This window comes from Saccopteryx leptura, chromosome 3, assembly GCF_036850995.1.
Source record: "Saccopteryx leptura isolate mSacLep1 chromosome 3, mSacLep1_pri_phased_curated, whole genome shotgun sequence".
Classification (NCBI taxonomy): domain Eukaryota; kingdom Metazoa; phylum Chordata; class Mammalia; order Chiroptera; family Emballonuridae; genus Saccopteryx; species Saccopteryx leptura.
This window is the reverse complement of record NC_089505.1, coordinates 240676477-240737424: the sequence shown is the minus strand read 5'-3', so window position 1 is coordinate 240737424 and position 60948 is coordinate 240676477. Positions and strand designations below refer to the sequence as shown.

The window sequence follows — 60948 nt, the reverse complement described above, 5'->3', positions numbered from 1 at the left end:
TTGTTTAGAATGGCTGTTACCAACAAGATAAGAAATAACAAGTGTTGAAGAGAATATAAAGAAAAATGTATGGACTTTCCTCCAAAAATATGTGGAATAGGAAACAGAAAACAAGAAACAAACAAAACAAACACATAGTCACAGACAACAGTAGGCTGGTTATCTGAGGGGAAGGGGAATAAGAGGAGGTTGAAGAGGGTAAAGGGAGTCAAATACATGGTGATGGAAAGAGACTAGACTTCAGGTCATGGGCACACAAAGCTAATATACAAATGATTTATATAGAATTGTACACTTGAAACTGATATAATATAATTAACCATTGTCACCTCAATAAATGTAATTTTTAAAATTTATTTAAAATATCTATAATTAACCCTAAATAATTGTTTAAATAAACATGTAAAATTTAATACATTTGATTAATATTATAAGAGGAAGTTAATAATCAAAGAATTGAATTTCATATTACCTAATTCCCTGGGGATTCAGAAAAAAAGGAAGATAAATAATGTTTACATGAAATCATAGCTTATTGACCATATGAAAATAATATAAAATAGTTTTCATCAGAATTTCATAAAATTATGATTTTTATAGCAGACTTGATTTTGTCACAATGGAAGAGCACATAAGAGCCTTTTCTTTATCTCAAAAACACTGAAAATGTTTTAAAAATATTTATTTTAAAAGATGAATGCTTTTGTTACATTCTAGAAAACAATAAAATGATTCAACTGTGAAGAGAATCCTTAAAGAAGTCCTTCATAAAAACAACAGATCCTGGTGGTAGAGTGGATAGTGTTTCAAACTGGGATGCAGAGGATCCAGGTTCAAAACCCTGAGGTCCACTGGCTTAAGTGCAGGTTTACCAGCTTGAGCACAGGTTTCCTGGTTTGAGCATAGGATCATAGACATGACACCATGGTAGTTGGCTTGAGCCCAAACATTGCTGACTTGAAGCCCAAGGTCGCTGGCTTGAGGCTAAGGTCGCTGGTTTGTGCAAGGGATTACTTTCTCTGCTGTAGCCCCAGGGTCAGAGCACGTATGACAAGCAATAATGAACAACTAAGGTGCACAATGAAGAGTTGATGTTTCTCGTCTCTCTCCCTTCCTGTCTGTTCCTATCTGTCCTTCTTTTTGTCTCTCTCTTTCTGTCCCTGTTACAAAATAAATAAATAAATAAATAAAAGCAGATAAAATGCCAGAACATACATAACCTGAAATTCACATGAAAGAAATATAATAGAAGTATAAGATGTTTGCAAATACCAGAAATGTAAAGGAAAATATAAAGGTATGATAACTAAATAATTGTTTATTTTTAATTTTTAAAATTATATTTTATTTATTGGGATAACATTGGTTAATAAAGTTATATAGGTTTCACATGTACAATTCTATAATATGTTCTCTCTATTTTGCAATGTGTGCTCACCATGCCAAATTAAGTCTCATAAATCAGCATGTATGGGAAATATCACATTCAGGCAGAACCAGCTATATAAGTTGTGGGATCAGTACAAAATGAAAACGCAATATCCCTTGCTTGAAGATTATTAAAAACTTAAAGATGGCAACAATCGCACAAGTCACTTGCTCATCAAACAGGCCCTGAATTCAGGTTAGGCTTTTGGTCATGGATACAAATACAATATCTAAATTCTGCTTTCAAAAAATGGAGACAAAAAAATAGAGTAAGTACTTAAATAACGATTGTTCAGAGTATGAAAATATTAATGCACTTAGGAAGATCGTTCAAATTTTGGAAGTACAAAAAAGATTTCATTTTTTCCCTACAGAATTTTTTAAAATTAAATTTATTGGAGTGACATTGGTTAAAAATTATATAGGTTTCAAGTGTACAATTCAATAATACACATCTGTATATTTTATTGTGTGTCAGATCTCTTTTCATCACATTTATTCCCCCCTGACCCCTTTACTGCCTCCACCACCCTCCTTTCCATCTATTCTGGTAATCACCTTAATGTTTTCTGTGTCTGTGTGCATTTTTCTCTGCTTAATCCCTTCATCATTTTACCAGCCCCCCAAACTTCTCCCCTCTGACAGCTATTACTCTGTTCTTTGTATCTATGAGTTACTTCTATTTTCTTCATTGGTTTACTTTGTTCATTAGAATCCACATAAGAGTGAGATCATATAGTATTTATTTTGTGATTTCAATTGAGTCATTTAGGGAAATTTCCAGGGAAGATTCAGAAATAGGAATGTGAAATAGAGTTTGAAGCATCAACAAACAGGTGCCCTCAGAAAAGAGATGTCAAAGATCGGGGGTGGGGGGTAAGTGGTTTCCAAATAAGTCAGAATCTCGGTCAGAAAACTATTTTAACAAAATCATGCTTTGTTTATTGGTATGAACCATGTTCAAGAAAAAGCAGCCCATATTTTTATGGATAAGGTTAAACATGTATCAGCAGAGTTGGATCAGGCTCATTTACGATTTCTTCAACAATTTGTTTTTGACCCATGATTTCTGTGCAAAGCACAGGTGGTTTCCTGATCTCCTGCGTTCCTGGGTGTTCCTTCAACAGGAGAGGCAGGGTTTGGGGAAAGGGGAGAGCAGATATTCTGATTTGAACTGAGGGAGAAGAAGAGGATTTTGATCTCAAGGACAGGAAATCAGAGAGAAAAAGAACAATAGAGGAGAAAAAAATAAGTGGATAAAAGGTTGAAGAGCCCTGGCCGGTTGGCTCAGCGGTAGAGCGTCGGCCTAGCGTGCGGAGGACCCGGGTTCGATTCCCGGCCAGGGCACATAGGAGAAGCGCCCATTTGCTTCTCCACCCCTCCGCCGCGCTTTCTTCTCTGTCTCTCTCTTTCCCTCCTGCAGCCAAGGCTCCATTGGAGCAAAGATGGCACGGGCGCTGGGCATGGCTCTGTGGCCTCTGCCTCAGGCGCTAGAGTGGCTCTGGTCGCAATATGGCGACGCCCAGGATGGGCAGAGCATCGCCCCCTGGGGGGCAGAGCACCGCCCCTGGTGGGCGTGCCGGGTGGATCCCGGTCGGGCGCATGCGGGAGTCTGTCTGACTGTCTCTCCCTGTTTCCAGCTTCAGAAAAATGGGAAAAAAAAAAAAAAAAAAAAAAGGTTGAAGAAACAAAACAAGAAAAGTTTCACCTGTGCTGTTTAAACCATAAGTCCACAAAACCCAGAATAACCAGGGTAAATGTTACAGCCAAACAGATCAGTATCAAAGGGATAGAATGTCCTTCTGATTGGGGACTAAATAATGTCAATCTATGAAATACACTTTATCTTACCTCAGTTAATGCCTCTCATTTCACAGAGTTGGGACCTTACAGGAGTTTTTTTCTGCATTTTCTAGAGCCCTCATTTTAATTCTTTCTACACATTGTGTCTCCTTTTATTTTTCTTTATTACCTCTAATCCTCTTTCTCTATTTTCTTGAAATATAACTGCTTTGAATCTTTACACTTCCTTATGATTTGTATTCTCCCACTTTTATCCTCCTGTGCATAGCAGTCCTATCCATTCTCCAGCTGCTCATTCATTAGCCCTGGAATTATGGGAAGATTATCATTTCCTAAGGGGGCCCTCATTCTTTCTTACCCCAGTGGATAATTATATCATGGCTTCCCAGGCTGCTGTGTTTCATTCGGCAAGTCAGACCAGCTGCCTCTACAGTTGCCACATTCTGGGTTACTTGAAGATTCCACATCCCTTCAGCATTTGGCAGGACTTAACCTTGTCAAGTGCTCCACTGCTCCTGTTGACCCAGCATCCACATCACCCACATAGGTTTCAGATGAAAGCCAGAGACCACAACAGCAGCAGACGGCCAGGACCAGGACTGGAGCCTTTGGTCACCCAAGCCTGTGGCTTCACTGGAAAGAGATGAGAAGAAGTGGAGTTTAGGTATCTCAAGCCAGAGCTTGTGATTCAGGTACCTTAGAACACCTGAACCCACACTCACCTTCAACCCTCTTATTCTGTGTCTCAAAGGGATGATAAAGAGAAAAAACTCAAATACAAGAGTGAAGCACTGAGGCTGTGAGGGGAGAGGAGGTTGGGTTCACCTTTTTGTTCCAGGTCTGACTTCCCTCCTTGCAGGAGGACAGACGAGAATTGAGGGCCTGAGAATGTCACTGAAAAGGCCAATCAGAACTTTAACAATGCTGTATCAGTTAAGCACATTACAGACATTCTGATCTTGACTACCAGCTCCTGGAGACGGCTTCCAGGAATTTCCTTGGAAACTCAAGAAATCTGATCTTTGATATGCCGCATTTAAAAAACTCTCTGGGGCCTTCCTGGGAATGCACTCTAAAGCTGCCTAATACCTGGATATCAAAGGGATCGGGGGTTGGTCAAGGAAGAGAGAGTCAATATGGAAAAAATAGTAGGGAGGAAACATCAACAATAGAAAGTAGAGGAATTCAAGGAAAGAAACATATTCTTTGAACGACATTGAAGACTAGATTTTGGAAGAAAAAGCAAGAAGAAATCTGTGGGATGAGTATGTGAAAATAATAAAGGATTATTGAAATAATTAATTTGAAAAAGCTAGATGGGAATACTCTTAGAAAGGCAGCAGCTGGTCAAGAAGAGCTCCCTCGAGACTGATTGGGTATTGCCTAGGTCAGGTGAACAGTTAGATCAGGGAGAAAGGAGGGCATGTCTCGGTTGGGAAAGGCTGAGTCTGAGATCAAGAATGGGAGAGAGAACATAAGGAAACACTATAACAAGGAGCCAGAATACAAGGATATAATCAGGAGTGTGAAGATATATACATATAAATCGTTCTTTGTATGTGGTGGGGAAGGGGTAGAGTGGGAATAGTAGTAAGAGGTGAAGCAAAGAAGAAAGAGTTTAGCCAAGGTAAGCAGAAGATTGAATAATGGTCACAGTCCATACATCATTTTCCCTGGTCAGAGCTTTCAGGTAAATATCAACCTTGAAAAGCAAACTCACATCCAAACTGAAACTGATTGGAAAATGCCTGCACTTTCTAAGGGAAACTATGCATATACAACAGCAGTAACACTGGAAAGTTCTTCAATTCTTCCTTGCTAAAATTACCCTGGGACTAGGGCTACAGAAGGCAGATAGTGCTTGAAACACTGTCCCAGGAATGAGTCTGCAGCTCACCCAGCCACCCTCAGCCCTCTGTGTGCTGATACTTGAGTAGCTGAAAGACAGAGAAGTGACAATGGAGAGAAGATGAGGGGCCCATGTAGGAAAAGAGTAATGGTAATACTTACAAATTTCCATACACATGTATTCCCATATCATCTACCCCAAATATAGCTTCTTTTCCCCAAAATAAGAAAGAGAAACAGACTGGCGTCAAAGATGGTGCTTGGAGCCCTGGCCGGTTGGCTCAGTGGTAGAGCATTGTCATGGCATGCAGGAGTCCGGGGTTTGATTCCCGGCCACAGGAGAAGTGCCCATCTGCTTCTCCACCCCTCCCACTCTCCTTCCTCTCTGTCTCTCTCTTCCCCTCCCGCAGCCAAGGCTCCATTGGAGCAGGGTTGGCCCGGGCACTGAGGATGGCTCTATGGCCTCTGCCTCAGGCGCTAGAATGGCTCTGGTTGCAGCAGAGCGACGCTTCAGATGGGCAGAGCATCTCCCCCTGGTGGGCGTGCCGGGTGGATCCTGGTCAGGAGCATGCGGGAGTCTGTCTGACTGCCTCCCCGTTTCCAACTTCAGAAAAATACAAAAAAAAAAACAGAAAAAAAAAGATGGTGTTTCGCATTCGCTTGCCATGCAGATTCTAAATGTGCCCAGTAGGAGCATTACTCTCTGCCTAGAGATAGTCTCTACAACATTTTTATGCTCTGCTTTGCCCAACCACAAGTATGTTTCCACCTGGGTTCTTCTCATCAACTGTGCTAGGTTCATGTCAGAGAATTCCTTGGAAGAGCAGGGTCAGAAGCAGGAGCATTAAAGCTCTGCTTGATAAAGACTGCCTCAGCAGAACAAGTTGTCCTCAGAACTCAGAAAACATCTTCCCCTCAAAACCCTTTTAAACTTTTCCGTAACATCCCTTTCCACAAACACAAACAAACTCTCCCTCTGCTCACTTCTGTGTGGGAAGAACCTGACTGCCTCCCTCAGCCATGAGCCTCCCACAGGGTCTCTCATTTTCCCTCCATCTCTTCCCTGTCTGGCTTCCAGAATTTCTTTTTACTTTTGTCTGCCTCCTAACTGCCCCATTGCACCAACATGTATAAAAGAAGTTGTGGCTTGATAACCATGTCTGCAGTCTGTGGTCTGCCTGGGAAATGTAGTACCTCTTGGCCTTGGAAAACTCAAGCCCACACTTGGATTCTCAATGTCCATTTCTATAAAAAGAAGTAACCGAAGGTCCTCAGTAGTGCCCTGTGGCCTTTTCAGTAGTGTCCTCACTCCGGATCCCTCTGTGGTTTTCACCTCCTATGATGTGCTTCCTGGCCTTCCTTTTTCCCTTTTCTTGATCTTCTCTGTATTTTTCTACTTACCCATTATTTCTCTGGAGTCTACTGCCACTCTTCTCATTGCCTTGCCTGTTCCTCCTGTCCCCTCAGACTCTTCTCATTGCCTTGCCTGTTCCTCCTGTCCCCTCAGACTATTCTCTGTCTTCATATCCTGCTCTTCCTAAAATCATTGTCAGAAGAAAATAGTCACTTTGAATGTAGCTATATAATTCACAGGCAAATCTCCATAACCCACAGTGAAGAAGCAGCAGCAGTGGCAATACTGATTATCAGGTAATCTCAGAAAAATACCCTTTTGCTCATTTTCTCTAGTCAGACCTACTCTTGCTGTTAAGGATCCAAAAGAATTCTTAACCCAGAAGTGATGAGTTGGTAAGTAGACAGATTTTCATTAATGTTGTATGAGTGGGTCTCTAGGGGATGCACTGGGCCTTGGGCTCCCACTCTACCCTAAATGAGTTGAGTGTGTCTCCAGGTCCCTGGGTATGAGGAGCAGTCATGCAGCTTTCCCTTCACAGTCCATGTACTGGGAGCACTGGTGTCTCCTTGATGTGTTTAAGTAGAGAAGTATTTTATAGGAGGCACTCCTGGGACTGGGGTGTTCATGGGAGAAATAATAACTATGTTGAGTCTTTACAACTGTGTTATTCTTTACATTGATATTTACTGTAGCAGCCTGCAGGCAGTTTAAATACTACACTTGGTTTTCATGAACACATTCAACTAACATTTAATCAGAGCCCACCTGGTTGCAAAATTTATGTCAGACATTAAGATTTCAGAGAGAATTTCTTTTTTTGGGTGTTTGTGACAGACTGATAGGGACAGACAGACAGGAAGGGAAAAAATTCAGAAACATCAATTCTTCATTGCTGCACCTTAGTTGTTCATTAATTATTTCTCATATGTGCTTGTCTGAGGGGCTAGAGCAGACCAAGAGTCTCCTTGCTCAATCCTTAGGCTCAAGCTGGTGAGTGTTGCTCAAACCAGTTGACTCTGCACTCCAGCTGGCGGACTCGGGGTTTTGAACCTGGGTCCGCTATATCCCACTCTGATGCTCTATCCACTGCTCCACTGCCTGGTTGAGCTCAGAAACAATTTCTTAAGAAAAAAACAAAACAAAACAAAAAATATCAACCCACAACCTCTACTTTTATAATATAAAGTACTCACAGAATCATGCTTCAAGTTATTTTAAAAAGTTTAGACTCAATGTCATTCATTGTTTCTGACTCTAAGATGCTGGTTTTATACACCCATGTTCAATGCTGCGGGAAAAAATGTCAGAATCTAAGGTAATGAAATAATGTTAATATTTTTAGTTCAGTGAAATTATCATCCTCTTGTGAGGACCAAATAACTCTATTTGGAATACTCAAAAAATCAAAGAATATGCCATATAACTAACTCCATTATGAAACTAATAATCTAAGTAAAACCAAACATTAACTTGAAAAATGCAGTAAGTACTAATATAAATTTATATTTATAAATGAATGGAGTGCACAAAACTTAAACGTTTCTGCACAACATAAAGAACCATAAACATGACAAAAGGTAACCAAAAAAACTTAGAAGATATGTGCAAACAAAATGTCTGATTAAGGGCTAATATCTAAATATACATTGAACTCTTACAACTCAACAACACAACAGAAAACAAAAAGTCTAATTTTAAAAATGGGCAGAAGACTTTAAAAGACACTTTTCTCAAGAAGACTTAAATGGCCAGCAGATACATAAAAAGATGCTCAATTTCACTAGCTACAGGAGAAATGCAAATCAAACCACAGAGCTACCACCTCACACCTGTTAGAATGGCTGTTAAAAAAACAGATAAAAAATAACAAGTGTTGGAGAGGCTGTAAAGAAAAAAGGTTCATCTACTGCTCATAAAAATGTAAATTGGTACAGTCACTATGGAAACAGTATGGAGTTTCCCCCCAAAATAATAAGTGGGATAGAAAACAAAAAGCAACAAGCAAACAAAGAAAACAAACAGTCACAGACAACAGCATAGCGGTTATCATAGGGAAAGGGGAATAAAGGGAGGTTGAAGAAGGTAAAGGGGGTCAAATATATGGAGACTGAAAGAGACCAGACTTTAGGTCATGAAACATAATGGAATGCACCGAAGATTTATTATAGAATTGTATACTTGAAATAAATATAACTTTATTGACCAATGTCCTCGCCATGAATGAAAGTTTAAAAATTTATCTAAAAAATATATAGTTATCCCTAAATAATAGTTTTAATGCACTAGGAAATTTAGTGCATTTGATTAATATTTCAGAAAGAAGTTAATAGTCAAAGAATTTTATTCCATATTATTTAATTCCCTGGGAAACAGGAAAATAAAGGAAGATAAATAAGTTTTATATCGAATCATATATTATTGACCACAAGAGAACAATATAAAGTAAAGATTTTCAGAGAAATGTTAAATTATGACTTTTATAGGAGACTTAATTTAGTCATGGTGGTGGAGAGCACTGGCCTTTTCTTTATCTCGAAAATGTGCAATATTTTAAATATGTATTTTTAAATGATGAATACATTCATCTTCATTCTAGAAAAACAATGAAGGGATTCTATTTTGAAGAGGAACCTTAAAGAAGTCCTTTGAAAAGACAACAGAAAAATTCCTCAAAATCCACAGCCCTAATATCATGCAAAAAAAAAATATTGCAAAGCCCTGGTCAGATAGCTCTGTTGGTTAGTTTTGTAGCAAAATGCAGAGGTTGCCATTTTGATCTCTGGTCAGGGCACATACAGGAACAGATTAATATTTCTGTCTTTGTCTTGCTCTTTCCCTTCTCTTTCTTAAATCAATAAAATATATTTTTTAAAATGTAAAATAATACAATAAAAAGTGATGTTTATAAATATTATAAATAAAAATGAAACATACAAAGTATGATAATTAAATAATTATTTATTTTCAAAATTATATTAAACTTATGGGGATAAAATGGTTTAGTAAAATTATATAGTTTTCATGTGTACAGTTCTATAATACTTTCTCTGTGTTTTGCAATGTATGTAGCCATATCTTCTTATGTTACATCAGCATGTATTTGACATTCTTTACCCATTTTTACTTCACCTTGCCCTTTTTTCCCTCTGGGAACCACCATGCTGTTTGCTGTATATTTTTCTTTGTTCATTTGCTACTTTCATATTTATATTACACATATGCATGAAATCTTATGCTTTTGACTTTTTCCATCTGACTTCTTTCACTTAGCATACTATTCTCAAGATCCATCTGTGTTATTGCAAATAAAAGTATTTTATTTATTTTTCTCATGAGTGTGTAGTATTTCATTGTATTTATGTACCACATCATCTTTATCCAATCATACATCAAGCAACACTTCTGTTGTTTTCATGTCTTGGCACTGTGAATAAGTCTACAATGATCACAGGAGTACATATGTCTTTAGAAATAAATGCTATCAACATCATCAGGTATATATCAACTGACAAATTACTGGGTCATATGGTCTCTTTATTTATAATTTTTTGAGGAGCCTCCATATTGTTTTTTTATAGTAGTTATAACAATTTACATTTCTATCAGCAGTGTATGATGATTCTTCTTCTACATCACCTCTTCAACACTTATTATTACTTCTTTTACCTATAATAGCTAAGGAATTATTTATTAACACTGTTTTCATTGAATTTCAAGGTTTATGAGCAGTCAGTCATATAACAGTAATCCAGAAATTTCTCTCATAGCAGAGGGATATGTTTGCCTGGGAAGATACTTCATCTTGAAAACAGGCACAGTACTTGAAAAAAAGGAGATCATGGAAAAAGTAACTAGAAACCCAATGGTACTTTGTTGTTCTTGCTAGAAACTAAAAAGATCAATTGTCTCATGGACACAGAAAGGTAAAGGGCACAAGGGTATATTCTGAGTAGCAGCCCTCTAGTTCCACAGAAAGTTCTAATACATATGACATGTTTTTAAAATTTTATCTGAAAAAAAATAAAAGCATAGATCATACATATTTTTGTTATAAAGTAATCAAGGATCTACTTGCCTTACACATAACAAACCAGACAGTGATGAAAGCTACAAAGCAGATGACTTTAGTGACCTGAACAAAGGCAGTAGCAGTGAGACTGCAGAGTAGAAAGAACAAAGCATGGTGGTAAGCAGAATGAGTCAAACAAAATGTGATCAGGAAGGAGGTCATAAAATGGTGTCATTTATGAAGCTAGACAACAGTTTGGCAATGTTGGGCAAACAATTTATAGTAAGTGTTTTTTACGTTTGCTCACTTGTACTGGGGAAGCACCATGTGTGTATAGTCTATGGAAGCCTGCAGATGCTTTCGCTTAGGGCAGCAGATTGCAAATTGCAGTTTGCAGATTGCCTGCCTCCATGGAGAAGGGGGATTGTTTGCTGGAGAAGGTTTTTTTCCCCTAGTCTGTTTTGGCTAGTACATTCAAAAAGGGAGAGAAGGAGTGGTGAGGGGAATGGGAGCGCTGAGATGCATGTTTGGTTGAGGACAGCTGAGACTGATGGGGTCCTTAGATGGGAGAAAGGGAAGTGATCTTCCCTCCCTGTATGCTCATCCACCATTTCAAGACTCTAATAAATGAAATGACTGACCATTTTCTGGCTCCACAGTTCTTTTACTGTAGTGTGAACCTGCATGGCCATAGTGACAGCCACTGGCCTTATAGGGAAGGAAGGGGATATTGAGATACACACTCCATTTGGGTTATGTTGAAATTGAGGCTCCTAGAGGTATTTTGGTGATTCACAGCATATAGATCAGGGGTCCCCAAACTACGGCCCACGGGCCACATGCGGCCCCCTGAAGCCATTTATCTGCCCCCCGCCACACTTCTGGAAGGGGCACCTCTTTCATTGGTGGTCAGTGAGAGGAGCACAGGATCCTGGAGTACTGTTTGTGGCGGTACCACAAAGCACGGCGTCACTCACGTACAGTACTACTTCCGGTGACGCAGGACGCACGCCTCACGGCTCTGGAAGCTCATCATATCACTTGATATGGCTAGCAGTGACAAATATGGAACCAGACATTGACCATTTCATTAGCCAAAAGCAGGCCCATAGTTCCCAATGAAATACTTATCAGTTTGTTGATTTAAATTTACTTGTTCTTTATTTTAAATACTGTATTTGTTCCCGTTTTGTTTTTTTTACTTTAAAATAAGATATGTGCAGTGTGTATAGGGATTTGTTCATAGATTTTTATAGTCCAGCCCTCCAACGGTCTGAGGGACAGTGAACTGGCCCCCTCTGTAAAAAGTTTGGGGACCCCTGATATAGATTGTTACAAGAAGGTGCTATGGGCTACACAGTATCTGCTGAGCACATGGCCATAGAAAGCAGTATAGACTTTTGTAAATCTGTCTGTCATTTTCAAATAAAATTTGAATTTAATTTTAATCAATATTATTATTTGTGTTTTATAAAATGTTCAAGTCTCTTGAATGAATTCACAGGCTGTCCTTAGGTTACAACAATCTCAGCATTCGATGTTTCAAGTTTATGATGCTCACTCCCATAAAAACTTTAAAAAAACAACATGTGAGTGTTTCTGCTTACACCATTAGTGTCATACTTACAGACTATGTGATCAAAATAGTTTGGTTGTGCTGTGGAAGAATATGCAGTATTGGGACAGATAAGTGAAGAAGTTGGTGTCCCTGGTATTCTTACCTTTGCTATTTTGGACTGTGAAAAGCACAAATGTTTCATTTGTGTTAGGCTAGAGTGTGTTTCGACTTACAACATGATTTGGCTCACGTCACTGTCAGAGGAACAGAACGGTGCCAATACCGAAGGATCCCCTGTATTTATATTTTCTTTATTTATTAAATACTGAGCACTTACTGTGTGCTAGACATTTTTTAAGCATACAGTGACATAATAACAATGGATAGGAAGGATGGACCAAGTCAAGGATATCAAAGAGGATTCCCATAAAATGATGACACTTATGCATTCTGAAAGATTAGGAGTTAACCTGAAAAAAAGAACACAGTGTATACTAAGACCCAGTAAACATAGGTACTGGCCGGTTGGCTCAGTGGTAGAGCATCGGCCTGGCATGCAGGAGTCCTGGGTTCGATTCCCAGCCAGGGCACACAGGAGAAGTGCCCATCTGCTTCTCCACCCCTCCCCCTCTCCTTCCTTTCTGTCTCTCTCTTTCCCTCCCGCAGCCAAGGCTCCATTGGAGCAAAGTTGGCCCGGGCGCTGAGGATGGCTCTATGGACTCTGCCTCAGGTGCTAGAATGGCTCTGGTTGCAACAGAGCAATGCCCCAGATGGGCAGAGCATTGCCCCCTGGTGGGCATGCCAGGTGGATCCCGGTTGGGCACATCGGGAGTCTGTGTGACTGCCTCCCTGTTTCCAACCTCAGAAAAATACAAAAAAAAAAAAGACCCAGTAAACACAGGGAGTATATACCATTTGAAGAACCAAAAAAAAAAAATACAGTTAATTGACTTATATTTCATGTCACAAAATTTCTCAAATATCATTAAAATCTGTTGCTCTGTTTTAAGTATATTTTCTTTTGAAAAAATGGGAAAAATATATTTTAGGATATAATTATGCATTATGGTAAATAAATCAAGAGAAGGTTGAGCAATGAAAGGGAAACTATAGAACAAATGAGAACAAAAACCATATGATCTATCAAAAATGCAAAAAGGCATTTGATAAAATATATAATTTTGTCTTTAAAACACTCAACAAAATGGAAATAGAAGGAAAATATCTCAGTATAATAAAAGCCATTTACGACAAACCATCAGCTAGCATCATATTAAATGGCAAGAAACTGAGGACTTTTTCTCTAAGATCAGGAACAAGACAAGGCTGTCCACTCTCTCCACACTCATTCAACATAATGCTGAGGTTCTAGCCAGAGCAATCAGACAAGAGAAAGAAATAAAAGGCATTCATATTGCAAAAGAAGAAGTAAAGGTTTCACTTTTTGCAGGTGATATGATCCAGTGTATAGAAAACCCCAAAGACTCCACAAAGACTATTAGAAACAATAAACCAATACAGTAAGGTTGTAGGATACAAAATTAATATACAGAAGTCGATTGCCTTCCTATATGTCAATAATGAAACATTAGAAAAGAAACTAAAAAGAAAAATCTGTTTTACAATTGCAACAAAAGAAATAATATACCTAGGAATAAATATAACAAAGAATGTAAAGAACTTATATAATGAAAACTACAAAACATTTTTTAGGGAAATTGAAAAAGATACAAAAAAATGGAAAAATATTTCTTGTTCTTGGATAGGAAGAATAAATACAGTTAAAATGACCATATTACCCAAAGCGATATACAAAATTAATGCAATTCCCATCAAAATTTCATGTCATTTTTTAAAGAAATGGAACAAAAAACCATGAGGTTTATATGGAACTATAAAAAGCCCCAAATAGCCAAAGTAATCCAAAGAAAATAGAACAAAACTGGGTCATTACAATACCTGACTTCAAATTATATTATAGGGCCACAATAATCAAAACAGTATGGTATTGGAAGAAAAATAGACACTCAGACGAATGGAACAGAATAGAGAGCCCAGAAATAAAACCACATATATATGGTCAAATAATCTTTGATAAAGGGGCCAACAACACAAAACAAAAATAAAAAAGCCTCTTCAATAAATGGTGCTGGGAAAACTGAAGAGCCATGTTCAAAAGAATGAAACTTGACTACAGTTTGTCTCCTTGTACTAAAATTAATTCAAAGTGGATCAAAGACCTAAATATAAGACCTGAAACAATGAATTACATAGAAGAAAACATAGGTACTAAACTCATGGACCTTGGCCATAAAGAGCATTTTATGAATTTGACTCCAAAGGCCAGGGAAGTGAAGGCAAAGATAAATGAATGGGACTACATCAGACTAAGAAGCTTTTGCACAGAAAGAGAAACTGACAACAAAACAAACAGCCAACTAAATGGGAGATGATATTTTCAAACAACAGCACAGATAAGGGCCTAATATCCAAAATATACAAAGAACTCACAAAACTCAACAACAAAGAGCAAACAATCCAATAAAAAAATGGGAAGAGGACATGAACAGACACTTCTCCCAGGAAGAAATACAAATGGCCAACAGATATATGAAAAGATGCTCATCTTCATTAGCTATTAGAGAAATGCAAATCAAAACTATTCAATACAATGAGATACCACTCACACCTACTAGATTAGCTATTATCGGAGTGACGTCACAGAAATGGCACCGTGAGCAGCGCGTCCGACATCTCCCCAAAATCACAACAAATTTATCAACTAGAAACAGAAAAATTTATCCTCAGAGCATTCCAGAGTTCCACACAAACTGAAAGCGAAAGGACTGTTATCACTTGAATCTGAGAAAGGAGGGTGTAGAGAAAGCTACCGCAGGGACGTTCATTCAAGCCGTGGAGGGAGTGCGCCTGTGGTGAGTCAGCCCACACTCGGGAGCGGCGAGCAGCCGCTGGCGCGTGCCCGGTCCGGTTGCAGAGCGAGTACCGCCCACACTCAGGAGCTGTGGTGGGAGTGCGCCTGTGGTGAGTCGGCCCACACTCGGGAGCAACGAGCAGCCGCCGGCGCGCGCCCGGTCCGGTTGCAGAGCGAGCACCGCCCACACTCGGGAGCGGCGAGCAGCCGCCAGCGCGCGCCGGGTCTGGTTGCAGAGCGAGCACCGCCCACACTCGGGAGCGGCGAGCAGCCGCCAGCGCGCGCCGGGTCCGGTTGCAGAGCGAGCACCGCCCACACTCGGGAGCGGCGAGCAGCCTCCGGTGTGCGCCCTGTCCGGTTGCAGAGCGAGTACCGCCCACACTTGGGAGCGGCGAGCAGCCGCCGGCGCGCGCCTGGTCCGGTTGCAGAGCAAGCACCGCTAACGTTCCCAGCGGCCCGAGCACTGCGAGTGAGAGACCCCAGCCACTGGTGCCCGGAGCACCCCATTCGCGTGCGTGCCCTGGGCAATCCACGCTCCCAGAGCGCCCTACTGGCCCGCACACCCAGGGTGCCCCATTATCCTGCGCCCAGTGCACCCCAGCCGCCAGCAGCGGGGCGAGCGGGAGAGGCGCCAAGGTGGTCTCCCCTACTTGGGAGATTCTCTCTGTGGGTGGGGCACCTCACCCAGCCATTCAAGCTAACAATCAAGCGTTGGGGGAGGGGTGCTCAGGCAGCCTGAAATACCTTTGGGAGCACAGCTGCGGACCCAATCACTGAAATTAGCTTAACCCATGAAATCTGCGCACCCACAGGTTCTAATTGATAAGATCTCTCTCAGTTCAGCGATCCAAGACAAGAGGCGTGATATTTTTTAGTGCCTCTCGCTAAAGGGGCGGGGGCAACTTCTGATTGATAGAGCCTCCATAGTCAGGGATAAACGCTAACAAGAGGGACTTGGCAGATAATAAGATCTATACTACACTAGTCGCAAGCAGAGACTAGTGCCTCTTCTTCCCAGCCAAAACAGGCTACAAAGTGTGGAAAGCCTGGGTTGAGTGGTCCAACTGAATGCTAGGTGCTAAACAGTCACCTTGACAACAATTGACTCCCACTCCTGCCTGCCTGATTACACTGGAGGCTCTGACTGCCAGAGCCTTTCCCAAAGCCTTGCACTGAGTGGGGATAGAGTGGGGATTCCCCAGCTGTTTGAGCCTCTTACTCCCCAGGAAGAAGCAGTTGCAGCCTTATAGCTGGATCACCAGGCTGCTAATTCAGGAAGGGGGGACTAGGAGAGAGACTCCAGGAAAGCAAACTCTCTCATCATTGGACCCTGCAAACGCCAACAAGCCTTGACTACCAGCAAGACTAAAGCCAATTATATGACATTGCCATAGAATCCCATCAACTGCAAATCCCTACTTAAGTGTGACACAGGGGCAGAGCCTGGGGTACAGAGTTGCCGACCAGGAAAAGGGAGAGAAAAGAAAAAGGAAGAAGTTAACCTCTCAAAATCAAGAAAAATCCACAGACTTTACAACTTGTTCCACTAATTTTTTTTTTGTTGTTGTTTGTTTCTTCTATCTTATTGCCTTTATTATTATTATTTCTATTTCCTCCACCTCGGTCCTTCTATTCTCTGCCCATCTTATGCTTCCCTTTTCTTGAACTACACTACCCATGAGTGTTACATTTTATTTCTCTTCTTCATCCTCACCTTCCTTTAAGGTTATACTCCAAAACACTTAACTCTCACTCTCTCCTCTTTTGTTTTTTTTTTTTGTTTTGCTTTATTTTGTTTTTTTCTCTTCCTTTTTTTTTCTTCCTTCATTTTTCTCTTTTTCTTGTTTTTTCCTTTCTATTCGTTTTTTCTTTTCTCGTTTTACTTTCCTCCCATTTAATCCTCAATCACGAACAAATTAGTTAATTTGGGACTCAAGGGGTTTTTTTGGCTTTATTTTTCTTTTTTGCTTTTGTTTTTGTTTTTTTCTTGTTTTTTGTTTATTTTTGTGGCATTTTGGGTACTTTTTACATTGCTTTTTAACTCACTAGCATTCCTCCCAACCCAAGGTCTCCATTGTATTTAGTCTTCGCTCCACTTAATACAACAGATTTTTACTTATTATTTTTATTTTTTTCTTCTTTATTATTCCTTTTTTTCCCTCCTTTTTTCTGGTTCCCTCTTATCCCTCTCATTATATCTCTTAGTCGACCATCACTTACAAGCAAATCATCTTATGCTTGTCTAAGATTTTCTTCCTTTTTTAATTTTTTTATTTTTTTTTGCATTTAGTAGGTCCCTACTCCCTTTTTTTGCCCCTTGAACTCTTCACCCCAAATCAGGCCCTCCATTATAGGCAGTTTTTGTTCCATTTAGCATAATATAATTCACAAGTTATCACGATATTTCCCTGAGGAGGGGAGAGGAGGGAAAGAGAAGAAAGAAAAAAGGGGGAAATAAATTATTACTGTTTTGTTTTTTTGTGATGTGTTTTACATTTTTTTTTTTACTCTTTATTAATTCTAATTAGTGCTATCAACAAGACCACCCTCAGATGCCAATAAGAAAGAGGAAATCGAATATTATGGATACAAAAGAAAGAGAGGTAACACAAATAGATGTGGAAAAATCTATGGAGAAAAGACTTAACATATTGGAAGCCTTGGAGATAAATGACAGAGAATTTAAAATAGAAATCTTAAAAATACTCAGAGATATACAAGAAAACACAGAAAGGCAATTTAGGGAGATCAGAAAACAACTCAATGAACACAAAGAATATATTACCAAGGAAATTGAAACTATAAAAACAAATCAAACAGAAATGAAAAACTCAATTCACGAGCTGAAAAACGAGGTAACAAGCTTAGCTAGCAGAACAGCCCAGATTTAAGATAGGATTAGTGAAATAGAAGACAAACAACTTGAGGCACAACAGAGAGAAGAAGAAAGAGACTTAAAAATAATAAAAAATGAGAAAGCCCTACAGGAATTGTCTGACTCCATCAGAAAGAATAACATAAGAATAATAGGTATATCAGAGGGAGAAGAGAAAGAAAATGGAATGGAGAATATACTCAAACAAATAATAGATGAGAACTTCCCAAGCCTGTGGAAAGAACTAAAGCCTCAAATTCAAGAAGCAAACAGAACACCGAGTTCTCTTAACCCCAACAAACCCACTCCAAGGCACATCATAATAAAGATGTCACAAACCAATGACAAAGAAAAAATTCTCAAGGCAGCCAGGAAAAAGAAGAGTACAACATATAAAGGAAGGCCTATTAGATTATCATCAGATTTCTCAGCAGAAACTCTACAAGCTAGAAGAGAGTGGACCCCAATATTTAAAGCCCTGAAAGAGAGGAACTTTCAGCCAAGAATACTATACCCATCAAAGCTATCCTTCAAGTATGAAGGAGATATAAAAACATTCACAAATACAGAAAAGATGAGAGAATTTATCACGAGAAAGCCCCCACTCCAGGAAATACTAAAGGGGGTTTTCCAACCAGATTCAAAGAACAAAAGAAAACAACACCACAAGTAACAGCTCCACCAAGAACACAATAAAACCAAACTTAAACTGTGACAACAAAGGAAAAAAGGGGGGGAAAGGATGGAGATTAACAGTAGCAAAGGACGATGAAGTGCAGAAATACTCATAAGATAGGGTACTACAATGAATATGGTAGGTACCCTTTTCATTACTTAATGGTAACCACCCTTGAAAAAACCACCACAAAAACACTTGACTTAAAAAAGGTAGCAACAGAGGAAAGAAGTATGGAACACAAACAAACAAAAACAAATGATAGAAAAACAAAAGAGAAGAATCAAACAAGATACAAAACTAACAGAAAGCAATTTATAAAATGGCAGTAGGGAACCCACAAGTGTCAATAACTACACTAAATGTAAATGGATTAAACTTACCAATAAAAAGACACAGAGTAGCAGAATGGATTAAAAAAGAAAATCCAACTATATGCTGCCTACAAGAAACACATCTAAGCAACAAGGATAAAAACAAATTCAAAGTGAAAGGCTGGAAAACAATACTCCAAGCAAACAACACCCCAAAAAAAGCAGGTGTAGCAATACTCATATCTAATAATGCTGACTACAAGACAGAAAAAGTACTCAGAGACAAAAATGGTCATTTCATAATGATTAAGGGGAAGTTGAATCAAGAAGACATAACAATCCTTAATATATATGCACCAAACGAAGGAGCACCAAAATATATAAGACAGCTACTTATTGACCTTAAAACAAAAACTGACAAAAATACAATCATACTTGGAGACCTCAATACTCCGCTGACGGCTCTAGATCGGTCATCCAAACAGAGAATCAATAAAGATATAGTGGCCTTAAACGAAATACTAGAACACCTGGATATGATAGACATCTACAGGACACTTCATCCCAAGGCGACAGAGTATACATTTTTCTCTAGTGTACATGGAACATTCTCAAGAATTGACCATATGTTGGGCCACAAAGACAATATCAGCAAATTTAGAAAAATTGAAATTGTACCAAGCATATTCTCTGATCATAAAGCCTTGAAACTAGAATTCAACTGCAAAAAAGAGGGGGAAAAACCCACAAAAATGTGGAAACTAAACAACATACTTCTAAAAAATGAATGGGTCAAAGAAGAAATAAGCGCAGAGATCAAAAGATATATACAGACAAATGAAAATGAAAATACGACATATCAGAATCTCTGGGATGCAGCAAAAGCAGTAATAAGAGGAAAGTTCATATCACTTCAGGCCTATATGAACAAACAAGAGAGAGCCGAAGTAAACCACTTAACTTCACACCTTAAGGAACTAGAAAAAGAAGAACAAAGACAACCCAAAACCAGACGAAGAAAGGAGATAATAAAAATCAGATCAGAAATAAATGAAATAGAGAACAGAAAAACTATAGAAAAAATCAATAAAACAAGGAGCTGGTTCTTTGAAAAGATCAACAAAATTGACAAACCCTTGGCAAGACTCATCAAGGAAAAAAGGCACAGGACTCAAATAAATAAAATCCAAAATGAAAGAGGAGAGATCACCACAGACATCATTGATATACAAAGAATTATTGTAGAATACTATGAAAAATTATATGCCACCAAATACAACAATCTAGAAGAAATGGATAAATTCCTAGAACAATACAACCTTCCTAGACTGAGTCATGAAGAAGCAGAAAGCCTAAACAGACCAATCAGCAGGGAGGAAATAGAAAAAACTATTAAAAACCTCCCCAAAAATAAAAGTCCAGGCCCAGACGGTTATACTAGTGAATTCTATCAAACATTCAAAGAAGACTTGGTTCCTATTCTACTCAAAGTCTTCCAAAAAATTGAAGAAGAAGCAATACTTCCAAACACATTTTATGAGGCCAACATAACCCTCATACCAAAACCTGGCAAGGATGGCACAAAGAAAGAAAACTACAGACCAATATCTCTAATGAATACAGATGCTAAAATACTAAACAAAATACTGGCAAACCGAATACAACAACATATTAAAAAAATAATACATCATGATCAAGTGGGATTCATCCCAGAATCTCAAGGATGGTTCAACATACGCAAAACAGTTAACGTAATACACCACATCAACAAAACAAAGAACAAAAACCACATGATCTTATCAATAGATGCAGAAAAGGCTTTTGATAAAATACAACACAATTTTATGTTTAAGACTCTCAACAAAATGGGTATAGAAGGAAAATATCTCAACATGATAAAGGCCATATATGATAAACCATCAGCCAACATCATATTAAACGGCATAAAACTGAGGACTTTCTACCTTAAATCAGGAACAAGACAGGGTTGTCCACTCTCTCCACTCTTATTTAACGTGGTGCTAGAAGTTCTGGCCAGAGCAATCAGACAAGACAAAGAAATAAAAGGCATCCATATCGGAAAAGAAGAAGTAAAGGTATCACTTTTTGCTGATGATATGATCCTATACATCGAAAACCCGAAGGACTCCACAAAAAGATTATTAGAAACAATAAACCAATACAGTAAGGTCGCAGGATACAAAATTAACATACAAAAGTCCATAGCCTTTCTATATGCCAACAATGAAATATTAGAAAACGAACTCAAAAAAATAATCCCCTTCACGATTGCAACAAAAAAAATAAAATACCTAGGAATAAACATAACAAAGAATGTAAAGGACCTTTATAATGAAAATTACAAAGCATTGTTAAGGGAAATCGAAAAAGATACAATGAGATGGAAAAATATTCCTTGTTTTTGGATAGGAAGAATAAATATAATCAAAATGGCCATATTACCCAAAGCAATATACAAATTTAATGCAATTCCCATCAAAATTCCTATGAGATTTTTTAAAGAAATGGAACAAAAAATCATCAGATTTATATGGAACTATAAAAAACCCAGAATAGGCAAAACAATCCTAAGGAAAAAGAATGAAGCTGGGGGCATTACAATACCTGACTTTAAACTATAGGGCCACGATAATCAAAACAGCATGGTATTGGCAGAAAAATAGACACTCAGACCAATGGAACAGAATAGAAAGCCCAGAAATAAAACCACATATATATGGTCAAATAATCTTTGATAAAGGGGCTAACAACACACAATGGAGAAAAGAAAGCCTCTTCAACAAATGGTGTTGGGAAAACTGGAAAGCCACATGCAAAAGAATGAAACTCGACTACAGCCTGTCCCCGTGTACTAAAATTAATTCAAAATGGATCAAAGACCTAAATATAAGACCTGAAACAATAAAGTACATAGAAGAAGACATAGGTACTAAACTCATGGACCTGGGTTTTAAAGATTATTTTATGAACTTGACTCCAATGGCAAGAGAAGTGAAGGCAAAGATAAATGAATGGGACTACATCAGAATAAAAAGTTTTTGCTCAGCAAGAGAAACTGATATCAAAATAAACAGACAGCCAACTAAATGGGAAATGATATTTTCAAACAACAGCTCAGATAAGGGCCTAATATCCAAAATTTACAAAGAACTCATAAAACTCAACAACAAACAAACAAACAATCCAATAAAAAAATGGGAAGAGGACATGAACAGACACTTCTCCCAGGAAGAGATACAAATGGCCAACAGATATATGAAAAGATGCTCAGATTCATTAGTTATTAGAGAAATGCAAATCAAAACTACAATGAGATACCACCTCACCCCTGTTAGATTAGCTATTATCAACAAGACGGGTAATAGCAAATGTTGGAGAGGCTGTGGAGAAAAAGGAACCCTCATTCACTGTTGGTGGGACTGTAAAGTAGTACAACCATTATGGAGGAAAGTATGGTGGTTCCTCAAAAAACTGCAAATAGAACTACCTTATGACCCAGCAATTCCTCTACTGGATATGTACCCCAAAACCTCAGAAACATTGATACGTGAAGACACATGTAGCCCCATGTTCATTGCAGCATTGTTCACAGTGGCCAAGACATGGAAACAACCAAAAAGCCTTTCAATAGAAGACTGGATAAAGAAGATGTGGCACATATACACTATGGAATACTACTCAGCCATAAGAAATGATGACATCAGATCATTTACAGCAAAATGGTGGGAACTTGATAACATTATATGGAGTGAAATAAGTAAATCAGAAAAAAACAAGAACTATATGATTCCATACATTGGTGGAACATAAAAACGAGACGAAGAGACATGGACAAGAGTGTGGTGGTTACCAGGGGTGGGGGGAGGGAGGACATGGGAGGGAGGGAGGGAGAGAGTTAGGGGGAGGGGGAGGGGCACAGAGAACTAGATAGAGGGTGGTGGAGGACAATCTGACTTTGGGTGAGGGGTATGCAACATAATTTAATGACAAAATAACCTAGACATGTTTTCTTTGAATATATGTACCCTGATTTATTAATGTCATCTCATTACCATTAATAAAAATTTATTTAAAAAAAAATAGATTAGCTATTATCAACAAGACAGTAATATCAAGTGTTGGAGAGGCTGTGGAGAAAAAGGAACACTCATACACTGTTAGTGAGAAATTAAAGTAGTACAACCACTACGGAGGACAGTGTGGTGGTTCCTCAAAAAATTAAGAATAGAACTACTATATGACTCAGCAATCCCTCTACTGGGTATATACCCCCAAACCCAAAAACACTGGTACATAAAGACACATGCAACCCCATGTTCATTGCAGCATTGTTCACAGTGGCCAAGACATGGAAACAACCAAAAAGCTCTTCAATAGATGATTGGATAAAGAAGATGTGGTACATACATATTATAGAATACTACTCAGCCATAAAAAATGATGACATAGTACCATTTAGGACAACATAGATGGATCTTGATAACATTACACTGAGTGAAATAAATAAATCAGAAAAAACTAAGAACTGTATGATTCCATACATAGGTGGGACACAAAATTGAGACTCATGGACATAAAAAAAAAGTATGGTGGTTACCAGGGGGAGGGGAAGAGAAGAGAAGTAGGGAGGTGGGGGAGGGGAGAGGCATAAAGAAAACCAAATAGAAGGTGATGGAAGACAGTTTGACTTTGGGTGATGGGTATACAACATAATCAAATGTCAAAATGATCTGGAAATGTTTTCTCTAAATCTATGTACTCTAATTGATCAATGTCACATGGTTAAAATTAATTGTCTAAATAAAATTTAAAAAAAAAAGAAAAAATGAGAATGATATGCCATTAGATATTACCATCTTATTCCTGATTATTATGTATACAGATGCAAAAGTTGGGTAATGAAGAAGGTTGATAGGAAATAAAATGACACATTTGAACATGGTGTTGGAGGAGAGCTCTAAGAATATCCTGCACTATCAGAAGGACAAACAACTGGGTTCTAGAACAAATTAAGTCTGAAACATTGCTGGAGGCAAAAATGACAAAACTGAAGCTTTTCTACTTGGGGCACATCATGAGAAAGAAGGTAGGTTTTTTAGAAAAGACAATAGTGCTTAGAAAACTAAAATACTGTAGGAAAAGAGGAAGACCTACTGTGAGATGAAGTAACTTCATAAAAGAAGCCATAGGCATGAGTGCACGGGAGCTGAGCAGGACTGTTGAGGACAAAAAATTGTGGACAGAACTCATTCATAGGAGCTCTGGGAGTCAGAGCCAACTCAACAGCACATAACACACACTGAAATGACAATTTAATTTTTAATTATAATCTTTATTTTTATTTACTCACCAGTCTAGAAAGTACCACTTTAGTACCACTTTGATTAGCATAATGGTAATTGCACACACCCTTGTCCTATTCCTAATTTTAATGTTAAACCTTCTAAATTTTTATTATCAAGTCTATGTCTTTTACCTTGATTATAGTTAAACTGAACTATATTAAGGAAGTTCTCTTTATTGCAAAATTGATGTTTTCTTCATCAATGTATATTTAATTTTATTAAGGTTTTTGTCAGACATACAAGGAAATGATTATATTGTTTATTTTTCCCTTTAATTTGTTAACTTAGACAACTAAATTAATTAATTTTCTAGTATTTAATTATTCTTACACTGCTAGTAAAATCTTTTCATATACATGAAAATTTAATATTTTCAATGAGTAAAATTTGTTAACAGAACTTTGATGTTTGGTTTATTTGTTTGCTTAGTTTTTATTAATTTACAAATATTTTGTTTCAAGTTTTTGTCAGGTTGTGGTATTTTTTAGTTTCGATATCCTAGTCTCATAAATGGAATTCAATATTTTCTGTCTTATTTATATCCTGAAATTTACCATGAAATAAGAATTTAGGATTTTTCAGGTTAGTTATGTCCTTGCTATTAGGTTTAGTTTTTATGGTTACTGGCATACTTAGTGTTTTTTCTTCTTTTGAGTGTTTTTTAATCATTTATAATTTTCAATAAAACTTTCCATTTCATTTGGATGTCAGACCAGTTGAAATATCCACTTGTTCTATCAACTAACACTCACTTTACAATGTTATCCATTCGTACATTATCTTTTTCATCTATTCTACTAGAATTTACTTTTATATATTATTAATAATATTTCCAGAAAAAGAGTTTATCTGTAATTTGATAATTACTAGTTTATTGTTTGTCTTAATCTGTATTTTACATAAACAGACTTTATATTGATTTTCTTTCTGCTACAATTCTGGATTTATTTTATGTTTTTTTTAACTTGTTTCCAGAATGAAACTAGATTACTTATTTTTAACATTTATTCTTCTGTCCAAATACATTAAAACTATAAATGGTTCTGTTAGGTTACGTTGGTTTTATAATTCCATTATGGACTATAGGCAAAGAAACATATTGAAAAGATTCTATACCAACCTAAAAAATAATAAATAGTCCAAAATTCGAATTGACATATGCCAGTCATAAATGTTATATGTAATTCTACTAATTTGACAAAGTTTCATATCACTTACAAAATAAAATAAAGAAAAAATTCCATAATAAAATAATTTATTTTCCCTCAGGAAAAAGTGCTGTTATATGGGTAAAAATAGCCACATAGCAGTATTCAGTTTTGAGGTGACCAAATTTACAAAGCACAACAAAGAACTGGGAAATGCAGAAATAAATTTCTGATAACAGTCCAACAATTAATAAAATCATTAGTAAAATTATTTTCTAAATTAAAATCGTTCAAAGAACAATTTTCAAAGAAAAATATATGTAACATTAATTTTAATTCTGGGTATAAAGTATCATATATTTTTTCTCCTATCTTGACAGAATTTCATTAGCTCCTTACTACCATTTAAAAAATTATTGAGTTTATTGGGGTGACATTGGTTAATAAAATTGTACAAGTTTCAGATATACAGCTCTATGCTATATCACCTGTACATTGCATTGTGTGTTCACCACCTCGTCACATCTTTCTTTATCACCGTCTATTCCCCTTTTCCATCTCCTGCCACCCTTTTTTCTCCTGTAATCACTACACTGCTATGTCTATAAGTTTTTTTTATTAATTAAATCTTTTTTTGACTAAAAATATTTACTCTTTGTGGTCAGTGTTTATTTAAGAAGAAATTTCCTGCCCTGGCCGGTTTGCTCAGTGGTAAAGCGTCGGCCTGGTGTGCAGAACTCTCGGGTTCGATTCCCGGCCAGGGCACACAGGAGAAGTGCCCATCTGCTTCTCCATCCCTCCCCCTCTCCTTCCTCTCTGTCTCTCTCTTCCCCTCCCGCAGTCGAGGCTCCATTGGAGCAAAGATGGCCTGGGCGCTGGGGATGGCTCCTTGGCCTCTGCCCCAGGCGCTAGGGTGGCTACGCCCCGGAGGGGCAGAGCATGGCCCCCTGGTGGGCAAAGCATCTCCCCCTGGTGGGCGTGCCGGGTGGATCCCTGTCGGGTGCATGCGGGAGTCTGTCTGTCTCTCCCCGTTTCCAGCTTCAGAAAAACACAAAAAGAAAAAAAAAAAAAAAAGAAGAAATTTCCTCCCTATGCTTTTCCCTGAGGGTGTCCCATAGTCACACTCACAGATCCTCTTTCATTAACCTTCCTGCCAAAAGAGAAATATTCACTGGAAACACATTAATAGACATGCTTTAAATGAATTGAATTTCCTGATTAAGAAAATGATGAATAAGAGAAACTGCCTAGAATTGATCTAAAATCATATTTTTAATAAATGTATGTAAATGTAAGAAAATATTTTATCTGCTATTGTTGAAAATATCAATCCTTTGTAATCACCAAAAAAAAAGACCTGTTTTTTCTTCAAAGAATTCTGATTTATACTTTAACAATATGGGAATAAAAATTTTATAGAAAAGTTAACAAAGTCATTAAATAACATCAACAATTATATCTGTAAACAATAGACAGCTAAAGTTTTGTAGAATAATAATTTTACCTTTAATTTGAACACGTTGCTCTTTCATCATAGGTCTAGAAGAGGGTGAGTGCCCAGACTGTCCTATATAGTCACACAATGGGGCCTTTTCTAAGTCCATTCATCTACTCAGCAATTATTCAATTTTCCAACTCTGCCCACACAGCCAGCCGACTCCTTCTTATGGTTAATTTTTAGGTTATATATTCTAGCTTTTTTCCCCTTCCATACAATTTGCAAAGAAAGTAATATTTTTTTCTCTGAGGGCTCATCTTTTTTCAAAGTGTTTTCCTTTAGATAAAGCCTTTATTCATGTGAATGTCTGAAGTCAATACTGTCCCAAATAAACACAGTAAAGGATACAAAATAGATCTCTTTAGTAGTATCAATCCACATTTCTTTAATTATCACTGTTCCTACATCTTAATTGCACTATTTGCAGATTCCTCAAAACCTTCAATTATTCTGATTCTTTCATAAAATCACCAATGATGCATTTAGCGCCCACCTTGAAAACCTGTGTGAGTCCCTAGCCCTGTCTCCCATGGCCTCAGTCACCACCTGTCATGTATCATTACAGTCATGGCTATTGACATAAACTGGGTCCACTTGCTAAAATTATTACATAAGCTCTGAGGTCCTCAAAGTGCTAACTTCAAATGGAAATTTTACCTTTCTCCTCACTTTTAGCTACGTTTTTGCTATATAGCTAAAGGAGCTTTAAATTATGCTACACACAACTTAGAGTTGTGCTGTCCAATGAAACTACTGTGGAAATGTTTTATTCTGTGCTGCCCAGTACATTATTATATTGAACTAAATTAGTTTAAACTTGGAAAGAGTTTTCATGTTTAAACTGAAAGTTATTATTTCTAGTTTTTATCCAAATCTTTATGGCTTTCAGTGATACAAATACTCAATTCACCAATCAGGATGACCTACCCAGCATATATAAATTCCGGAGACAGACACTGTCCATCCCCAGGGGGACTCCTGACACACTTGCATGGTAACTGCAGGGCTTTCTTTAAAAATGTCTGGAGAATTTATGTTCTGGCTGGATAGCTCAGTTGGTTAGAGCATCTTCCCAAGCATAAAGGTTGCCAATTTAATTCCATTCGGGGAACATACAAAAACGGCTTCAATGATTTTCTTTCCCTTGTCTCTAAGAAAAAAAATGTCTGAAGAATTGATCACACAGAATTCTATACTTCTTCATTCAACTACCCTGTCTATAATATCTTACATTCTATTGTTAAAGATTACTATTTCTTTATTTTTTACATTATTAATGAAGTATAATAGACAATGGAGTGGCCATTTCATAAATCTTTAAAAAATATTTTTTTAAATTTTAATTTATTCATGTGTTAACAAGAATTCAAGTGTCGTACTCAATATAACTACCTCCTCTATAATACCCTATTGTCCCCCCTCCCCCCTTCCTTTTGAGATTTGCTGTCCTGTTTTCTGTATCAATATGTTATGTATATATAATTTTACTAATCCCTTCATCTTCACTGATCCCATCCCTTCTATCCTCATCCCTCTTACAGCTGTTTCTCTGCTCCTTGTGACCCCACCTCTACCTCTATTATGTTATTCAGTTCACTTGGTTCATTAGATTCCACATATGAGATCATTTAATATTTATCTTTTTATTCTTGGCTTGTTTCACTTAGTATAATAATCTCCAAGTCCATTCATGCCATGCAAAAGGTGATTTCCTTCTTTTTCATGGCTGTGTAGTATTCCATTTTGTATATGCATGACAGGGTTTGTTTGTTTGTTTTTTGTTTTTTGTATTTCTCTGAAGTGAGAAGTAGGAGGGGGGGAGGCAGACAGACAGATTCCCACATGTGCCCAACTGAGATCCATCTGGCATGCCCACAAGGGAACAATGCTTGTCCCTCTGGGTGGTTGCTCCGCTGCAATCAGGCCACTTCAGTGCCTCAGGTGAAGGCCATGGAGCCAACTTCAGCACCCATAAGAACTTTGCTCTAATGGAATCTTGGCTGCAAGAGGGGAAGTGGGAGAAAGGAGAGGGGGAAGGGTGGAGAAGAAGATGGTGCTTTTCCTCTGCGCCCTGAACGGGAATCAAACCTGGGACTTCAACACAACAGGCTGACACTCTACCACTGAACCAACCGACCAGGGCTGCACCACAGCTTTTTAATCTACTTGTCCACTGATGGACATTTGGGCTGTTTCCTGATCTTGGCTATTGTAAACAATGCTGCAATAAACATGGGAATGCATATATTCTTTTGAATCAGTGATTTGGTATTCTTATGACATACTCATAAAAGTGGGATAGCTGGGTCAAAAGGCAGTTTCATTTTTAATTTTTTTAGGAAACTCCATACTGTTCTCTAAAGTAGCATCCTAGGTCTGCATTCACAGCTGCAGTGCAGGAGGGTTCCCTTTTCTTCACAACCTTGCCAGCACTTATTGTGTGTTGATTTGTTAGTGAGCGCCATTCTGACAAGGTGTGAGGTGTATCTCATTGCGGTTTTAATTTGCTTTTCTCTGATATTGAAAAATTTTCATATGCCTATTGGCCATCTGTATGTCCTCTTTGAAGAAGTGTCTATTCAGTTCTTTTGCCCATTTTTAAAATTGGGTTGTTTACCTTCCTGGTGTTGAGTTTTAGAAGTTCTTTATAAATTTTGTTATTAACCACTTATCAGATGTATGGAGAATATCTTCTCCTATTGTGTAGTTTGTCTTTTTATTTTGTTCATGGTGTCTTTTCTGTGCAAAAGCATTTGAGTTTGATATAACCCCACTGTTTGTTTTGTCCTTTATTTCACTTGCTCGTGGAGATAAATCAGCAAATATAATGCTATGAGAGATAACGAAGAGTTTACTGCATTTGTTTTCTTCCAAGATGTTTATGGTTTTGCGACTTACATTTAAGACCTTTACCCATTTTACATTTACTTTTGTGAATGATTTAAATTGGTGGTCTAGTTTCATTTCTTTGCATGTACCTGTTTAATTTTCCCAGCACCATTTATTAAAGAGACTGTCTGTACTCCACTCTATGCTATTATCTCCTTTGTCAAATATCAATTGATCATAAAGGCATGGGTTTATTTCTGGGTTCTATGTTTTATTCCATTGATCTATATGCCTGTTCTAATGCCAGTACCAACCTGTTTCAATTACAGTGGCTTTGTAGTATAGCTTGATATCAGGAAGTGTGATACCTCCCACTTTATTCTTTATTTTCAAAATGGCTGAGTCTATTCATGTTCTTTTTTGGTTCCATATAAATTTTTGAAATATTTGTTCTATATCTTTGAAAGATGCCATTAGTATTTTAATAGGAATTGCATTGAGTTTATAGATTGCTTTGGGTAATGTAGACATTTTAATGATATTTATTCTTCCTATCCATAAACACGGTATATGCTTCCAATTCTTTGTATCTTCTTTGATTTTTTTTCAATGTCTTATAATTTTCCAAGAACAAGTTTTTTACCTACTTGGTTAAATTTATTCCTAGATACTTTATTTTTTTTTTTGCAATAGTGAAGGGGATTGTTTCCTTAATTTCTCATTCAGACAGTTTATTGTTGGTGTATGAAAATGCCATTGAGTTATGAATATTAATTTTATATCAGGCCACCTTCCCCAGTTCATTTATGAAGTCTAGTAATTTTTTGACTTAGACATTTGTGTTTTCTAAGTATAGCATCATGTCAGCAAATAATGATAGTTTTACTTCTTTTTTATTTTGGATGCCTTATATCTTCTTGTTTGATTGTTGTGGCTAGAACTTCCAGAACTATGTTGAATAAGACTGGTGAAAGGGGGCACCCCTGACTTGTTCCTGATCTTAAGGGGATTTCTTTTAACTTTTGCCCATTGAGTATGATGTTAGTGGTCAGTTTTTCAAAGATGGCCTTTATTATGTTGAGGTATGTTCCCTGCATTCCCACTTTGCTAGAGTTTTTGTCACAAATGGGTGTTGGATTTTATCAAATGCTTTTTCTGCATCTATTGATATAATTATGTGATTTTTATCCTTCCTTCTATTGATGTGATGAATCACATTGATTGATTTGCAAATATTGTACCAGCCTTGTTTCCCCGGATTAAATCCCACTTGATCATCATGCATGGCTTTTTTAATGTATTCCTGGATCCAGTCTGCTAATATTTTGTTGAGAATTTTAGCATCTATGTTCATCAGGCATATTGTTCTATAGTTTTTTTCTTTGTAGTGTCTTTATTTGGTTTTGGAATGAGGATCATTCCTCATAAAAGGAGCTTGGAGGTCCTCTCTCCTCTTGAATTTTTTGAAATAGATTGAGAAGGGTATGTGTTATTTCTTCTTGGAATATTTGGTAAAATTTGACTGTGAAGCCACCGAGTCCAAGACTTATGTTTGTTGGGAGTTTTGTGATAACTGTTTCAATTTCATTTGTTGATTTTGTCTGTTTAGGTTTTCTGATTCGTCTAGATTAAATTTTGAAAGATTGGATGTTTCTAGGAATTTATCCATTTCATCTAGGTTGTCCAATTTTTTTGGCATATAAATCTTGATAGTATTTTCTTATAATCCTTTGTATTTCTGCAATGTTAGTTGTTACTTCTCCATTTTCATTTCTAATTTTATTGAGTCCTCTCTTTTTTTTTCTTGAGGAGTCTCATTAAAGGTTTGTCAATCTTCTTTACCTTTTCAACGAACCATGTCTTGGTTTCATTGATCTTTTATATTGTTTATTTAGCCTCTATGTCATTTATTTCTGTTCTGATCTTTACTATTTTGTTCCTTCAGGATTTAATTTTTATTCTCTTTTTAGTTCTTTTAGATGTAGGGTTAAGTTGTTTATTTGAGCTTTTTCTTGTTTTGTAAGGTATGCCTTTATTCTCAGGAATGCTCTTGCTGTTTCCCATAAAGTCTGAGTTGTTTTATACTCATTTTTACCTGTTTTAAGGATCTATCCATAGATGTTAGTGGGGTATTGAAATCCCCTACTATTATAGTGTTGCCATTCGTCTCACTCTTTATGTTAATCAAAATCTGCTTTATATATTTATGTGCTCCTATATTAGGCACATAAATATATCTACAATGGTTATATCCTCCTGTTTGATTCTCCCTGTATCATTATGTATTGACCTTCTTTATTCTTTACTATAGCCCTTGTTTTAAAGGCTATTTTGTCAGATATAACTATTGCTACACAGCTTTTTTTTCATTACCGTTTGCATGAAATACTTTTTTTCATCCTTTCACTGTAAGCCTATGTGTATTTTTTTGTTCTGAGGTGAATATCTTGTGGAGAGCATATGTACAGGTTCTTTTTTCTTATCCAGGCAGCTACCCTGTGTCTTTTGATTGGAACATTTAATCCATTTGCATTTAAGATTATTATTAATATGTACTTATTTGTTGTCATTTATTCTTTAAATCTACAATCCTCTTTTTGCAGATTTCTACTTTTCCTTTGCTCTTTTTATAGCAGGCTCCTTAACATTTTATGCAGTGCTGGTTTGGTTGTAATGAATTTCTTGAGGTTTTTTTTGTTTTATGTGGGAAGCTTTTTATTTCTACTTCAATTTTAAATGATAGCTTTGTTTGATGAAGAAGTTTTGGTTGTAGGTTCTTGTTTTGCATCACTTTGAATATTTCTTATTTCTTGGCAATCCCTTCTGTCCTCAAGTGTTTCTGTTGAGAAGTCAGATGTCATCTTTATGATGGCTCCTCTGTAATTAACTGCTTTTCTCTTGAAGCTTTTAGTGTTCTTTTTTTGTCTCTTAACTTTGGCATTTTAATCATGATGTGTCTTGGTGTAGGTTTGCTTGAGTTCCTCTTTAATGGGACTCTCTGTGCTTCTTGAAAATGTGTGATATTTTTTCTTCAACAATTTAGGAAAATTTTCAGTTATAATTTCTTCAAACAGGTTCTCTATCCCTTGTTCATGCTCTTCTCTTTCAGGAACCCCTATGATGCAGATGTTGTTTCTCTTCATGTTGTCACAGAGGTCTCAGAATTTTCTCAGTCTTTTGAGCCTCTTTTTTTTTTTTTTAACACTCTGTTGTTCTACTTCATTTTATCTTATCCTCTAAATCACTGATTTGATCGTCCACTTCATCCGGACTGCTGTTAATACCTTCTAGTGCAGTCTTTATATCAGATAGTGTATTTGCCATTTCTGACTGGATCCTTTTTATAATTTTAATGTCCTTTATAATGATTACTACCTCTTTAAGTTCTCATTGTGATCATCCATTCTAACATTAAATCCCTGAGCATCCTAATAACCATTATTTTAAACTCTGTGTCTGGTAGTTTCTTTACTTCCATTTCATTTAGATTGTTTTCTGGGGAATTCTCTTTAATTTATTTGGGTCATATTTCATTGTCTGCCTATTTTGTCTGTGTAGTAGGTAGTGCTGTTTGACTTTCAGATTTGTTGTGGTGTCTTTATGAGGAAGATGGGCTCTGTGGTACTGACCTCCAGGCTGCCTGAGTTACTTAAGTGCTCTAGCAATGGTTCTTGACAGTTATATTTATCTTCCTGTTGTATGTGAGTCTTGAATGCCATTGGTCCTTTCATGTGTAGGGTTATCCCTTCAGGTTGGCTGGTTCTAAGGGTCAACCTTGATCACATGTTTTAGATGTTATGCAGTGTCTACCTTGTTGTGTATATTTATTTGTTGCTCTGTCTTATGCCTTCTGGACTCCTCCATTGAGTGTGCTGCTTCTGTAGGTAGCTGAGTCTAGCATTTGTGTGGTTGGCTACCCATCATTGTTTGTGTTGGTTCTGGTCTCACTCCAGTGGATGATTATATCATGGCCTGTCAGGCTTCTGTGTTTCACTCAGCAGGTCAGGCCTTAAGCCTGTCCAGCTGCCACATTCAGGGTTACTCAAAGATACCACGTCCCATAAGCATTGGGCAGGACTTCACCTCGTTGAGTGCCCTGCTGCTCCTGTTGACTCCGCATCCACATCACCCACACAGGTTTCAGATGAAAGCCAGAGACGTGGCACACCAGCAGCAGACGGCCAGGACCAGGACTGGAGCCTTTGGTCACCCAAGCCTGTGGCTTCACTGGAAAGAGATGAGAAGAAATGGAGTTTAGAAGGGCATCCCAGTTTCAGTTTCATGGCTCGGGAATGTTAGCTGTTTGAGTAATCACTCTTTCTCTTGTTGTGGAAACAATTCAGAATTCACACTCAACTTCAAGCTTCTTATTCTATGCTTCAAAGGGATGACAAAGAGTAATACACTGAAATACAAGGGTTAAGCACTGAACCTATGAGGCGACAGGAGATTGGACTCACCCTGTCTTTCCAGGTCTGACTTATCTCCTTCCAAAAGGCCCGACAGAAACCGAGGGCAGTTGTCACTGAGAAGGCCCTGCACAACTTCTTTAGTAACATGGTAGTGATTAAGCATCTTACAGACATTCTGAGCCTGACTCCCTGCTCCTGGAGATGGCTTCCAGGAATTTCCTTGGAAACTCAGGAAATCTGATCCTTGATATACTGCATTTGAAAAACTCTCTGGGCTTTTTCAGAATGCATTCCACAGCCACCAAATACCTGGATTTTAAAGGAATCTGAGGGTGGACAAGAGAGATAATTAATATGAATCATATTGTAGGGATTAAAAGTCAACTATTTAGAAAATAAAAAAATTCAAGGGAAGAAACATTTTCTGTTGTAAGACATGGAAAACTAAAGTTTGGTGGAAAAGGTGAAGAAAATCTGTGGGAAGAATATATTAAAATAAAAAAGGAATGTTAAAATAATTAATCTGAAGAGGCCTGATGGAAAACTGTTAGAAAGATAGCAGAGCGTCAGGAAGACCTTACTCGGGAGTTGTTAGGTCCTGGTTAGGTCATGTGAACACTCAGGAGAGGGAAAAGGAAAGGGCAGATCTTGGTTGTGAAAGGCTGAGCCTCAGGCCAAGGATGAGGGGAAAAATCAAAAAGCAACAAATATTACAAGAAGCCAGAACATGAGGGTATATTCCAGAGTGTGCAGGGATATGTACATGTAGGTCCTTCTTTGTATTTTGGGTGAGGGTATATTGCGAATAGTGGTAAAAGATGAAGCTAAATAAACAAATAAATAAAAAAGAGTGAGCCAGGGAGACAGACACAAGGTCAGGAAGATTGAATAATGGTAGAGCCCAAACAATATCATCCCTGGTGGGAGCTTTCAGGCAAATATCAGCGTGGGAAAGCAAATTCACAACCAAATTGAAAGTGACTAGAAAATGCCTGCACTTCCTGGGGGAAGCTGTGCATGTACAACTGCAATACCACCTGGATGTTCTTCAGCTCCTCCTTGCCGAAATTACCCTGGGACCAGGGCCACAGCTATTGGATGATGCTTGAAGCACTGTCCCAGCGATGAGTCTGCAGCTCCCCACCAGACTGAGCCCTCCGTGTGCTGCCAGCTCTGGTTGGCAAAGGAGAAAATCTGAAGCATTCGAAAGGAGGGGGGCTCTTCTGTTGCTGGATGATGAAGTGCTAAAACTGGGGTAGCTGAAAATGGAAGTGATAATTAAAAAGTTTTCAAAGGAGGGGAGAAGGGGGTCCTGTGTAGGAAAAGAAAAATTGGAATATTGTAATTACAAAGTGAGCATTTAGTCCCATGACATCTTTCCCTAGATCCTGATTCTTAGCCCTAAAATCAGAAATATAAACTTAGACAGGGTCAAGGATGGTGCCTGGCAGTAGCCTGGCATGAAAATTCCAAGGAAGCCCCGTTGGAGCATTACGCCCTGTTTCAGATCCTCTCTAGTACTTTCTTCTACCCTGCTTTGCCCAGCCACAGGTAACTTTCCACCTGCATTCTTTTTACTTCCTGTGCTTGGCCCATGGCAGATAATTCCCTTGAAGAGCAGGGGCAGAAGCAGCAGCATTAGAGCTCTGTTAGATAAGGATACCTCAGCAGGATGAGTGCCCAGATATCAGATATCAGCTTCCCCTCCAAACCCTTTTGAACTCTTCTGTCACTTACTTTGCCACAAACCGACATCTCCCTCTGCTCACTTCCCTGTCAGAGAAACCCGACTGCTTCCCTCAGCCACAAGCTTCACAGGGTCTCTCATTTCCCCTCCCTGTATTCCATTATCTGATTCCTAAATTTTCTTTGCTCTTGTCTGTTTCCTAACCTCCTCCTTTATATCAATATGTATAAAAGGAGCACTGGCTATTAACATTATCTGTAGTTGGTGGTCTGACTAGAAAATGTACTACTTCTTGGCCTTGGAAACTCAAGCCCAGACTTGGATTCTCAATTCCTCTTCAATAGAAGAAGTAACAGAAGGTCCTCAGTAGTGCTCTGTGGGCTTTGCATCAGTGTCCCCACTCCTGATCTCTCTGTGATCTTCTCCTCTGATCAGCTTCCCAGCCTCATTTCTCCCTCTTCTTGGTCTTCTCTGTATTTTTCTACTTATCCATTATTTTTTCTCAGGAGTTTACTGTCACTCTTCTCATTGCCTTACCTGTTCTTCCTGTCCCCTCATACCACCCTCTGTCTTTAAATCCTTCTCTTCTCAAAATCACTCTCAGAAGACAAATAGCACTGAATGTTGCTGTACAACCACAGTGAAAAAGGAGCAGAGTAGCAATACAGATTTTCAGATATTCTAAGAAAAATACCTTTTTGTTCAGTTTCTCCAGTCAGATAGATTTGCACTTTTAAGGATCCGTGAATATGCTTGAGTTGGAAGTGGTGAGCTGATAATGTGACGGATGTTCATTCATATAGTATGAGTGGGTCTATAGTGGATGCACAGGGCTTTGGGCTCCCACTCTACCCTAAACGAGTTGAGTGTGTCTCCAGGTCCCCTCATTATAAACAGCAGTTTTCCCTTCACAATTTATATATTGGGAACACTGGTGTCCCCTCGGTATGTCTAATTAGAAAAGAGTTTTATTGGAAGTAGGGAAGTGACTCCAGCGACTGGATTGCTCACAGGGGAATTAATTACTATGTTGAGTCTTTACAGGGAGTCCTCGGGTTATGATGGTCTCAACATACAATGTTTCAAATTAACAACATCACTCTCATAAAAACTTTAAAAAATTGAGTCGTGAGTGTTTTGGTTTACAGTGTTAGCATCATACTTACAGACTATGTGGGCAAACTAATTTGGTTTCTTGAAGTGGAAGAATACGCAGTAACGCAGTGTATGAGTGAGGGAGTTGGTGTCCCCCAGTACACTTATCTATGCCATTTTGGACTGTTCAAAGTGCAAGTGTTCTGTTTGTATTAGGCTAGGGTGTGTTTTGACTTTCACTAAAATTCAGATAGCGTCACTGTCGTAGGAAGGGAACTGTGTCCTTGTAACCCAAGGACCCCTGTACTTTTGTTTTTTCATTGATGTTTGCTATGGCAGCCTGCAGGCAGTTTATGCACTACCTTTTTGGTTTTCATAGAAACATTCAACTGACATTTAGTCAGAGCCCACCTGGGGCCAAAAGATATGTCAGACACTAAGATTTCAGAGTGAATTCCTTAAGAGAAAACAAAACAAAACAGAAATACCCTCCAATCTAGAACCCTATGTTTATAAAATATAGGAATCACAGAATCTTGCTCAGGTTGAGAAAAATTTTACCCTCAGTCTTATCCATTGTTTCTGACTGTAAGACACTGGCTTCAGACACCTCATGTTCAATGCTGTGTGGAAATATCTTAGAATTCTAAGGTAATGAGATAATCTAAAAATTTATTGTTCAGGCTAATTATTATTCTCTTACGAGGCCAAAATAAATCTATATTTGAAAACTCAAAAACTGAAAGAAAATGCCACATAACTCTCTTATAAAACTAATACTCTGTGTAAAACCAAAAATTACCTTGAATAATACAAAAATACTAAAATACATTTATTTTTATAAGGAAATGGACTACATCAAACTGAAAAGTTTCTGCACAGCAAAAACAACCATCAACAAAACAAAAACACAACTAACAAAAAATCGAAGATATCTGCAAACAATATCTCTGATGAGAGGGTAATATCCAAATATGCAAAAACTAATACAACTCAACAACACAAGAAGCAAAAAGGTCCAAATTTCAAAATGAGTTGAAAATCAGCAAAAAGACTTTTCTGAAAAAGACATAGCAATGGCCAACAGTAGATGTAAAGATGCTCAACTTCACTAGCTACAAGAAAAATGCAAATCAAAACCATAGAGTGACCACCTCCCACCTGTTAGTATGGCTGTTATCAACAAGGTAAGAAATAACAAGTGCTGGAGAGAATGTAGAGAAACAACAAAACATTATCTACTGCTGGTAAAAATGTAAATTGGTACAGTCACTAAGGAACCAGTATGGAGTTTCTTCAAAAAATAATATGTTTGATAGAAAGTAGAAAGCAACAAACAAACAAAAAAAACAAACTAACAAACATATTGACAGACAGAAGTAGGGTGGTTATCGGAGGGGAAGGAAAGTAAGAGGAGGTTGAGAGTAAAGGGGATGAAATATAGAGTGATGGATACAGAGTAGACTTTAGGTCATGAACACACAGTGCAATATACCAATGATTTATTATCAAATTGTTCACTTGAAACTGTTATAATTTTATTAACCCATGTCACTTCAATAAATGTAGTTTTAAAATTTTACTTTAAAGTTTACTTTAGTTAACTCTAAATAATAGTTTAAATGTACTGGTAAAAATTAATGCATTTTGAATGGCGCGGTAGGAAGCGATACCGATAAATCTCCCCCCAAACTCAACAAGATCTTCAACCAGAAACAGAAAAACCTATCCTTGGAGCCTCCAGATGTTTCGCAATACACCCGAAGGTATGGTCGAGCGAAAAATTGGCTACATATATAATCAAACCCCGAAGGAAATAGGGAGTAAGAAATGCTCTGCCTTCCTCACTAACCTAAACAGGGCGGCTTTCACTGGGGACTGAGAATATAGAAAGTAAGGCGGGCAAAGGGGGTGAATAGATCCAGGCTGCGGCACAAACAGCCGAACCAGGCTGTGGCACGGAGATTCAAGCCGAGGAAAAACTGTTCCTGAGGCAACCCGGGCAATACAAGCTAACACTTGCGCCAAACCCAGACAAAGAAAGACAAGTGGGGAAGCCATTTTCCCCGATCTCCGGGTCGGCGCGTGCAGATAGTGGGCGAGAGATTCCTTCCAAAGCCCCGGGAGTGGGTGCCCATGTTATCCCACAGAGAGGCAGAGTCAGAGGCCTTTGTGTGGGCTGAAAGCGGAATCTCCGGGCCGCCCCAGCGCCCTGAGGGAGCCGTTCACAGGGAGGGAGTGAGAGCCAATTCCAACGCTGGAACTTTTCCGTGCAGGAGGGGGATTCACTCAAAGGGTGAGGCGGCCGGCCTGATATCCTGGTCTGCGCGCATGGAGAGTGAGCGAGAGATTCCTCCGAATGCCTCAGGAGTGGGTGCCCATGTTACCCCACAGAAGGGCAGAGTCAGAGGCCTTTGTGTGGGCTGAAGGTGGAATTTCCAGACCGCCCCAGGCCCTGAGAAAGCCACACACAGGGACGGAACAAGAGCCAATTCCAACACCAGAACTTTTCCATGCGGGTGGGGGTTTCACTCAGATGGTGAGGCAGCCAGCCTGATATCCTGGTCTGCGCACGCAGATAGTGAGCGAGAGTTTCCTCTGAGTGCCTCAGCAGTGTGCGCCCGTGTTATCCCACAGAGGAGCAGAGTCAGGGGCCTTTGTGTGGGCCAAAAGTGGAATCTCAGGCCACCCCAGTGCCTTGAAAAAGCCACGCTCCAGGACAGAGTGAGAGCCAATTCCAATGCTGGAACTTTTCCGTGCAGGCGGGGGTTTCACTCAGAGGGTGAGGCGGCCGGTCTGATATACTGGTCTGCACGTGCAGAGAGGGGGCGAGAGATTTCTCCAAGTGCCTTGGCAGTGCGTGCTCATGATATTCCACAGAGTGACAGAGCCAGAGGTCTTTGAGTGGGTGGAAGCCCCGCCTGATTATGCTAGCAGCTCTGACTGACTGAACCTCACCCAGAGCCCTGTGCTGAGTGGGAATAGAGTGGGGAGTTGCCAGCTCTTTGAGCCTCTTACTGTCCAGGCAGAGGCAGCAGCAACCCCATAGCTAGATTATCAGGCTACTAATTGAGGAAGGAAAGACTAGGAGAAAGGCTCCAAGAACACGGACTCTCTCACTGGCAGAGCCTATAAATGCTAATGAGCCTTGACTGCCAATGAGACTGAAGCACAATACATGACATTGCCATAGAAACTTATCAACTGCAAACCTCTGAGTGTGCCAAAGGAGCAGAACCCGGGATACAGAGTCACCGACCAGGAAGAGGGAGAGAAAAGAAAAAGCAAGAAGATAACCTCTCAAAATCAAGAATAATCCACAGACTTTATAACCTATCCCATTTTATTATATTTTTTCATTTGTTTCTCTTATCTTCATTCTTGATTTTTTTTTTCCCTCCAATTTGGCCGATTAACTCTCTGCCGGTCTTACTCTGTCCTCTCCTTGAACTACACTACTCATAAGTGTTACATCTCCCATTATCTTTTCTTTCCTCTTCCTTTCTATCTATGAGGGTTGCACTCCAAAACCCTTAACTCTCTCTCTCTCTCCTTTTTCTTTTTTCTTCTTTTAGTGGTTCCCTCTTTATCTCTCTCTCTCTTTCTTTCTCCCTCTATATTAGTTTCTTCCTTTCTCCTTTACGTTTCTTCTCATTCAAAGCTCAATAACGAACAATATCTTATCTGGGACTCAAACTTATGTTTGTGGCATTTTGGGGGTTTTTTACTTCACCTTTTTAACACACTGGCAATGCTCCCATCCCTGGCTCTCCATTTTATCTAGTTCTTGTTCCACTAAATCCAATAGTAATTTTTTAATTTGTCCCCCCATTTTCCTGTTTCCCTCTTATTCCTCTCATCATAAATCTTAGTCAACCAACACTTAAAAGCAAATCATTTTATTCTTGACCCAAATTATTTTCTTATTTGCTTTTTGTGGGTCCATACACCCTTTTCTTTTTCTTTTTTTTTCTTTTTTTTTTTTTTGCCCCTTTATTACTTCTCCCCAATTCAGGCCCTCCATTACAGGCATTGTTTGTTCTATTTAGTACAATATAATTCACAGTTCACCACAAGATTTTCTCAAGACACGGGAGAGGAGAGGAGAGGAAAAAAGGAGGGGGGGTTATTTCCTTTTTTTTAAAATTTTTATTTAATTTTATTTTTCTTTATTTCATTATTAATTTTTTTTTAAAAAAACTCTTCGATTTTTTATTTTTTTAACTTTTTATTCTTTATTAAATCTCAATGCTATCAACAAAACCACCCTCAAATGCCATTAAGAAAGAGAAAATCGAATATCATGGATACAAAAGAAAGAGAGGTAACACAGCTAGATGAGGAAAAATCTACAGAGAAAAAATTTAATATATTCAAAACCTTGGAGCTAAATGACAGAGATTTTAAGATAGAAATCCGAAAAATCCTCCAAGATATACAAGAAAACACAGAAAGGCAATTTACGGAGCTCAGAAAACAACTCGATGAACACAAAGAATATATTTCCAAGGAAATTGAAACTATGAAAACAAATCAAACAGAGATGAAAAACTCAATTTATGAGTTGAAAAACACAGTAACAAGCTTAGCTAATAGAACAGGCCAGATAGAAGAGAGGATTAGTGAAATAGAAAAAAAGCAATTTGAGGCACAACAGAGAGAAGAAGAAAGAGACTCAAAAATTAAAAAAAAACGAGATAGCTCTACAAGAATTATCTGAATCCATAAAAAAGAATAACATAAGAATAATAGGTATATCAGAGGGAGAAGAGAGAGAAAATGGAATGGAGAACATACTCAAACAAATAATAGATGAGAACTTCCCAAGCAGGTGGAAAGAACTAAAGCCTCAAATTCAAGAAGCAAACAGAACTCCGAGTTTTCTTAACCCCAACAAACCTACTCCAAGGCATATCATAATGAAATTGGCACAAACCAACGGCAAAGAAAAAATTCTCAAGGCAGCCAGGGAAAAGAAGAATACAATATATAAAAGAAGGCCCATTAGATTATCATCAGATTTCTCAGCAGAAACTCTACAAGCTAGAAGAGAGTGGATCCCAATATTTAAAGTTCTGAAAGAGAGGAACTTTCAGCCATGAATACTATACCCATCAAAGCTATCCTTCAAATATGAAGGAGAAATAAAAACATTCACAGATACAGAAAAGATGAGGAAATTTATCATCAGAAAACCCCCACTCCAGGAATTACTAAAGGGGGTTTTCCAATCAGATACAAAGAACAACAACAAAAAAAACAAAGCCACAAGAAAAGCTCCAGGAAGAATACAATAAAACCAAATTTAAACTGTGACAACAACAAAAAAAAGGGGGGGGGGAGAGGATGGAGATTAACAGTAGCAAAGGACGATGGAGTGCAAAAGTATTCACAAAATAGTGCTCTACAATGAACAGGGTAGGAACCCTTTCCATTACTTAAAGGTAACCACCATTGAAAAAACCACCACAGAAGCACATGTGATAAAAAAAGATAGCAACAGAGGAAAGAAGTATGGAATACAACCAAATAAAAACAAAAGATAGAAAAACGAAAGAGAAGGATCAAACAAGACACAAAACTAACAGAAAGACATCTATAAAATGGCAATAGGGAACTCACAAGTGTCAATAATTACACTAAATGTAAACAGATTAAACTCATCAATAAAAAGGCATAGAGTAGCAGAATGGATTAAAAAAGAAAATCCAACTGTATGCTGCCTACAGGAAACTCATCTAAGTAACAAGGATAAAAACAACTTCAAAGTGAAAGGCTGGAAAACAATACTCCAAGCAAATAACATCCAAAAAAAAGCAGGTGTAGCAATACTCATATCTGATAATGCTGACTACAAGACAGCAAAAGAACTCAGAGACAAAAATGGCCATTTCATAATGGCTAAGGGGACACTGAATCAAGAAGACATAACAATTCTTAATACATATGCACCAAACCAAGGAGCACCAATATATATAAGACAGCTACTTATTGATCTTAAAACAAAAACTGACAAAAATACAATCATACTTGGAGACCTCAATACACCGCTGACGGCTCTAGATCGGTCATCCAAACAGAGAATCAACAAAGATATAATGGCCTTAAACAAAACACTAGAGCACCTGGATATGACAGACATCTACAGGACATTTCATCCCAAAGTGACTGAATATACATTTTTCTCCAATGTACATGGATCATTCTCAAGAATTGACCATATGTTGGGCCACAAAAACAACATCAGCAAATTCAGATAATCGAAGTTGTACCAAGCATATTTTCTGATCATAAAACCTTGAAACTAGAATTCAACTGCAAAAAAGAGGAAAAAAATCCCACAAAAATGTGGAAACTAAACAATATACTTTTAAAAAATGAATGGGTCAAAGAAGAAATAAGTGCAGAGATCAAAAGATATATACAGACTAATGAAAATGACAATACGACATATCAGAATCTATGGGATGCAGCAAAAGCTGCATAAGAGGGAAGTTCATATCACTTCAGGCGTATATGAACAAACAAGAGAGAGCCCAAGTGAACCCCTTAACTTCACACCTTAGGGAACTGAAAAAAGAAGAACAAAGACAACCCAAAACCAGCCGAAGAAAGGAGATAATAAAAATCAGAGCAGAAATAAATGAATTAGAGAACAGAAAAACTATAGAAAAAATTAATAGAGGAAGGAGCTGGTTCTTTGAAAAGCTCAACAAAATTGACAAACCCTTGGCAAGACTTACCAAGGAAAAAAGAGAAAGAACTCATATAAACAAAATCCAAAATGAAAGAGGAGAAATCTCCACGGACACTGTAAATATACAAAGAATTATTGTAGAATACTATGAAAAACTTTATGCCACTAAATTCAACAACCTAGAAGAAATGGATAAATTCCTAGAACAATACAACCTTCCTAGACTGAGTCACGAAGAAGCAGAAAGCCTAAACAGGCCTATTAGTAGAGAAGAAATAGAAAAAACCATTAAAAACCTCCCCAAAAATAAAAGTTCAGGCCCAGACGGCTATACCAGCGAATTTTATCAAACATTCAAAGAAGACTTCGTTCCTATTCTACTCAAAGTCTTCCAAAAAATTGAAGAAGAAGCAGTACTCCCGAATACATTTTATGAGGCCAACATAACCCTCATACCAAAACCAGGCAAGGATGGCACAAAAAAAGAAAACTACAGACCAATATCTCTAATGAATACAGATGCTAAAATACTAAACAAAATACTAGCAAATCGAATACAACAACATATTAAAAAGATAATACATCATGATCAAGTCGGATTCATCCCAGAATTTCAAGGATGGTTCAACATACGTAAAACGGTTAACGTAATACACCATATCAACAAAACAAAGAACAAAAACCACATGATCTTATCAATAGATGCAGAAAAGGCTTTTGATAAAATACAACACAATTTTATGTTTAAGAATATAAATATCTCAACATGATAAAGGCCGTATATGATAAACCATCAGCTAACATCATATTAAATGGCACTAAACTGAAGGCTTTCCCCCTTAAATCAGGAACAAGACAGGGTTGTCCACTCTCTTCATTCTTATTTAATGTGATACTAGAGGTTCTAGCCAGAGCAATCAGACAAGACATAGAAATAAAAGGCATCCATATCGGAAAAGAAGAAGTAAAGGTATCACTTTTTGCAGATGATATGATCCTATACATTGAAAACCCCAAAGAATCCACAAAAAGACTACTAGAAACAATAAGCCAATACAGTAAGGTCGCAGGATTCAAAATTAACATAGAGAAGTCAATAGCCTTTCTATATGCCAACAATGAAACATTTGAGAATGAACTCAAAAGAATAATCCCCGCCCTGGCCGGTTGGCTCAGCGGTAGAGCGTCGGCCTAGCGTGCGGAGGACCCGGGTTCGATTCCCGGCCAGGGCACACAGGAGAAGCGCCCATTTGCTTCTCCACCCCTCCTCCGCGCTTTCCTCTCTGTCTCTCTTTTCCCCTCCCGCAGCCAAGGCTCCATCGGAGCAAAGATGGCCCGGGCGCTGGGGATGGCTCTGTGGCCTCTGCCACAGGCGCTAGAGTGACTCTGGTCGCAACATGGCGACGCCCAGGATGGGCAGAGCATCGCCCCCTGGTGGGCAGAGCGTCGCCCCTGGTGGGCGTGCTGGGTGGATCCCGGTCGGGCGCATGCGGGAGTCTGTCTGACTGTCTCTCCCTGTTTCCAGGTTCAGAAAAATGAAAAAAAAAAAAAAAAAAAAAAGAATAATCCCCTTCATGATTGCAACAACAACAAAAATATTAATACTTAGGAATAAACATAACAAAGAATGTAAAGGACTTATATAATGAAAACTATAAACCATTGTTAAGGGAAATCGAAAAAGATATAATGAGATAGAAGAATATACCTTGTTCTTGGTTAGGAAGAATAAATATAATCAAGATGGCTATATTACCCAAAGCAATATACAAATTTAATGAAATTCCCATCAAAATTCCAATGACATTTTTTAAAGAAATGGAGCAAAAAATCATTAGATTTATATGGAACTATAAAAAACCCGCATAGCCAAAGCAATCCTAAAGAAAAAGAATGAAGCTGGGGGCATTACAATACCTGACTTCAAACTCTATTATAGGGCCACGACAATCAAAACATCATGGTATTGGCAGAAAAATAGACACTGAGACCAATAGAACAGAATAGAAAACCCAGAAATAAAACCACATATATATAGTCAAATAATTTTTGATAAATGGGCCAAAAACACACAATAGAGAAAAGAAAGCCTCTTCAATAAATGGTGCTGGGAAAACTGGAAAGCCACATGCAAAAGAATGAAACTGGACTACAGTCTATCCCCCTGTACTAAAATTAACTCAAAATGGATCAAAGATCTAAACATAAGACCTGAAACAATTAAGTACATAGAAGAAGACATAGGTACTAAACTCATGGACCTGGGTTTTAAAGAGCATTTTATGAATTTGACTCCTAAGGCAAGAGAAGTGAAGGCAAAAATTAATGAATGGGACTACATCAGACTAAGAAGTTTTTGCTCAGCAAGAGAAACTGATAACAAAATAAACAGACAGCCAACTAAATGGGAAATGATATTTTCAAACATCAGCTCAGATAAGGGCCTCATATCCAAAATATACAAAGAACTCATAAAACTCAGCAACAAAGAAACAAAGAATCCAATAAAAAATGGGAAGAGGACATGAACAGACACTTCTCCCAAGAAGAAATACAAATGGCCAACAGATATATGAAAAGATGCTCATCTTCGTTAGTTATTAGAGAAATGCAACTCAAAACTGCAATGAGATACCACCTCACACCTGTTAGATTAGCTATTATTAACAAGACAGGTAATAACAAATGTTGGAGTGGCAGTGAGGAAAAAGGAACCCTCATCCACTGTTGATGGGAATGTAAAGTAGTACAACCATTATGGAAGAAAGTATGGTGGTTCCTCAAAAAACTGAAAATAGAATTACCTTATGACCCAGCAATCCCTCTACTGCAGGGGTCTCAAACTCACGGCCCGCGGGCCGCATGCGTCCCGCTGAACAATTTTGTGTGGCCCACAGACTAATCCACGAAGTTCAAAATATTTTGGATAAAATTAAGTAAGCCTAGGGGCCTACTTGTATTTGCCGAACGGCTGTGATCTTGCTCTGCGGCCCACATGCTGAGTTGAGTTTGAGACCCCTGCTCTACTGGGTATATACCCCAAACTCTGAAACATTGATACGTAAAGACACATGCAGCCCCATGTTCATTGCAGCATTGTTCACAGTGGCCAGGACATGGAAACAACCAAAAAGCCCTTCAATAGATGACTAGATAAAGAAGATGTGACACATATACACTAAGGAATACTACTCAGCCATAAGAAATGATGACATCAGATCATTTACAGCAAAATGGTGGGATCTTGATAACATTATACGAAGTGAAATAAGTAAATCAGAAAAAACCAGGAACTGCATTATTCCATACGCAGGTTGGACTTAAAAGTGAAACTAAGAGACATTGATAAGAGTGTGGTGGTTATGGGGGGAGGAGGAAGAGGGATAGGGAAAGGGGCAGGGGGAGGGGCACAAAGAAAACTAGATAGGTGACAGAGGACAATCTGACTTTGAATGATGGGTATGCAACATAAGTTAACGACAAGATAACCTGGAGTTGTTATCTTTGAATATATGTATCCTGATTTATTGATGTCGCCTCATTAAAAATAAAATTATTAAAAAAAATTAATGCATTTGATTAATATTTCAGAAAGTAGTTAATAATCAAAGAATTGAATTCCAAATCACTGTACTTTCTGGGGGGATGCATATAAAAACAGGAGATAAATTTTATATCAAAATATAACTTATTGACCACAAGTGAAAAATATAAAATAAATTTGTCAGAAAGATTTGTTAAATTACGATTTTTACAGACAACTTGATTTAGTCATGGTGGCAGAGAGCACCAGCCTATTCTTTATTTCTAAAATGCTGCAAATATTTAAAAATATTTATTTTAAAAGGAAGACTACTTTCATTACCATTCAAAAAACAATGAAAGGATTCTACTGTAAAGAGAAACCTTGAAGAAGTCTTTCAAAAAGTCAAAAATGCCTCACAATCCGCAGCCCAAAAATCATGCAAAAGAAAAATAATGCAAAGCCCTGGCCGGATCTCAGTTACTTAGAGTTTTGTCGCAAAACACAGAGGTTGCCAGTTTGATCCCCGGTCAGGGCACATACAGGAACAGATCAGTGTTTCTGTCTTTGCCTCCCTCTCTCTCTTCCTCTCTCTAAAATAAATAAAATAAATATTTAAAATAATTACAAATATAAGGGAATGTTTGCAAATACTATAAAAGTAAATGAAGCATACAAAGTATGATAATTAGAATATTTATTTATTTTAAAAATTATATTAAATTTATTAGGACAACATTGGTTAATAACATTATATAAGTTTCAAGTGTATAGTTTTATAATACTTTCTCTGTATTTTAAATGTGTTCACCATCCCAAATTAAGTCTCCCTACATGAGCATGTACTCGACAATCTTTTTCTGTTTTTACCTTACCCTACCTCTTTCCCCTCTGGTAACCACCACACTGTCTGATTCCGTGTCTGTAAGTTTTTGTTTTCTTTGTTCATTTGTTGATTTTAGATTTATATCCCACATATGCCTGAAGTCCTAGAGTTTTTTATTTTTTCATCTGATTTCTTTCATTTGACACAATATTCTCAAGATCCATCCATGTTGTTGCAAATAAATGTTTCATTTTTTTCCTCATTACTGTGTAGTATTTCATTATATTTATGTACCAAATCCTCTTTATTCAATCATCTATTGAGGGACACTCCTGTTGTTTCATGTTCTGCCCACAGTGAGTAAATGCTGCAACGAACAAAAGAGTACATATATCTTTAGAAATAAAAGCTTTCAAATTTTTATATATATACTGAGAGATTTCTGGGTTATGTGGTAACTCTATTTTTAATTTTTTGAGGAGCCTCTATATTGTTTTTCTTACTGGTATGGATGGAAAAGGGGCCACACTGTGACCCTGACAAACTCAGAGGAAGCCTGCATGGTGGCCTTGCAGACTGAGAGGCCTAAACTAAGCACAAAGGTTGGTGAAAAATGAAAACTTTATAACTAGAAGCAGTTTATGAGGGTTAATCATGTCTTAGGGGAGCTATAGTTCTCTAAAAAAGATCAATGCTTACCTTAATCTAGCCTGTCTCTGTCTTCTACATCTACAATAATGTACCTGATAATATGTCTTTAAAAATGTAATTGTAATCTTGTTTTTCTGCCCCCTCAGGACAGGCATCTCACCAGAGCAGGAACCAATGACCCCCTCATTGTTATTGTTATCATGTGTGTCATTAACTGTTAACTGACTTGTTTCTGCTTATGTATAAGAAATTTCAGCATATACATTTTTCTTTTTATCCAATCCCAGAGATTTCCCACTTTGTCCTCTCTGCTGTGTCTGACCTCCCTAATCTATCACCAGTCAATTTCATGTAACCCCCTTCCATCTTCCCCTTTGATTCTGATGTGTAAAGTAAGTGAAACCACCATTTCCCAAAGCACTTTCTCAATATGTTTAGTCTTTGCTTCCTGGCAATTGACACAGTTTGGCTCAAAAAAACTCATTAAAATTCTTACAAGTTTGGAAGTGATTTTACTTTGACAGTGGTTATAACAATATATGTTTCCATCAGCAGTGTATGAAGGTTTCTTTTTCTCCATTACTTCTTCTACATTTATTATTTCTTATCTTCTCAATTATAGCTGAAAAATTATTTATTAACACTGGTTTAAGTGTGTTTCAAGCTGTAAGGACTGTTGGTCATATGATAGTAATACAAAAATTTTTCTCTTAACAGAGTGATATGTTTGCCTGGGAAGATATTTCATCCTGAAAACAAGTGCTGTTCTTGCAAGAAAAGCAGATCAGGGACTAAGGTAATTATACCCCTCACAATTTCTCTTTGTTTCTGCTAGGAATTAAAAGGTCAATTGCATCATGTGCACAGAAAGGGAAGGGATACAAGTGTGTATTCTGAGTAGCAGCCCTGTAGTTCTACAGAGAGTTCTCATACATATGACATATTTTTAAAATTTTATCTGAAAAAAAAATAAAAGCATAACTGTAAGATATTTTTCCGAAATATGTGCACCGAAAAGGAAGGAACGGCCAGAGCCACGAAGTGTGGAATAGTAAAAGGCTTTATTGAAGTACAGCGCATCTTGCCCGGCAAGGTTCCCTGGCCCGAGGTAAGATGGAGGCCAGGGAAGTTGCACAGATTAAACTGCATGGGAGATATTTAAAGGGGTCCCTCTAGGGAAGTTGAGCTAACATGACGTGGTGAAATCCCACTGGCTGGTAGACGGTCTCTTTTTTCCAAATGGTTCCTGTGAAGCCTCCTTTGGCACGCTTGGTTGTGGGTGGTCCTATCCAAAGTTCGCGGATCTGAGTTCCCCACATGACCATCCCCCATTATCCACCGACCTTACATTCTGACCTTTTGTGTTAAATAGAAAAAGGTGCACTGTTTATTCGTCTGGCTACTTCCTGCTGAATAGGGGCATCGTGGGGAGGGGGAGAATCAGAAGGTGGTGGCTTTGAGGGGTGTCAGGAGGAACATCTGTGTGGCCTTGAGTTGAGAAATTTTGTGGATGTGGTCCTGTAAGGATTAAAAAAAAAGAGAAGTAATAGGGGGATTTGTAAGGTCCAACCTTTTGGTGAGCTGGAGATGGATGGAGTCCAGTGGTTCCGACTGCCAGTGGTCCTGTAAGGAGGCAAGCTTGAGGCAGAACTGCATGTCAGGAGTGGCATAAAAAGGTGAAAGGAAGGAGTCCCATCCATTCCCATAACCGAGACCTGTGAGGGAACTAGAGGTCCAGAGTGTGATGGCAAAACAGAGAGGGCAGCCCCCATGTCCACAAGAAATGAGATGGACTTACCTACTAGTTGCAGTATACCCTGGGTTCTCCGAGTCCAGGCCGTGTCCTAGAAGTTCAAGCGATGCACTCACCTGGCTGGATTGGCCTCCCATTCGGGTGGCTTGTCCTCCACATAGAGGCGCTGAGGAAAAATCTGTTTCCCAAAGGGGCAATCACTCTGCCAGTGACCAGTGGTCCTGCTTGCCACACTTAAAGCAAGCTGCTGGTGGCTCTGCTGGTCTCAGGGTTGCCACAATAGTCGGGGTTTGGAGCTTTACCTTCTGCTGCATGCGGGCCTGGCAAACAGCCTTGGCCTGTTTCTACTAGTTGGGACCATTAATAATTTAAATGCCTTGTTCACAGGTTCTGGATAGGGGTTTGGGGGATTGAGAATAAGAGGAGGGGGGCTCATGGGGAGCCCGGCACCCAGATCCTGCAGGAAATGCTGGAGCCAAAGGAAGGACAGGGCCAGAACTTCCTGCAAGAAAATTGGGGTTGGACATCCTGAAAACCGGTGTAAGAGCCAATGCCAGGCTGAGAATGGCCTGAAGGAGGAGGGACTTAAAGAACACAGTGAAGGGAGGGGCCCCTGGCCAGCAGGGGAGGAGAAAGAGAATGGTAGTGGTGAATAAGAAACAGGTTTTTGCAAAGGGAGGGGAGGGGGCTCTCAGAGGGAAGAGACCCAAGCACAAAAGAGGTCCACAGATGGACCAGACAAATGTCCTGAGAGAGGGGCACCCCTGGAGGTCAGACAGGAGGGAGAGAGGGTTGGAAGTCCACGGAGAAGGAAAGATTAGGAGTGGAGGTTTTAGGTGAGGTTTCTTGGGCCAGAAAAAGGCCTGTGCATTGGAACAGGTGGCACAGAGATTAAGGACGGGCGCACGAATAGTTAGAAGCTGTGTATGTAAGAGATCTCTAATCAGTTCCCAGCTTTTTTGGCAATAGTTAAATTGGTGAGGGTGTTAACACCGAAAGTGCCTTCAGGAGGCTAATTCAGTGGGTTCTGTGGCCTGGCCACAGCGGAGAAAAAGAACAGTTTCTTCTTCTTTAAAGAGGGAGATTCCTGTGCCCCCACAGCTGCCCTCAGTCCTCGGAGTGGTCAGATTTGAGTATTAGCATCCTAAAAACTCAAGGTCTGGCCACGGATGGAAAAGGCAAAGTGGATGTGCTTGGGGAGGTCTCCACAGCACACGCACTCGGACGGATGGAAAAGACTTCCCTGATGTAGCTATGGTTTCGGACAGGGAGTCTCGGAAAGAACTGAGAGGAAGGCTGGAGGCAGGGGACTTATTGCACCGTGCGCCGAAGTGGGTGGAAGGTCAGAGATCCTGGTTCTTTCTTCTGGTTCTTTCTCGGAGGGGATGAGGAAGAGGAGCGGTCCTTGTGGACTTCTACTCCTCCCAGGTTTCAGCACCAAAATGTAAGGTATTTTTCCCCGCCGAGAAGGAAGGAACGGCCAGAGCCACGAAGTGTGGAATAGTAAAAGGCTTTATTGAAGTGCAGCACATCCTGCCCTGCAAGGTTCCCTGGCCCGAGGTAAGATGGAGGCCAGGGAAGTTGCACAGATTAAACCACATGGGAGATATTTAAAGGGGTCCCTCTAGGGAATTTGAGCTAACATGATGTGGTGAAATCCCACTGGCTGGTAGACGGTCACTTTTTTCCAAACGGTTCCTGTGAAGCCTCCTTTGGTGCACTTGGTTGTGGCGGTCCTAGCCAAAGTTCGCGGATCTGAGTTCCCCACATGACCATCCCCCATTATCCGCTGACCTTACAATAACATCCTACATATTTTTGTTATAAAGTAATAAAGGGTCTATATACCTTACACACAGCTAGACATACTAGAAAACAGGAAATTTATCACAACTTACATGAGAGAAGTAAATACTGAAGCTTAGGGACTAATCAAAATAGAAAAAAAAAGAAACAAAAAACAAGAGAAGGCCTTTGTTGGTCAAATAAGTTTGTAAATATGATATATATGTTTGCTCACATATAGTTTGCATGGGATGTGGGAGACAGGCTGTAAGCAGGCAAAGTCATTATAGCCTAAGGCTTAGTTTTAAGACTAAGCCTTTCCTGTCCTTTAAATACTAAGATCTTTTTAAAACTAAGTACCCCCCCCACACCCTTGGCTGTTCCATGATAGGGGGTGGTGCACTCTCATGAGGAATCCCATTATGCCTCGGATAAGTGACTTTGTATCAGAGACTTCCTTGTTTGTATATTAGATTAAAGGTTTTGATTTCTACACTATAAAATGGGGCAAAGGAGCCCATGCTGAAGGAGAGCAGGTAAAACTCACTATTGATGTCATCTTATAATAAATTCACAGGTCTTAATTATTTTTCTGTTAGTGGGTAAATTATGATATATCTCACAACCTTTTAGAAACTCTGAGTAGATCAAATATGATTCTTTTCTTAAAGTATGATGAGATTGATTCTTGAGCTGATAACCTGATCTTCTGGTCTTCTGGGTACTTATTCCAAATGGGAAAGGAGACATGATGAAATCTCACTGAATGTTCTGACATGACCTGTTAAGAACACAAACAGCTTTAGTTCTGCATAAGACATTTTTGCACCTATTTCATAACAACTTATTCATAACGACCAAAAGGTGGAATCAATCTAAATGCCTATTGCCAGGTGAATGGATAAACAAAAGATGTTATATAAACACAATAAAATATTATTCAGTCATCCTTAAAAAGAAAATAATTTCTGACATGTTACAACATAGCTGAACCCTGAGCACATTATGCTAATTAAAATAATCCAGTCATAAAAAGACAAACACTGAGGACTTCACTAATATAAGGTATGTGGAGTCATTAAATTTATATAGACAGAAAGTTGGATGTTGGTTGTCTGGGCCTAGATGAATAGGAAATGACAGGATGTTGGGTTGTTTTTTTTTTTTTTCTGTATTTTTCTGAAGCCAGAAACGGGGAGAGACAGTCAGACAGACTCCCGCATGCGCCGGACCGGGATCCACCCGGCACGCCCACCAGGGGGAGACGCTCTGCCCATCGGGGCGATGCTCTGCCCCTCCGGGGTGTCACTCTGTTGCGACCAGAGTCACTCTAGCGCCTGGGGCAGAGGCCGAGGAGCCATCCCCAGCACCCGGGCCATCTTTGCTCCAGTGGAGCCTCGCTGTGGGAGGGGAAGAGAGAGACAGAGAGGAAGGAGAGGGGGAGGGATGGAGAAGCAGATGGGCGCTTCTCCTGTGTGCCCTGGCCGGGAATCGAACCCGGGACTTCTACATGCCAGGCCGACGCTCTACCACTGAGCCAACCGGCCAGGGCGACAGGATGTTGTTTAATGGTGTAAACAGTTTTAGTTTTCCAGATGAAAAGAATACTAGAGATTAATTGTACCAAAATAGAAGTCTAATTAATACTATTAAAATATTCATTTAAAAATGACTAAGATAATAACTTCAATGTCATGTATACTTTACTACAGTTAAAAAATAGATTTACATAAAATAGGTGGGAAGTGGGGGGAAAGTGCACAGGCAGGGACACAGGGAGCAGGTGGACAGCTGTGAGAGGAACAGGGGAAGAGGGGACTGGATCAAAGAAGGTGAAAGGATTAGCCCAAAACATAAATAGATAACACATAGATACAGACAATAGAGTGGCAGTGGGCAGAGGGATTGGGGGTGAGGTAGAGGGAGGGGACAAAGGGCAGAAAAGATGAGCAGAGAGAGACAGTGGGGGTGGGGTGGAGAATGATGCAGAGTGTAGATGGTGGTATATTCAGTTGTATACTTGAAACCTGTATGATTTGGTTACACAAACCATGTTACACAATAAACTAAAAATAAATTAAAAAAAAAGAAAGATTGAGGCTAAAAGTATGTAAACAGAGAAAAATGGTATAAAAGATAGGGAGGTAGACAGAAAAAAAGATTTTTAAAAACTTACAGGCACCTCAAATACCATAATGCAATACATATAAAAAAATAAAGATGGGCAATATTATTGCCAAAATAATCACCATAGTGGAGGTGCAATGTCCTGGCAATTGGGAGAAGACACACAGATGTCACTGCAAACCCCATTCCTGAGTCTCCGGCCCTTCCTTTGCTCACCTGAGTGTCAGCTCCATCACTCACCTGCTTTGATGTAAAGGCATGTTCAACGTCCCCTCTCAGATTCTCTAACACAGTCATCCTTATCTATCTCCTATCACTTCTTCTTGTGCCGCTTCAGCCAGTTACAGTGATACCTTGAGATACGAATTTAATTTTTTCTGTAACCAAACTCGTAAGTCAGTCAACTCGTATATCAACCTGCCGATACTGTACCCGTGCGCCTACTAGTGGCAGCTTTCCGAATCACGACTTATATCTCGGAATTTCGCTGGGATCTAGAATAAAAATATGGACCAAGTCGCAGCTCGTATCTAAAAAAACATATGTTGGTCAGTTCGTATCCCAAGGTACCACTGTAACAGGTTTGTGACTCTTACCTCCTTTATACCTTAGGTGAGTGATTTTCAACCTTTTTCATCTCATGGCACACAATAAATAATTATTAAAATACTGTGGCACACCAGAAAATATGTATTTGTAGATATGAAAAAAATAGATATTATTTTAATTTATTCACTCTGGATGGCTATTATTGTGTTGACTGTTACTTTTTTTTAATTTGACAATCTAAGGGAAAAGAGGTCAGTGCCACTGACTAAATAGCCAAGTGTTTTAAAAATTCTTACTGCACAACAGTTGAAAATTGCTGCCTTTGTTCATCTTCCTCTTTCTCTCACTTGTTTTTCCTCCTTCTGTTCCTTTCACCCTCCCTCCCTCCTTGCTTCTCTGTCACACCCACTAAGTATCACCATTTTGCTCGCCTCTCCCTCCATGTTTGTGGACCATCTCCTCCCATTTCCGGCCAGGTCCAGTCCAGTTCTTCTCACCCCAGTGGAGGACGATGTCCTGGCCTCCCAGGCTGCTGTGCTTTACTCAGCAGTTCAGGTTAGCCTCCTCCCCAGCCACAATGTCCAGGGTTACTCGGAGATACCACGTCTCGTCAGCATTGGGCAGCATGTCACCTTGACAAGTTCCTGGATGCTCCTGCTCAGCCCTCATCCACATCACCCATACAGGTTTGGGGTAAAATCCTGAGACATGGCACACCAGCAGCAGATGACCAGGCAAAGGAGGGGGGCCACTGGAAAGCCAGGCCTCAGGCTTGACTGGGGCAGAAAGGAGCAGGACAGTGTCACATTATGACTCTAATCTAGACCATTGGAGCTCAGAAACTCACTACTTTCGAAAGTGACCCTTCCCACTTGTTTGAAAACCAAATAATTTATTGTTTAAACCCCTCCTTTTTTAGTCACCCTGTACCTTTGAATTCAAAGAGATGGTATAAATTGAAAGAGAAAAGTATTGGAGACAGAACAGGACTAACCTTTTCTCTACAGTTTCACCTTCCCTGCACTGAGAATGCCCAAGAGAAATCGAGGGCAGCTTCTTGACTGGAGCTTCTGTATGATACTAGAAATACCTTGGTATTGAGAGGGAAGTGTGCAGTTCCTCTGTGTTCTGTGGCTGCCTTCTGTGGCAGCACACACGAATCATTCTGGAAGCTCAGGACCTCCACTCCTCCCAAAGCTCCCCTCAAGAAGCTTACTGTGGTCTCCCAGAATGCAGCTCACAGCTGCCTATAGCCTGGATTTCAAAGGGATCTATTCAATAGATAAAGGAAAAACAGAGAAAATGTTATTTAAAAAACAACAAGAAGGATAAGGATGTAGAAACAATCTAAGGTTTTGGATTTTGGTGGGGAGAAAGGTTTGAGAAGTGAAATGAAGTCAAAAGCCAGTCTAACAGCGTCATGTGCCACAGAATGGATTTGCAGTTAACAACAAATCATGTACAAGAAGGTACTCACATAGATTATAGTAAAGTTGAAAATTTCTTATTTGCCTAGTGACTTTTTTTGCCATGATAACAGCATAATGCATTGCTCACATGTTTGTGGTGATGATGGGGTTAAATCTCCACTGTGCTGCTGGTTGTATAGACAATAACAATGCAATATGTATAGTACATGACACTTGAGAATGATAGTAAATGATGCTACTGGTTTATGTGTTTATTTTACTTTTAATTGCTTTTTAGAATGTATGGTTTTTACTTACAAAAAAGTTTATGAAACAGTATGTCGTGTCAGATCAGCAATAATTTTATACCTCTCATATTTACTGCATCACTTGATTGGATAATTTTCTCTTTGGCTTGATTTAATGTTCTATATCTCTTTTACAGTAATGTGCAATACTGGATTTTAATTATTTAGCAATATAATATGCCATATAGCATAGGTGTGTGGTAGCTACCCTATCTAGGTTTGTTTAAGTGCACACTATGATAGTTACACAACAATAAAATTGTCTAGCATGGTATTTTTCAGAACATGTCCTAAATGTCAAGTAGTATATGACTGTTTTGAGAGATGTTTCTTTTTAAAAAATTGTTTGATTGATTTCAGAAAGAGAGAGAGAGAGAGATCAATTTGTTTTTTACTCATTTATGCACCCATTGGTTGTGTTTTCTGTATATATTCTGACGGGGATCAAACCTGCAACCTTAGCATATTACGATGATGCTCTAAATCAGTGGTCCCCAACCTTTTTTGGGCCATGGACCGGTTTAATATCAGAAAATATTTTCACAGACAGCCTTTAGGGTGGGACGGATAAATACACAAAATAAAATTATCCGACTGGCGTAAAAATGTGGTATTTTTAAATATAATTGTCAAACTTACGAGACAAGTGTCAAGAGTGAGTCTTAGACGGATGTAACAGAGGGAATCTGGTCATTTTTAAAAAATAAAACATTGTTCAGACTTAAATATAAATAAAACGGAAATAATGTAAGTTATTTATTCTTTCTCTGCGGACTGGTTTCAAATGGCCCACGGTCAGGTACTGGTCCGTGGCCCGGGGGTTGGGGACCACTGCTCTAAACAACTGAGCTATCCAACCAGGGCTATTTAGAGACTTTTCAACAAGAAGAAAACAAGAAATGTATACATGTCATAAATGGCGGGGAAGAGCTGTTGTAGTAAAGAACAGGGGGTGAGAAGAAAGAAGGGGGTTATGTGAGGAGCAGGGTAGTGAAGTCAGGAGGAAGTACACATTCCAGGATAATGGGAGAATTACATTGAGAGGAGGAGCAGGCAGGAGATGCCTGAGGAGATGGACTGGAAACAAAGGAAGTCACACTTTAGTTCACTCAGAAACAGGGTGGGAAAAGAGAGGGTTTCTTGCTTGGGGTTTAAGAGAGAAGGAGTTAGACATAAACAAAGGGGAATCTTCATCAGATAAGAGTGCAAGAAGCAAGAGAAATCTGAAGTACTTTGTGGAGGTGTGGAGTCTAAGAGGAGGACTGCTCTAGCTAAATGTGCACATAAAGTTGGCTAAATTGGGAAAGAGGAGAGAAACATCCTGGGGTGCAGTAACATGAATGTAGAGAGACAGAGAGAGAGAGACAGAGAGAGAGAGACAGAGAGAGAGAGAGGGAGAGAGAGAGAAGGTATTAGTAATCTACACAGATCAGAAAACTTCACTAACATGTCATCTGGAAGTCACTGACATGATCCTGCACTACCTGAAGGAGTCAGATGATATTGAACCGGAATATTTTCTCCAGCTCAGACACCTCCACATTCCTGAAGTTTCCCTTGGACCAAGGCTTCAGGACAATGACAGTGCTTGAGTCTATATCCCAGCCTTGAATCTGCATATCATTCTGCTAGCCTGAGCCTTGATTCTGTTGCCAGGTGTTGTTCACAAATGATGATATCTGGATGAAATGGAAAGAGGTTAGCTCTCGAAAACCTGTGGGTAGTGAAGAGATAGTAAAAGTGAAGAGAAAGAAGAAGAAGAGGATGGAGAAAAACAAATGAAAACCAGAAAAAATTGAGATAAAAAAGAAGAGTCTGAACAACAAAATGCCAGAAACATTTGCCTGTACCAGGATCTCCAGCTCCATACCCCGCATCCAAAATAGAAGAAGAGGGCTGGATACGGGCTGGAGACCAGCCACACCCAGAGTTCTGGCCAGAAGTACAGGCAGGAGATGCTCGTATTTGTGCTCATTGTCACCACCTGGGATGAGATCTGTTAGCAACAGAAGTGGCAAAAGCAGAATTTCACCAGTAGATAGATCTTCTGACTCTTAAAGCTGGTGTTTGATCTCTGAACTCAGCAAACTGTTGTTTCCTCAGTGCTCTATAGTGATTCCTCTTCCAGGGACAAAATTCTGCCTCATTTACATTGGACATCATAAAGAAGCTGTGTCTCCCACAGTCCCCCTTCCATTCAGCCTGTCAATTCCACTCTAGCTCTTGAGTTCCAAATTTTCTTATTATCTTCCTTGTTTACAGCTGTTTTCCTGATCTCAGCTTTCGTTATACTTCCTTGAAAAAGCCTCCATATGGTTTTCTTTTACTTTCTTTTTTTTTTAAATGAGAGAAGAGGGGGTAGAGAAGCCAACTCCCACATATGATTGGACTAAGATTCACCAAGCAACCCCATCAAGAGCCGATGCCTGAGTACCATGCTATATTTATTGCCTGAGGCTGTTGTGCTCTAACTGAGCAATCCTCAGCACCCAGGGCCATGCTAGAACCAATGGGACCACTGCCTGTGAAAGGGAAGAAAAGAAAAGAGCAGAAGGGCAAAGCTGATGGTCCCTTCTCCTGTGTGCCTTGACCGGGAATTGAAACCTGGCCGACCATACACTAAGCCGATGCTCTTCTCCCTGAGCCACTGGCCGGGGCCCACTATATGGTTTTGAAATTTATTTTACCTCCTCAGTCTTTTACTGTAACATCTGTTACATGGGAAGGGACTGTTACACAATCACCTGCTTTAATTTAGGAAAATTCTTTTGGTTCATCCATATGATTCAGTCTTCCTCAGCATGGTCTTGTCTTTTCTTGCTCTTTGCCTTTACCTCTTCTCCGCATTCTCAATGGCTCCTCTACTCATTTTATTCCCTTGTCTCATTGCCCTAGACCTACATTTCTGTGGTGTGTGTTGGTGACCATTTACAAAAGGCAAAGCACTGATTTTCTTCATGTTTTTAATGTTTTTAGTTCTCCCAACACTTTTAAATTGATTTTAAAGAAAGAAAGGACAAGAGATAGAGAGAGAAACAGAAACATTAAGTATGTTGTTGTTTTATTTATTTATGCATTCTTTGGTTGATTTATACATGGGCCCTGACCAGGGATTGAACTTGCAAGCTTGGTTTATCAGGATGATGTGATACTGGGCCGAGGCCCCAAAGGGAAAATATTTAAACATTTGCGTTGACTAAAGTGCTGCAGACCCAAATTCTAAAATTAATAAGCTAAATACTTCCTTATTAGTTATTATTTATTATTCAAGTAATATTATCTTATGCCTTAGCAATTGTTGAAAAGAAAAATTGCATATACTACTAGTACATGACCTTCTTTTCAGTAGCTCTTGACCTTTGCAAGTTTGAGTAACAAATTTTAATGAGCCAAGCAGAACTTTGGGAGATGTGCTATGTATAGCTTCAGACTAAGTCAGAGATAACATATTATTTTGTCTATCAGTTTGTTTTCTGGTTTTATTTTTCTGCTTATTTCCTGCACCTTTTTCACCCTGGCTCCCCTCCCAAAACCTTCACCCCTCAGACAATTCTCAGTTCATTTCCTGTATCTATGATTCTTTTTTTTATTTGTTTGCTTATATTGTTCATTAGATTTTACATATAAGTGAGATCATATGGTATTTGTTTTTCCCTGATTGGCTTATTACAGTTAGCGTAACATTCTCCAGGTTTATCCATGCTGTCACAAAAGGTAAGATTTTTTCCTTTTTATGGCTGAGTAGATTCCATTGTGTAAATGTAACACAGGGGTTTTTTTTTGTTTTTTTTTGTTTTTTAATTTTGTTTTTTTCATTTTCCCGAAGCTGGAAACAGGGAGGCAGTCAGACAGACTCCTGCATGCACTGGACCGGGATCCACCCAGCATGCCCACCAGGGGGCGATGCTCTGCCCCTCTGGGGCGTTGCTCTGTTGCATCCAGAGCCATTCTAGCGCCTGAGGCAGAGGCCACAGAGCCATCCCCAGCGCCCGGGCCATCTTTGCTCCAATGGAGCCTCGGCTCTGGGAGGGGAAGAGAGAGACAGAGAGGAAGGAGAGGGGGAAGGGTGGAGAAACAGATGGGTGCTTCTCCTGTGTGCCCTGGCTGGGAATCGAACCCAGGGTCTCCTGCACGCCAGGCCGATGCTCTACCGCTGAGCCAATCGGCCAGGGCCATGTAACACAGGTTTTTAATCCCCTCGTTTACTGATGGTCTGCTTCTAAATCTTAGCCATTGTAAATAACACTGCAGTGAACATAGGGTGCATATATAATTTCAGATTAGTGTTTCTGTTTTCTTTTGTGATATTTCTAGAAGTAAAATCACTGGGTCATAAGGCCATCTTATTTTTAAGATTTTAAAGAAACTTCATACTGCTTTCCTCAGTGGTTGAACCAAGAGTACACAGTTTTCTTTCTCCACATTCTCACCAACACTTGCTTTTTGTTGATTTTTTTGATGAGAGCCATTCTGACAGGTGGAAGG

The 60948-nt window shown here is 38.9% G+C and overlaps 3 pseudogenes; all 3 read right to left on the bottom strand.

Moving 5' to 3' along the window:
• Window positions 1–3132: 3132 nt before the first annotated feature.
• Window positions 3133–33360, bottom strand: LOC136398456 (T-cell surface glycoprotein CD1b-3-like; annotated as a pseudogene).
• Window positions 33361–33554: 194 nt separating this feature from the next.
• On the bottom strand, window positions 33555–35692 carry LOC136398455 (T-cell surface glycoprotein CD1e, membrane-associated-like; annotated as a pseudogene).
• Window positions 35693–54242: 18550 nt separating this feature from the next.
• The window catches only part of LOC136398454 (T-cell surface glycoprotein CD1b-2-like), a 20621-nt pseudogene continuing 13915 nt past the window's right edge, over window positions 54243–60948 (bottom strand).